Below are 72,089 nucleotides of genomic sequence, written 5' to 3' on the forward strand. Positions count from 1 at the left end.
CCATAATGTTCAGTGCCTCTGCCTCCAGTCTGGATCTCAGACTGCTCTCCACATTCAAAAATGCAAATAAATGATTGATAATCTCCTCAGCTTTGTGATGAGGTCTGTAAGGATCAGTTCATGAATTATTCATCTACTGGATAAAAAAAAAAAAACAATGATTGATTAGTGATCTCTCAGCCTTTGAAAAGCATGTCTGTGACGCTGCTTCATGAACTGTCCCAGGCAGCAGCAGCAGCTTCCTCTTCCCTGGCACCTCATTTCCATCACAGAGGAGGCGAGCTGCTCACACAGAGGCCTGGCTTACATAATTCAAGAGTGAAGTGACAGAACAGCCTCTGACGAGCCGGCTCATTCACATCACTCTGATAAGATGCTGCACTTCTTTGCATTGATGAGAGTAGAAACACAGCTGCTTCATATTTGAATTTCTCTTTATTATATACACAGATAGAAAATGTGCGGCACATTTCTTTTTAAAGTACATTATATATATATATTCTGTTTGAACATTTTGATAGCTCTATGTTTCCCCATTTTATCATACATTTATAAATTTCAACCCAAAAAGGCAATCTTGGCACGTCTTCACATTCATCTTGAGACTCTTCCTTTGCTCTGCTGCTAAGCAGGACAGCGCAGGATTCCGGCAGGACAACGTGTGATTTTTGTCCATCATCGAGGATCTTGTCACCGCTCATGTTTGGGCATAATGTCTCCTCTGTCCACCACGGCCATGCCGGGCCTGCTCAGCTCCTTCTGGGATACTTCTACATAAAACTCTGCCACCACAGGGCAGTGATCCGACGCCACGCCGCCCCACGACCAGTTGTCCGGGATCCAGGGATTGGTCAAGGCCTCCCGCACCACCATGCAGTGGCCTGTTGGGTTAACAAAGGAAAAGTAAGGATCTGAACAAGCTGCCATATTTAATATTCACTGAACGGCATTCATCATAAGAAAGAAACATTGCGTCATGTCCTCGCAGAAGTAAAGGGATAGTTGGGATTTTTTATCAGTGTTATATGACACATTTATTAAAAATAAGATAAGATAAGATCATCCTTTATTCATCTCGCAAGCGGAGAAATTTACAGTGTTACAGCAGCAAAGCAGGATAGCAGAAGGAAATCACAGTGCAAAAAAATGTAAATAGATAAAAATAGAAGTGTAGAAAAAAAGATATGCATCAAAACAATAATTAAAGAGCGAGTAAAAATGATGCATCAATTAAATAGGTAGTAAAAATATGCATCAGAAAAGGACCAGTTGAAATGCCAGTAACTTAAAGATGTCTGTATAAACAGTATGAACACTTTCATGCACACATATAAGGATGGAATGTTATTGCACAAATTGTCCCATAAATAAATATCGCAATGCAATCAAATTTAAAAATAAAAATACAGATAAGATCAGGTGACATGACATTATTATTGCACAAGAAGCAGGAGTACATTGTCCATTTCACTCCTGTCCAAAATCTGAGTCTGAATAATGTTGTTTGGACTGCTTATAATTTGAGGGATATAAACTCATGGTTATGAAAAGTTCCTGTTTCCTCAGTGGCCTGAGTGAGGGCCCAGAATCGGTGTGTGTAGCCAACTTTAGACCGCAGTCGTTTCTTGAAATACCAAATTCATTTCACCCACCTGAATAGATCTTCTTCAGGGAGCGACTCAGCCAGATGTTGTCCAGGCAGCGGGAGCCCTGTGGGGAGCTGGTGCTGATGTTGGTGAACTGGGTGGACGGTATCAGGGCGAAGAGCTTCTCCTTCCTCAATATGTCCAGATCTGAACTCTGTGGAGGGGCGCCAAAATCTCCCAGCACCACCAGCTCCTTCTCAGCTGGAGAGAGAGAGAGAGATGGATGTCAAAGATGAGAAGGGATCCTTTTGGGGGTCAGACAGCCGTTTGATTTTCACAGGTTTGAACGTGCAGACTGACCTTTGAGTGTCTCCTGGATGCTGGGGGAGAGACGCTGACACCTGGCTTCATCCGTGTTGTGGTTCTTTCCGTTGGACTCGCCTGATGGAGCTGCTGCCTGCATGTGGATGTTCACCACTGACAGATCGTAAGAACCGACCTGAGGGAAAAAGTCAAGCCAGTGAGCCCAAAGTTACGAGATTTTGTGCCAATTTTTATTGTGATAAACAGGTAAGAAAGGATGCAGAATTTATCATATAATTATAAATATTAGTAAAAATAAAAAAGTCTTGCTTTATTAGGAAACAAGGTCAGTCAAAACTTTAAAAATTTTCTTTTTTTAAATGGAGGGCAGACTGGTCCACTAATAAAACCTCAGACAGCACTGATGGCATTTTGTGATGTCAGGTGAATTTTTTTTTAGAAAAAGACATCATGAAACCACTGTGGCTGTTTTTTTTTTGTTTTTTTTATTTCAATTGAAGTTCTTGTGGCAAAAAAAAAGTTCATTTATATAAAAGTCACTACTCACAGAAAAGTGAGCCAGGAAGAGCCGAGGGTAGGTATGGCTACCGTTGCCGTTGACGACAGGAGACTCCAGGAGCGCGGCATCCTTCAGGTCGATACCAGACGAACTGTCCCACAGAAAACCAGAGTAGCTCACTCCCTGTGCAAAGAGGATCATGGGAAATGCAGTCAAACGTTAACATACTGCCAAGTAAAATAATGAGTTTCAACACTCGTACCATAGAAGAGACTGACGCCCTCTAAATGAACTATATCTAGGTTACTGATCTATATCAACTAAGCTACTATTTCAGTAAAGAGGACAGTAAGTCACTGTATATGAGCTGCTGGGATTAAAGCTCCAGACATGTTACAGACATGAGAGTATGTATTTATATGTTCTGATCCAGGCTTAATTGGATTATCTCTGAAGGACTGAACGGGCCTCGAGGTGATTCTCAGCAGGGTCACAGTGGTTCACTTTGTCAGACGGCCTGATTCACACACAAAGAGACATTATACAATGAAGATCAGCTGTCCGGGCAGTCTCAGAAAGTTTGATTCAAAAAGTTTGATTATTGGTTAATCATTCACCACCACATGTTAAATCAGTCCCATGTTTCACTTGGAAGATGCAGTTTCAAGCCACATCTGAATCTTTGTTGTAGCTCTGTAGTTTGTTTGGATGAAGACTCAAAAGACTTAAACTTTACAGCAGATAAACTAACCAGGGGTGTGTGCAGGGGTGACACAGGCCTCCTTTGAAATCTGATTAGCCACCACAAAAATTAAAAACTGTGATTGGCTGTTTGCCTCTTTAAAGGGGGATATTCTGGCGTTTTAACACATTGCTGTTGTTAAGTTTCTTATTTCATGTTTCCATTTTAAACTTTAAATAAATACTTTGGTGCATTGGAAGGTAATGCACACTGCCTTGCATGTAATGACCTAACTGGCTATTTTTAGGGACCAAAACAATTCATGTTTTTTTTTTTTTCTGTAAAACTGAAAGGACTTTGCATGCAGATACTTTAAATTGTGAATTTAAATGTACATCTTTTTTTTTTTCTTTGTCGATGTAAAAGTTTCCATTATTTTGTGTTATAATGAAGCGGTGATTGCTGAAGTTAGAAAAGGGTAAATAGTCAAAAATCTGTGGACACGCCCCTGCAGCTTGTGTCTCCTTAAGCTTTGCAGAAAAAGGAGCTAATTAGTTTTAAATATGAAACGGCTTGATTTAGTGTTTCTTTTCATTTTAGATTGTCTTTCTTTGAGAGATGACGAGGCTTCAGAATCATTCTAGTCCCAGTAACACCACAAGTATCATTTAATCCAACGATCCGCTAACGGAAACATGCTAACATTAGCAGCAGCTAAGCTAGCAGCCCCTCCAGATTTTCTGCGTCTGATGAGGAACATTGTCAAATTGTGTTTTCATCTGCGTTAATAAGTCTGAATGTTCTTGAGAAAAGGCTGTTTAAAAACCATCTAAAGCCTGAACTTGTGATTCTTTGACTATCTCTGTCAAGTTAACAGCATGCCATTCTTTTGCTGCTATGTTATTCTGTGTATGGTGAGGATGAAATGTGCAAAGATTTCTCAGGGGAAAAAAAAGTGGACAAGAGTTAAAATTCAAAGAGCGAATATATCGCAGAAAAATGAAGAAAAGTTCCACAGAACATTTCCTGCAGCGTTGCTTCTGTTGTTCACCAAATAAAATCTCAAGCACAGAGAACAACTCAGGTTGCAAAACAGAGAACATTTTGTTTCGAGGGCACTTTGAATCAGTAAACAGAATTGTTAAAATCCAGTAGTTACGAGGGGAAAACCAAAATCGTCTGTAACATGCTTTCATTTTTAGATTTTAATATTTCATAATTTCTGTTAACTGCTCCGTTTAATTGTTTGGAAATCTCATGGAGTGGTCACGGTGACATTTTTCTTCTTGTTCCTGCAAAACATTACTGGTGTTATACCACAAAGTAAGACACCATTAAAACCTCAACACTAAAACCAGACACACTGCTTAGATGTATTGATGTAAGCCAGAAGCCTGCAGTGTATTTGGGTTGGACAGGACGGAGAGAATACAGTGAAGCCGTCTCTGTTCCATGATCTGATATGCAAATGTCCTGCAGCATTTAAAGGCTGATGATGGCTGTCGTACCTTGCTGGAGTGTGCGGTCGGTTTTTCCGACACAACACTTTTCCACAGCCCTCGTGGTCCTTTCCACCGCCGTACGCTGGCCAGTGTTCCTTGGTTTAACTCCACGCAGAACTGAAACACATGTAGGAGAGAGGCACACGTTTCAGCAGCGTTCACATGTAACAGAAAGACACAATCCCCCCCGTCCTCTTTCTCAGATCTGTCTTCAGACTTTTCTCTGGGTTTATCATTAAATAGAGAAGTCTAAATGTGCAGCCTGCAGGGGCACAGAACTCCTCTGTTTGTCTGATAATGAAACGCTCGCACCCTGAGTGTCTGATCTGCTCAAACTCGTGACAAAGAGCAGCCACCTCAGGGTGTCGTACTTCACTTGAACACTTGAGGGCCGATCGGTGAAAACACGCTTGCTGCTTAGAAGAAACAACAAAAAGAGTTCAGTGAACTCAGATATCCCCAGATGATCTCAGAGAGGAAACCGCGGGAGAAAGAGGAAGCTTTCACGTCAACATCAGTGAGAGAGAGAGTGCCGCAAAGTCCCAGAGGAGCGGCTTAGGCTCGTCTTTGTGGAAATAAAGTAACTGCGAAGGAAGGAAAGAAATTAGGGGAGCTGCACAGAGGAAGGTGCTCATGAGGGCTCAGGTATGCTGTAAATAAGTAGGCTCTAAATTTAACCTGAGAGGTTCCCTGTGGGACGCCGGGAGAGTCGGAGGAACCCCACCTATACTGCAGGAACACACACATCCAGGAAACCTCGATACCAAGAGCCCACACAAGTGGCTACGGTGGAGGATCAGAGCAACGATTAAGACAAACATGACAACATCGAGGGGATGAAGTTGTGATGTTTTGAGAAAATGTTCCAAACATGCGGTCGTCACGATATCAGATTTTTTTGTTAGCTTCGATTCGACACTAAATCATATTGATCCCTGTTTTCACGCATCTGAAATAGAAGTCCCAGACATCAAACATTGGCCAGTTTTTCCGGTTTTAGAATCATAAAGGATTGACAAACATCTTCACACTTTTCTAAATTCATGTAGATCGTATTTTATCTCTCTCTCTTTTTTCTTTATTGATTTATTGTGTGGACCTTTTTTTTCTCTTCAGATACGAAACAGTGGATGGACTGAGGAGGAAGTCAGGAGAAAAAAAAAAGAAAGAGGAATGACATGCAGGAAAGGAGCCACAGGTCTGATCCGAACCCGGGCCATCTGCTTGGAGGACTACCTTCCATACATGGGGGGCGCCATAAACCGTGAGGCCATCAGCGCCCCTGAAAAGGCCTTTAAAGGCAGATCAATGTCCTGTGATCCCGGCCCCTCATCATATAAATATGACTGAAACAAACTCGAATGTGCTGCGGTGAGATGTTCAGTCTCGGAGGACCTCAGCGTGTCCTTACCGCTTCATTGCTGAGTAAGAATAATATTAATATTAAAGCAATTTCAGACTGTCAGGAGGTTAAAACCCCTAACAGGATTTATAGTCATTCAAAGAGTCGCCCCTTGGGACCGCTGACCCTGAAAGTGTGCGACGATGGATTAATCCCATTTATTTTACTTTGCCAAAACACAAAACAGCCTCATAATTCAGCCTGAGGGGAACAAAGTGCGAGCGCAGCATGCAGTAATACGGCCTTGGAAAAGAGCCGAGGCTGCGAGGAAAGAGCCTGACAGAGCCGGGGAGGTAAAAGGTTCAGGACGAAACACTGACACACTGTTTATTCTTCACCTCCCGGGGATTCGATTATCTCATAACAAATCAGATCAAGGTGGAATCACATCACAGGACCAATAAGCTGATTGATCTGTTTCTGTTTTAAGTGTTTGGTGCTTTTGATAGCACAGTTTAAATGTGTTAGTAATGACACAGTCACACAACATGTACAGACCAGATATCCAGACCTTGGAATTTGAAAATCCACTTTTTCTCCATCCAGGATCAGAAAACCCATCAGATGATTGTCAGCCTATCTTCCTGCTCCAGACATCTAAGGATGACTTTATTTAAATAAGCATTACTCTAAATGTGTCGAAGTTGACCAAAGGAATCCAAGATTTAGTGATATTTTTGTTAAAAATGTTCATTTTTCGCTGATGTCTCTGATTGAGTGTTGTCTTCTCTGCTTACTCCTCATTAAGACTGATGACAGCAGAGGCTCTGAAGCTGAAAGAAGCTAAGACGCCCTGCAGGGTCGGGATTTATCCCCTTAACGGACCACATCGAGTATCGGCCCGTCATTAAAACAAGGGGAATTATTTACCTTTTTAATAGTTAGTTTCTCCACGCTCTCTCCTCGTCCTGATGGCGCCTATCTGGGCTTTAAAATAGCACAAATCATCTTCAATTTCTTCTTCTGTTATAGACACAAAAGTCACTTTCAGTCAACCTATCGACAGGCTGAGAGCTGCAGCTGAGGCGGGTTTAAAGCCTCGACACAGCGCCCGCCTGTCCATCCAGTCAGCCTCACACCCAACTATGGATAACTCGTATCATTCATAAAATCAAACAGATGAGTTATACTCCCTAAACAATGAGATGATCCTTCTCAAGACGTGCTTTTCATCAATAAGCTCGCGTGTAAAAAACAATCAGACATGTAAGTTTCTGCTGTAAAAACTGTTTTTTTTTTCATGAATGTGATTTTGCAGCCTCGAGTCGACGCAAAGAACTGCACTTCAATATTTGCTTCATTTTTTTTTAAACAGGAGGTTGCCGTTTGGTTGAGGACAATAAGTGTCTGCCTCATAAAGTACAGTATGCTTTCTATATGCTGCATCCTGTTTTTCTACGCTAGTATTAGATTGTTTTCTTGTTAGAACCAGATCTGAATCTAATAAGGCTGATTCAGTAAAGGCGAACAAACAAGACAAGTCAATAAAGCTTCTTGTCTTCCGCAGGTAGAAACCGTTCTCCGCTCGAAACCACGAGCAACAAAAAAAGGTAGATAAATAAAATCAGCTGCCTCTTTAAAGCAGGGTGAACAAATGAATTAAAGCAAAGAGCACTGAACTCAGCGAACCTTCAGAGGAGAGCCAGAGAGCTCAGTCTGAGGCTGCCAACACAACAAAGAGAAGAGTGTGTGTGTGTGTGCGTGGCTGTTTGTCCAGTTGCTGCACGTTAATTATCGCATTTGCTCAAAGCATGTTTGATAGTTAGCAGTGAGGGATTTGAACGCATCATTAATCACGAGTTTGAAGCCAAACCACAGACAGAGACTTCCTTAGCGACAAACACAGACAGTGGACAACAGTCTAAAACTGGCTCGAGTCTGTCTGTGTGACTCATCGTGACACTTTTTTTTTTTTTTTTTTTTTTAAGCAAACACCAGAGAAACAATCTGATGAGTGTTTGGATATTTCTAGAAGCATCATAGAGCTAAGACAAAAGGATGCAGGAGTGAGTTGAGTGAAGGTAACGTACGATGATAAATCAACCTGCTCTGTCAATGATTAAAGATTGTGTAAATATGATGATGATAACTGGAGCTAAGTTTTACTAAAGCAGGGTACAAACTACAAACTGACCAAGATCAACAAAAGCCAGATTATCGGATGTTTCCAAAGATTCCCATGCCAGATTCTCCTCTGAAAGGTGCGTTAAGAGTGATTTTAGACTTTCCTGACTATCATGAGTTTGTTAACTCTTCATCATCATGTTAGACCGCCCGACATTAACCGTTCTGATAGTCTGGTTGTTGTTTGGGAATTAAATCGGTTTTGCTGCCGACCGCACGCTATAAAAACTGATCTAATGATCTGCCATGATTTGTCGACATGTGTGGACTCTCTCACATTTTCTTTTTTTTTTTAAGGTTTTATTTTTGGCCTTTATGCCTTTATTGATAGGGGAGGAAAGTGGATAGAGTCGGAAACAGGGAGAGAGTGGGGAGAGACATGCGGGAAAGTGGCCACAGGCCGGACGCGAACCCGGGCCGCCCGCGCGAGGAGCAAAGCCTCGCAACATGGTGCGCGCGCTGCCGCTGCGCTATCGGCGCCACCTCTCTCACATTTTCATTTAAGATTTTTAAAAATCTTTTGGCGTGTGCCTCAGCTGACATAAAGTTCAGTCACTGATTGGATACTGTACAATCAAGCCGTTAAAAAAAATCAAGTGACTGAGCTCCAGCATGCTTTAAAACATCAATCAATACTTTACAACGTTTTTTTAAACGGTTTCACAGCGTAAAGTGTAGTTAGCATCTTTGTTGACGTTGTTGGCTAGCTTGTTTTGCTCGCTGTGACAGAAATCGTAAAAAGAAAGAAAAACTATGTTTTTTATTTTAGGATGCTTAAAATCAGGACAGAACACTTCGCCATGTTTACTGTGAAAATTAAAATATGCTAATGCTAACGGTCACTTTCAGCTTTTTGCCATGTAGTCAACATGCCATGTGTGTGTTCTTACACACATTTACATTTTGTTGGTACATTATTTCACTTTTGTTTTGACGCAGCACTCTATAGTAATTTATCAATAATAATATTCAGTTTTAAACCCAGAACTCAAAAATAATCATACTTTTTTTTTTTTAAATCCTGAATTCCAGAAGTTAATTGTGATTAATTGTATTTCTATCCGTGTGTGAGATTACTGCATTGAGCGTTTTAAAACTGTTGCTGTCATGTTTTTATTTTGTGTGTTTGTGCACCGTCTTTACTGAACTCATATTACAGGAACGATACGACTATTAAGTCAGAGAAACTTTATCCAAAATACGCTTTTTTATAGAGCTGAAAAAAAAAAAAAACTTTTTGAGTTCAGGACGAAATGAAAAACCTCAGAGTGAAATGTATTTCAGCGAGCTTCACTGCACGGAGAGATCTGAGAGAATGGAAAACTTTCTTGATGCACTCTGCAGGAAGAGAAGCTGCAGACTTAGAAGATGAAAAGAAAGGATGCTAATGACTAAGACAGAAGAGACCGAACAGAACAGGCAGAAAATCTGGCAGGAGGGAAAACGCTGCGGCGTGGGCTAAAGCTTGTCCAGAGTTAACTCGTCCTCCCACCAGGCACCTCCCGCTCTCTGTCCAAAATACCGCTGCTGCTGACCTACTTCCTTCATCATCGAGCTCCGAGTCCTCTGCTGAGGATCCATCTGGTATCTTTATTCAGAAGGTGACACTGCTTGTATGTAAACAAGTGTGTAGGCTGAGCTGGGATACGTCACGCCGCCCGGAGCGCCCAGCTGAACTCTGACATTTCACAGATACACTGACATTTGTGTAGTAATGACCTACTTCTCTTCTTTGTAGGAGAGTGGGAGTTCTGGCTGTACTTCTTATGAAACTGATAATATGATGGTGATTTGAATCAATAAGTCTAAAGGAAAACTATGCAAATGATTTGATAGTAATGACCTTTAGAGAAAAACGAGCGTCAGAGCCAGCCTTTGGTTATATTAGCATCAGACCCTTCTATTAAACCTCCTCTGTTGGAGTCGTCACTGACCTACACAACAGATTTGCATGGAAGATAATTACTGGAAAAAACAAAAGGGATGGCTGAGTAGGGGCAGCTATTGCTCAAGCAGAAGGTTGGGGGTTTGATCCCCAGCTCCTGTGGCCACACGTCCAACGTGTCCTTAACCCCAAGTTGTTCCTGTTGCTTCGTCAGTGGCGAGTGTCAAACGTGTATGAATGGATAGTTACAACACATCCTCTCCCATCAGGGTGTGAATGTGTAGGTGTGACCTGCGGTGTAAAAGCACTTTGAGGAGTCAGAAAACGAAAAAAGAAAAGTCCAAGCTCGAGTCCATTTACATCTTAAGCTTCTTTAAAGTCCTCTCTTGTAACTTTCTTATGGACGAAGGTTTCAATGACTTCCTGTCTGTCTTGTGAAGTACATCGTAACGTTGTCAAGGAAATTTAGATATTAATAAAAGAGCTGAAAATATTTGCGTAAATGCTACCTTCCCCCCCGTTCATCTGTTCCTGGTCAGTCTCAATCTCTATTCAGACCGCCGTTAAAAAGCGGGACATCACGCCCCTGTTTTACCTTCTATATGAATGATGCAAAGTCGTAATGGAGTGATGCTATGAATCTCTGTGTATTCGTTCAGTTTGGGTACACTTGATGTCAGCAGACTACAAATCTATTCTGAGTAGCTATGACCATACTGAAACATATCATATGGAAACTCTGTGCAGTAAAATGCATAGACTCAGCGAGCAGTGTAATGAGAGATTGTTCTAAATAGATAGCTTGACATTCAGAGAGTAAAGGTGACATGATTCTCTATGTCTCCATGTACAGTGGGATCTAAAGCTGGAAGGAATTTGTGACGTGTGTTGTGAACTGTATTTAACGAATGCACAGAGATCATTAAAGCGTCTTTTATCATCCAGCCTGTTTTATAGACTCAGCTTTAGGGACATTCAGATTAAGCCCTTACATTGAAGTGCTCCCCTCTCTGCATCATCTTCAGAGGTAATAGAGGTGAGATTAGAGGAACAGCTTTGTGTGTGTGTGTGTGTGTGTGTGTGTGTGTGTGTGTGTGTGTGTGTGTGTGTATGTGAAGCTCCTGCTATGCTGTGCTCTCTCACATTTCCGAAACGCCGTCCTGCACAAAATGGAGCACCGATATAACGCTGCTGCAGAATTTATACAGAACGTCTCGAGGCGTGACGATGGCGGAGCTTCATTTTCTTAAGATGCAGATTATGTTTCGCCTGCTTTTTCCCGTCCACACAGACTGATTTTCGTGCATACACTAAAGCCTTGAAACACGCGACCGCCTGGTCATTACGGATCAGACAGCAGACTGTTATCATTTAGAAATTAGACCAAACTGTACACATTATTTTCAAGGCTGCGGAGTGACTTTTAGCAAGCAGCGAGTGTAAACATCCTCCGGGCAGCTGGAGAGCTCAGACTGTTTTTCTGTGTAACTCGTCCTCTGAGAAATCTCAACATCCCAGCCTCAAGTTCTCAAACAAAATGTAATAGGCTGATGTGTGTTAAATGTTCCCCTTTTTAATTCCCAAAGTAAGAATCCGATTCGAAAACCAGATCCAGTGTATCCTGAGTACTGACATCGCTGAAGAGGACACCCTCCAACCCATAGCAACCGCTGTCGTATTTATAGTAATGAAGGCACAGGAGAGCGCTAACACAGTTCAAACCTGAATGCGAGCCTGGAAATAGAAGACATTCACACTCAGGAGACAGAGAGAGAGAGAGAGGGAGAGAGAGAGGGGGGGGGGCAAAGCGAGGACATTTGCATAAGAGCAACACATTAAATAAATGGGAAACACTGAGTGAGACATTTTGGGGGTGTATTTTTCGGAGCGGTGAGTCATCGGCTTTACAACGCTGCAAATCAAAGCAGCTCTCAACAAGAACTGTAACAACAGTGTGACCGAACAGAGAGCTCCACTTTACCTTATCGAGAGCCTCGCGCTCCAGCAGGTCCTGCACGGCCAGTAACCTGATGCTGGAACAGAGAGAGAGAGAGAGAGAGAGGGGACGAGTTTTACATTTACATATTCAGATCATAATGCTACATTAACACAGAGCCTCGTTAATGACCCCCTGTGATACATTTACACAATCTGAATCATTGTCTGCTCACTGTCAAAATCTTCATATTGTCCCTTCAAAATAAGAGTACAGAGGACACAATGTCCCATTTTAGGAGACGTCATTGATGAAGCGTGATATTTACTGGATCATTCTCTTAAAGAAGGAGACGGCTTGAGTCAGATATTATTAGGAAACTTTAGGTGGGTTCAGAAAATGGCAAAAGCTAATATTCGCCTGATGATATTCATATAAGTAAATGCAAAGGAGCACCGAGGCGCACATTTACATCAAGTTACAACAACAGTGCTTTCTACATAAAGGCCATTACACAAATAAACAACAACAACAACAAACAAAGGCTGTGGTGAATCAGTAACTCCCAGAGTTAAAACGACTGTTTTAAAGATTTATCTCTGCAGGGATCCTCTCTGAAACAATGTCAGACATGAAGAAGAATGAAACGTAAGATAGGTGCGTAGGATGAGAGCCGACGTCTTGTGGATGATTGGCTGCAGGCTTGTAGTCACTTCCTATTTAAGATGTCTGCCCAGTTTCAACAAAGTGTTTCGGTTGTTTTTTTTTGGACTGATGAAGGTCCTGTTTGTTTTCAAGTCAGAGAGTGTGCAGGAGTTCAAACATTTAGAATAGAAATCTGAGGTTTTGAAATATAGCACTTTTAATGGACGTGTTTTCTTCAGGTGTATTTCCCCCCCCAAAAGGATAAAGATGCAGCAGCTCCAGCCTGTTTCAAGGCTGCCGGATGAAACCATCGACTCGACCTAACGCCTTCAAAAGGGTCAACAATATCAAACCATGATGAAACCTGAAACAAAAATATAGAAGTCCAAAGGCGTTCCATAAAGACTGACTTCTTCTTTTAATTCTGATAAACTGCATTTTACCTCGTGCACACTGTTTACATTACACAAATACATTGGGGGGGTTACAGCCCCAATAAACATTTATCTGTTTACCTTTAAATGATTTTCCAGACCAACAGTCAGCACAATTAAAAGCAATACATTTCCTGCTGGTGTTTGGCTCTGAGGAGGAACTGCTTGGCTCTGCATAGTGCAGCATTTCTCAGTGCTTCATTTGGATTATGGTCCTTTTTTTTTTTTTTCCTTCCAAGAGACGAGAATCAACTCAGTTCCCTAAAGCGAGTCGCTGCCGACAGTCGTTCAGATCTCGTTGGGAGCGTTTTGTCACATTAGAGGCGAAGGTGAACCGTTTCCGCTTGGCAGACTTACATAAGACGTCGCTCTCACACACACTGCTCTCAGCCTACATTAACATATGCTAAACTGATTCTCTGTGGCGCAACACGATGAAAAGAAGTTGGTGACAAAGCTTTGACCTTGTTCAACTCTAACCTACTAATCCAAAATCAGCCACACAGAAAATCTCATTGCATAACAGGCTTTTCTGTGAGTGAGGAGCTGCTGCTGGGCCGTGCAGGAGCTCTCTTACCTCTCCACGCTGCTCAGCCGGGGGATCGCTGACCTGCACCAGCTGCATGTGCAATGTAATCAGGACGCACTCGTAAAGGAGGACGAGTTACAACACCAACTCTACACATGGTCGTACACGTCAGGCTGCAAAGTGCTGTCAAGGACAAACTCAGCCGTGAGGAGACTTCAACCTGCACTTCAGGATCGACTGTGGATCCTGTTACGCCTCATTTAGGTCACTCAGGGAGGATGGCAGAGGCTGCTCCACATGAGAATAACACCCAGCTCGTGTGTGAAGTTTGACACTTCTTGTAGGTATAGAAATGTTTATGCTAAACACACACTCCTTCACTCCACTGTGACTGGAATAAGAATCAATTAGAGCAGCTGCAGATGAATATTCAGGAGGCCACAGAGAGAACAGGAGGTGAAGGAGAAACAGACTTAAAGGTGAAAATGGATCGAGACCGCTCAGACTGAATGTTCTCTTCATGTGTTAATACAGTGGAGAGCTTGATTTAGCACAACTCTCTCTGATACTGTAATATGTATGCGTAATCATTAGGTAGTCATCCAACAGTTTTTTTGCTTTGCATAAAAACAAACATCTGCCCTGTTGTCTGTCATCGTTACTCTCTGAAACCTCCATATTGATTCTGTAATAGAATAGAACACACACACACACACACACACACACACACACACACACTCCTCTCCAGCCCCTTAAATACCCGTCTTACTAACTCCAAGGCTGGCAGAGACTCCAGCTCTGTGACCTTCATAATGAAACATCACCGTGATGTCGGTATCAACTTTGATTCTGATAACTTTGATACTAGATCATCCCTTCTTTGTGTTGTTGTTTATTTGATGTGGACATAGCTATATGACACTGGACAAACCTGATGCATTGATTGCATTGAGTGTTTTAGCACGTGTGCTAATCCGCAGCACTTACAGCAAAGTTGCATGAGGCCAGTGCAATATGACAATGAATAGCTGAACTGATGAGTGTGGATGGATCTGGATGGTTATACACTTGATGTCAGTCCCTGTGTTTCTCCTGCACCAGCTGTCTGAACAGCCTCTGGTTACGTAACGCTGAGAGCTGCTCAGATCACAGCAGAAACGTCGTCGCCTTTGAGATCTGCGAATGCACAGATCCTGTTTTCAGAACAAACAGGCCTGCAGTCACATCGACAGCCCCCCCGCTCCCCTCCACCGGCCTCAGAGAGGTGTGATGTCTCTGCACCAGGAGAGAGACTTTCACAGAGCTTCTCTCCTGCTGGCTCCGATCCTGATCCTCTGTTTCTGCTGGCAGGGATTCAGTCCCAGCGCTCCCCGAGCCCTGAGCTGACCCGCGGTTCAGCCGTGTCATCAGGACACGAAGAAGAACGCTGAGTCAGAGAGGTACCTACAGCGAGTGCTTTCACTGCACCTCCTCTGCTGCTTCAACCACAGATAAATCCGAGGAAGTGAAAATAAGCAGCGACGTAGAGGATCAGAAGTACAAACAATCCGTGACACCGGTGTAATTCTTCACCGTTAGCGTGCTAACGGAGCCCGTCCTCGAGGTTGTGAATTTCCCCAAATCTACACAAACATAAAACGACGGCGCTAAAACAGAGTCTGCTCCAGTTTATGTCACACTAAAGAAAATCTGAGGGCAGACAGAAGGTTATATAACCAGAGGAGACGAGCAGCAGAGACCTTTAACATAATAAAAACGTCTGAGGAGTTTCTGAGAAAGACTTCAGGCTGCAGCTCAGCACAGCAGACACATTCTCACTCTGCTTCTTGTACGTGGTTGATTCTGCAGCATTCAAACCCAAACCATCAAAGGATCTGTTCGCCGAAGCTTTTCATATTGGTCGAAAATTTGCATTTTGAATGTTGCAGTCATCTTGGGGCTGACCAATGGGTGACCACTGAGACTGTCCACATTTAACACAGTCTGTCGTCTCACTCAGGCTGTTACAGATATCATGACAACAAGAAAAGGACCAGTCTCTTTTGCAGAGTCCATGTTTGCTTGTGGGTTCTCGCGGTCTCCGTCTTTCACACTGACTCATTAATCTTGTCTCTTTCTTCAGTATTTTTCGAGTCATGTGTCTTTTTTTTTGGCTGATTGAAGCTCGATTGCATTTCTCTCAGCAGCGATCGAGACGGTTTGATTTGCAGCTGCGGGAGACAAACGAGCACAGATCAGCTCTGTTTGGAGAAAGCCACGGGGTTTGGGGAGAACTCTATTGGCCTGAGTGACTCCTGGCTGGCAGGGCATGCTGGGTAAAGCCCCCTAACTCACTGTCCACCCACAATAAAATGCTGTGCTGATGGAAATTTCCACATGAGCACCCAACACCCTGCGTCAGCTCAGCACAGACCTCTCTGCATCACGCCGTCCTCCTGACCTCAGCATCAGAGCTGGACGCCACCTCGCTGGATTCCTTTATTGAGAGTGAGCGCTGTGATCACTGAGAATATGAGTGAGTGTGTGTGTGTGTGTGTGTGTGTGTGTGTGTGTGTGTGTGTGTGTGTGTGTCTGGTGGTTATGAGAGTCTGTTAGCGGATTAAAGGAGTGTCTGATGCTGTTCCTGCCTGTCTCATAATCCAGGCCTGCTGCACAGACCACAGATGTCGTATAAATCATCCAAAAAGCTGCAATGAGCCTCTGTGCTCAACAGGCAGATTAGAAACGCTCACTCATGCTTACAGAGCGCGCTCCGTGTCGGCCCACGCTCGAGCCTCTGCTGCACTCATGCAAACATCGTCTCTCGGGTTTTCGTGAGTTTTGCTCAATTGTCAAATAAAAACCTCTTCTTTGAATCAGTAGTTCAGGTGAACTGGGTTCATGCCACATCATCAGCTGATGTGCAGATATTGATATCAGCCGTCACCGATGTAGTTAACATGTTCTTCAAACATCCTGAATTGTAAAGAATAATCCTCGGATGTCTCCTGCTCACCAAAGCAAAGAGAGAAAAGGTGAAGTTAGTGAGTTCATTCAGCTCTATTCTTTGGTTGACAGGCGGACGAGCTGCTGCTAACGTTATCGTTCCTGTCGTGTTTATTGGTCCTATCCTTCTACACGAACTCCATAAGCACACTGATGAAAGTCCCTCGTCGGGTTTAATGACGAGCTTAAAAAAAAGGACAAACAACGAGAAGGATTATATATATTTGTTTGGAAATGTTTCACAGGGAGGCTGCGTCCCCGAGCCGACAGAACAATCTGATAAGACGCGTTTCTTACGGCTTACACGTCAGATTAATGAAGGCTGATAAAGGATTTGAAGCTGAACGGAGGGGAAAGGAACAGATACATGCAGCACATTTACAATAAGAATGAAAGGACAGAAAACAACGATGACATCGTGCTGGTCGAGTCCTCACACAGACGCCCACTCAAGACTTTAAAACATCCTGACATGGTTAAAGGGCATCATCTGGTGCTGGCCATAGTGGTAAATGGACGTTTCTTTTCTCGTCTTCAGACTACTCAAAGGGCTTTTACACCTACACATTCACACACTGATGGTAGAGGCTGCTGTGTAGAGCGCACATCAGTATAAATTAATCCACTCATACACACGTTCACGACGCAGGCGAAGCAGAGGGAGCAGCTACATGTGCAGGTGCTGAAGTGTTCCTGGAGCATTTTGTTCTCCTCTTTAGGAGCAACAAACTGAAGCTGATGAGGACAGTCATGGAGATGAAGCTCGCCGTGCGCTGCAGCTATAAATACTCTTCAAGGTGTGAAATGAGACTTTAAACTGTGTTTTTAAAACATCGCTGGAGCTGACACTTGCACACTCAAAAATAACCAGGAACTCACTGTTCTGTCCCTCCGAACATACTTTACACTGAAGGAAAAACATCTCCTGTTTGTTTATGATGAAATCAGGCGACATAAAAAAAATACCTTGGTGATGAATGATTGCCGAAAAGATTCGTTTGACTAATTATTAACAGGGAAATAAACAAACAGTGTGCATGTATTTCAAAGAGTGTTCATGTGTTGTTTCTTTGTAGACACACACTCTGTCTCTCACAGCTTTCATTGTGCGTACACAGACCTGCACAGGCTGCTCACTGCGGAGCTTCTTCTGCAGAAACGCTTTCATACGACCAAACTGCTGCAGGATTCACAACTCCATGAAACACAGTCACATGCATCACATTGATTCTTTTTTCTTTTTCAGCCCAGAGAAAATTCTATGTGTTAATTTAAAAGCAAATTTTTAAAAAAAAGAAGCTTTTTTTAACGGAGAGATTCTTTGAAAGGAGGCTTCAGTTAATCATTACAATCTCCGAGTAATTTAAGATAAAGATGTAAAAAAACAAAAACAAACTGAAAGCAATGTTTGCCAAGTGTTGCACGACCTCATGACCTCTGGGACTCGCCTCATAAAGCGCCATCACATGGTGAGTGACGGCGCTGGTGTTGTCACCCCCTGCTGTGTTTTTCATTTGCAGACGAAGAGAGGACGAGCTGTTTGACTTCGTTAGTTTCTTAAGTTGTTGATCACTAACTATAAGCAGCCATTCTCAAAGATTAGGGGAATATATCATTAGACGCTAATGGGTTAATAGACAGAGGGGATGCTCGATACACGACGTTACACCAGCTGGTTTTAGCCTTTTAGGATGATGTATGTTCTCGTCAACATACATTTGTTTAGAGTCAAAAACCCACTGAAACATCACCACATATGACTGGAAAGTTTGTGTGACTAAATGGTGTCAAACACTTGTGTAAGTGTCAGACGTCCGTAGATCCATTAAAATAAAATAATTTCTTTAGGGATGGAAAGAAACCTGATAGAAGCGACATGTAGCCAGGGGAGAGGCTCACTTTGTCATTTTAATTGACTGATTAACATTACTCATTAACAATGTGGTTAACTCGATAACCAAGTCATTTTTAATCAAACACAATCAATGCTTCACAATCAATATCAACCACTCAGTTGAAGGAAACAGTCTGTTAGTTAGCATTCCGTTAGCTGAGCTAGCATCCTGTCATACGGTCATATGGTCTCTGCACAAAGCTGACTTGCCTCCGTAAATATGTGTAAGTGGAAACAAGCGAGGCTTATGGACGGAGTTGAATTCTAATCTCAGTGAAGTACAGCGAAGATTAGAATTCAAATCCAAAACATGGATTTTTTTCCTCAATCTAAAACATCTATTAAAGTTACTGTGCAACAGTCACAGCTCGCTCAGGTTTAGATACAGATTCATGATAAGGGTTAAAATAAAACATCAACAGAACTGCGCCCATTCCTGTCATTCTTGTTATGTTAATATGGTGCTTTAAGAGAGTGCCAGTGTTTCAGGGAGGAGTCCTCTGACTGCGTTTCACGAGAGTCGGATCAGACAACGATACCAGGCTGGGCGATCTCTCGCAGGGTCATTTCTCATCAAGGCAGCGTGCTACAGCTGATGAGCTGATTAGCGACGTGGCTGGTGAACTCTTCTAACCAGGTGGAGGGCAATGTGCAGCGAAAGGCGTCTTTGTACTGTAGATAAGGAGCTGTTAAGAGCACAGCTGATGTGTGTGTTATGTCTCAGACTGCTGTTAGTCAGACAGCCTGTGAGGGAACCGTTATGTAACTCATTACAAATAAAACTGGCTGCAGGGGGAAAAATTCTCCATCTGCGGAGACGGAGAGCCTTAGGCAGCCAAACTTTATGATAATTTGGTTGTATTAATAGAATTTAAATCTTTATGTAAATGAAGCCGCTCACAGACTTGTCAGCAGACGAACAATAAGCTTCAGAACAGCCGACTGAGTGGTGATAGAATTAACCACAAAAAGAGATGACAGCAGTGACCGTCTGTCCGCCACTCACTCAAACACCATGAACACGTCACCTCTTCGTCATTATCAAATCTGGTGTTGTACTGGCTGAAGTGTGAACTCAGCAGGCTGGGCGAGCATCTGCTCGACCAGAAGGACATGTGCACTTCTTAAAATGTGAACGTAGTGGATTTTACCTGATTTGGTTTTTTTTGTATCTCACTGAGGATGGAGAGCTGAGATAACGTTGAAGACGCATGTTTTGTTTTGTGTTGAAATTCATTCTGCCAAAGTAAAGATGCATCAGTCAGATAGAGAGCAGAGTTTCAGTAAGCAGATGAAACCACAGATCATCATGAGACCGCTGTGAGGATCGATGTCTCTGTCTGCTGTCTCTCCGCCTTTTTATCACTCCGAGCAGGTCGAAAACATTTCAGCAGGTTTTGAGTGAAAGCTCTCCTCTCTGTGTGTGAAGTGAAGGGAAGCCAACTTTCCTCCATCATCATCGGCAGCGCCGTCAGCAAGGTCACGGGTCGACTATGGAAACAGCAGCTCTGAGAACAAGCACCTCAGGCGGACCTGACGATGTGATGGGAAAGGAAAAACAACCGTTTTGGACGCCCCTGGGTTTGCCAGATATGAGAGCAGTTATCAGGTCAACAGGTGTTGCAGCGATGGAAGCGGGCAGTGGAACTGCTTCAGATAGAAGTGATTGTACCCGAGCTAAAAAGCCTCTGCATGTTTCTAATAAGCTCCAGCAGCAGAAAGCTGCTCAAACTAGGATCAATGTTGGAGATGCTTTTGAAACATGGAGAGAGGTTAGAACGCAGAAAGCTTTACAGACCCATGCAGAGCTGGCTAAACACTGAAGCTACAGTGTCCACCACATGCAGAGCTGTGTGAGCATCCACTCTAGAGAGGAGGGGGCGGAGCCAGCTCTCTGTGAAGACTAGAGTTTAGACTGCAGTACCCATTTTAAACACTAGGTGGTGAGAGTTACATACTGCTCCTTTCATTCTAAAGTCGATCAACTATTGTGATGTGTCATTACATGATTGTCTTACAATCTATCAAGTATCAAACAATCCCTGATATGGTTATCGGGGGCTGTGTTTGGTTATAATATTGCAGCCTCTTAATATTTAACCTAATCTTTGTTTAGCTCAAGAGTAGAGATTTAAACATGCTGATTGGAACCACATGAGGCAACGTGTCCACAGCGGTATCGCCATCTTTCTACAACAAACAGACTGGGTTGATAAAATACCCAAACAAAGCACAAAAAGTCTGTGTACTGGATAAAGTTGAGCTCAAATCCTTAAACTGTCAAAATGATGATTTTGACTGTTTGGCTTCACAACGAGGAGAAGAGGTCGATGGGTGTTGTTTGTTGCACAGAAATGTTGCATCACGCGGCACGCAGGATGTGAGTTGCAGTAAGTACAACATGTTAGGACACAGGAGGCAGGAGTGTAAAAACTCAAACACCAAGACATGAATCCATCGACAGTAAATATACCTCTGGAAAAAAAAAAGGAGGAGCAGAGCAGATTTGGCAGCTCTGAATCATTTTCACATCTCGTCTCGATCGATATTAACCCTTCTGATAGAGGAAGTGTCATCTCTTCCACTTCTCCTCAGCCCTGTGTGTGCGTGTGTGTGTGATGGCTGTCTGATTACTAATATCAGCAGGCGCAGCTTGCAGTGTAACCTTTGTTAAACAGGAGTTCATTGAACTCTAGTAGCTCTCCGGTCGGAGCCTGGAGGGGAGCCAGGAAGTGTGTAAACTCAGCCTGGATCTTGTGATAGCTCACACAGCGGCGACTGGGCGCTGTGCAAACACACGCTGCATCTCCTCCTCCATAACAATGATGCCGGCGCTATCACCATCCAGGTTGTTACCTTTCACAGGAACACAGGAAATTATGGAGGGTTTTTTTAAAGGGTGGGTGGGTTTGGTAGGAGATGGAAATAGGGAAGCAGGTCTAAGATGGCGCCAAAGCTAATCAGAGGACTCTTAATCAAAACAAACGACGGACGCACTTTGTACAAATTGATGGGTCATGTGAGGCTCGCAGCTTCGCTGAAGGCGGTTTGCACTGGGTGTGGTGGATGTCTTGGTAAACACTGATGATTAAAAAGCCCTTATAGAAACAAGCTGTCACACACCTCTGTCCAGGTAGGACTTTAAGAGCTCTTTCCTGTGCTTCAGTGCCAAACAAAGAGAGTGGACTCCACAACTGGACACACCAGGGGATCTATTCACAAAGAGTACAAAGAGCTGCTCCTGAAATTCTCAGAATCCTTATTTATCTAACATGTAGTTTACCAGGAAGTCCCTTTGAGACATGTTGAAGAGCGACGTGGCCCGAGGTTAGCAGCCAAACGCATTCAAAGACAAGAAAACACAACACAATAGAAACAAACAGCACTCACAAACCAGACGTTGGAAAATGACAAACATTTTAAAAACAGCAGAAACAAGCGGCCTTCAGTGAAAAACAACCACGTGCCTCTCTGTGACCTCCGTCTTTAAGATGCTGTTTAATATGTTTCGTGGTGTCAGTGAGGCCGTGTACATGGACTTAACCACCCGGACGACTCAGAAAGGAAAAAAAGCGATACTGTGGCCTGTATACGCCATCTGACCGCTGCCGACGACCTGCACAGGCGCCGCCTCAACTCAGCGACAAAAACAAACAAAGAGAATATCTCAAGCCTCCAGGAAGTGCAGCGAACGCCGAAGCAAATCGATCACGAGGTTTCTCAGAATCTCGGCTGAAAAGTTAAGAGTGGATCCTGGTGAAGAGCAGCTGAGCCCTGAAGGGAGAGCTCCTCAGGTAAAGAACAGTCAGGAGGACTTTACAGGTGCTTAAGAATCACTCAAGCAGAGGATTATTGAATAGAAATTAACCCTTCGGATGCACCTTAACAGCACATTTGCACACCAACACTTTGCTCACTTGGTTTGAGCTCTGAGGACAGATTTGACCGCGCTGTTTTCGTTGTGTTGTCTGATTGGTTTTTTTTCCCACTTTCTTTGAATTGAGATTTTATCGTTGTGTTTGTTTTCTCCCGGGGCATCCTGCTGCAAAAACAAATGTCCCTATGTGGGACACTGAAGAGTCTGAATCTGAGAGAATAGCAAATAAGTCAGAATGAGTCCTGGGGGTTAAAGTAGTAAAACACCGCTCTGTAATTACTAGAAAGTAACACAGAGTTTGGTGAGGACTGAGGCCTCTCTACAGGAGAGGACACTGATATAACTGGCAGACAAAGTTCCAGATGTAACAACATGCAGGACCCCCCCCCCCCACCTGATTACCTGGAGCCAGCACATTGTTAGAAAACATGGCCACGCCCTTCTCCTTAATGGTGAAGAGATAATAAGCAGAGTTCATGTGATCAGGATGCAGCCAGCTCCTTGTACGTCATTTCATGCTGAGCCGTGCGAGGTCTGTTGTCACCACAGAATCCCGATGAATTAATCTCGTTACTCATTGACTGTGGAGGCTGACAGTAAAACGCTGTCCTCACAGTTTATCTCAGGTAGATTAACCTGGACTCACAGAGGCCTGTTAGTTTACCGTTATCTGCTCTGTCAGGACAGTGAAACTAAAAAAAAGCCAATAACTCTCGATGCTCTTTATTCTGTTTCTGCACAAGCCAGACCTTGTCGAAGAATCACAGTTGTTGCATCCCATTCACAGATTGTCCCCGGTACATTCAAACAAGTTCGGCCCAGAAAACGAATCTGGTCATTGTTGGACATGTGGCCACACTGAGAACTTCAGAGACGATCAAATTCCACCTTTTCTTTTCATTCATGACTTTGCTGATTTGTACTGTTGCAGGTTTAATTCTAGCGTTACAACAATATGACCCGGCCTCTCTGGAAACCTTCACACAACCTGACCTGGCTGTTCAATTCTGACATTAATGTGGGGGAACTGTTGAGCCATACTGAGGCGTTAGCTTGCTTAGTTTAAAGAGGATTACATTAAACCTATACGGCCCGTCTGAAGGTCAGGAGCCCAAATTACAACAAGTGGCTGTTCTCTTATTAAAGTGAAGAGAACAGCCACTCCTCTTTTTTTAAACTGGTGTTATATATATTCACATATTTCACAGTAGAAATACGTTAAAGGCGCAATATGTACATTCGGCCACCAGGGGGCTCGCGAGACAAACAAGAACAAAAGGATGAAGCTGGCGGGGAATCATGGGAGTTATCTCTGCGATGGCTTCGATAACTGTTGGAAATATTTGAGGTGATTCTTGTTTGTGTCAACGTTATTGATGACGCTCTTCACACACAGTTGGTCCAAAGTGCTGAACAGCATAGAAGCAGCAGACAGGAACAACAGGAGTAAAAAGAAAAGAACAGGCGACGATCACGTCCAGTGTGACACTAAACTTACAGAGGTTGACGTGTTGTTGGAAATCGAAGGTAATAGAGTAGAGATGTGTTTAAAGGTGAGTCTTAAATAAACTAAGAGTAGGTGAGAGATGGATGTTGGGAGGTAGAGAGATCACAGGAAAGGTTCCTAACAGAGCTCAACTCTGTCAGATCATGATGTTGTTGGCTGCTCTGCTTGTGTCATCGCTCTCTTCGAGACAGAAACCTCCTTCTGACTCCGCAGCATGCAGGACCAACCTGACCTGCTTGTTATTTGTGTGATTTCGATCTTTTATACGGAGTAGTTGAGACCAAACACAATATTTGCATAACACACAAAAGAGGTACCATCAAGTTAAACTAGTTTTGGGTTGTTTCTCTGTTTGCTTCTTATTTTTGTTTGGGGGGTTTTTTAAAGCCTGACTCACCCGCCCTGCAGCCAAAAGCTTCATAACATTATGTTTGTCCCTTAATGAGAAGATGAGCGCTCAGTAAAAAAAAAAAAAACCTCTTCCCAGTTATGCCCTTATTGATATCTGAAATCACCTGCCTTAGTTGCCACAGCAACCAGAACAGGATGCCACCTTCCATAGACCTATAATAAACTCCGTACCTGCACCTACTTATCCGAGCAGGGCGAGCGGCAGTCAGAGCCAGGACGCCAAGTCAGATTGTTTTTATTATGTCGTTACTTTTCTACCAACTCCACATTTTAATTTGCCTGTTTTTATCATAACCTGAGTGAACATCTGTAAGAGCAATGTTGGTGAACAATCTGAATATTTAGAGATGCAGAGGGACGATTTGTCTGTTTTCACATTTATAATGGAAAAAAAAAAGTTTATAAAAAGTTGCTTTGTTTAGAAATGATTTTACCTTCATACTTTTTAAGGTTTTTGGGGATTAAGAATGCTTATTTTTATTTCAAATAATGTCTGACAGAAACTCCAGTCCTGATCTCTGCGCCTCATTCCCACGAATGAATCCAGGTTGTCCTCCCTTCTGACGTCATCCAGCTGAACATGTTTCAACTCTTATCAAGAACATATAGTCTGACATTTTAATAAAATATTAGAATAAAAACAGGTCATGTGTGGAAGTTTTACTCACTCATTCTCCAGCAGGGTCATGCACACCACCTCTTTGACCCCCGGGTTGTTGGCCTTGTCGCAGGAGCAGCCCTGCAGGCTCCAGGTAGCGAGCCGCACCACGGGCTTCCCGTCCCGCAGGCCCGTCGGAGGCTCCACGTTGGGCCGCACGGAGATGATCTGGGTCGGTCCTCCGGGGGGGAGGTCCAGGTCTTCGCTCATGAGGCTGAATGACGTCGGGCTCGGGTGGGATTTGGTGGTGCAGGTGAGCCCTCCGTTGGTGTTTGTGGACGGCGCCCTGGAGCGCTCCACGAACACCTGGAAGCGGATTTTGTCCAGCAGAGAGCTGTTGATGTGATTCACCCGGACCAGGTCCTCGATGCTCTTAAACGGACCGTGCTCGGCACGGTACGCCACTATGTTCTTGGCTATCTTTTCCGTGATGCCCCGGATGCTCATGAGCTGCGCCGGGGTCGCGGTGTTAATGTTCATCCCGGTGCTGGACTGGTGATCCGGATCTTTGCGCAGGGAGGACGGGGAGTGCTGAGACGAGCTGGTCCTGCTCGAGACGCAGATTTCCAGTTTGATCACCTCCAGTTTGGTGGCTCCGATCCCGCTCACCAGAGCCAGGTCCTCCACCTTTCTAAACCCGCCGATACAGTCCCGGTACTCCACGATGTTCTGCGCTACGATGCGGTTGACTCCGGGCAGAGTCATGAGCTCCTCCTCGGTGGCGGTGTTGATGTTGAGGCGCTCCTGGTTCACCAGGATGTGGCTGAAGTTACACGCGGCGCTGAATTTGCGCTTCCCGCAGCTGAAGTCTGTGGGGTCCTTGGGGATGGAGCGGTGGCAGCCCAGACTCCCACCCATGGCTCCGGAGGGTCACCCGAAGGAGATCTGATGAGGGCAGGAGGGAGCAGGAGGAGACAGCAGAGAGAAGGAGCTGAAACACTGAGAGCAGAGAGGTGACAGTCAGTCTCACGGGTTTACGCACAGACAGCACCTGGACTCAGTCACTGAGCGGCTCCTTATGGACGATTACGCACCACAACAGTCCTCTTCAGTCCCGCTACATGCTGCACACGCCGGCTCAGGTCTATCCGAGTCCCTGTAGGTCCACAGCCCAGATCCGTGTGAGTCCTCAGCCCGTGACTGTGTGTGTGTGAGAGACTCTTCAGCCTGGATAAACTGGCTCCTGTGTAAACTTTGCCCTCCTGCAGGTTGATGTGTGACTGCGCACAGGTCGGCCTCCGCACGCGCTCATCTGACAGCGACACTCTCGCGTCAATTCAAAACATTTAACCCCAACGTCACGTGCGTCAAGGTATTATACAGTGTATGGTCAAGACGCACAGATTGAGACGAAGCAAACACCGGAACACTGAATTTGAGACTTCAAAATAAAATAATAAAAAAAATAAAAGTAAATTAGTGTCACTAAAAAGATAGCTCCGTTGCGGATGCGTTGTTGTTTTTCATTGTAATGCAATTAATATGAGTTTATTTTCTTCATATGGAAGTCCACAACAGACTTAAGGCCAACAATAACTCTGTAGAGAGAGAATGTGAAATGATTAAATTAAGTATTACAATCAAAAAAATGAATACAAAGAATAAAATCATGTATATTATACATTAAGACCGATAAGAACTAAGATCCATTTCTGCTTTGAGGCGTCATCATTTCCTGTTTCTTCACGGCATGGTTTGAATCTTTGTAATGTCAGGGGTAATGTTTTTGAACCTGTATTCGTTGTGTTTATTTCATTAGACATGTTCACTTCATGTATGTTTGCACTGATGTACATCAACATTAATCCAAAGGGATATGTTCTGGGTTAGAAATATGAACTTGGGAGGGAAGACGACCATATGGGATCAGTTATGATCTATGTGTTATATTTGGTGTAAGATGTGCTGCACTGTGTTAAAAACTTAAGTATTAAAAAAACACTTAAATCTACACGTATATTTGCAAATATATTTTTTATGCTTTTTCACATTTCCCTCATATTTCATTTAAATGTGCACAATGTAGATTTGATAGTGACATTTAAAAAGTAATTCTATTTCTGAACTAAATACACAAACTTTATTCAAAGGACAAAATGAGTCACTGAACACAGTTTGGATCAGGAGAGTTACGTTTTCACTGTTACGGACCCCATCATAACTTCTCGCGTAGCATTTTGTCTTTGATCAGTTACAGGGATGAAATGTTCCTCTGAGGACAGTTTATGTTTGTGAGTTATGAAGCTGCACCACAGAATCTGAACACTTCTCCAACTCTCACATTTCTCTATCAAAGCATCGAGCGCCTTTGAAAGAGTGTGCCGTGTCAGGGAAAGCTCAACGATTTGAAATGGAGTTTCATTTTGAAATAAACCAAGAATAACTGAGAATGCCTTTCTTATTCTAACTTATATATGTTTTTGGATTCATCATTTTCTTTAAGGTTAAATTTAAAATGAATTTTCAAATGGTCTTTGTTTTGTAACAATTTTGCTTTTCAGTGTTTGCCAGTTCTTTTAAATAATAATCTATTAACAAGATGTCCAAAGAATATGTTTTCACAACAATCTGATTTTATTTTCCTGATTTGACCATTCACTGATTTATTCATTTGGACTGTTTGGTGCTTTTATTTTTTAAAACCGTCACTCGTGTCTTCTGAAATGTGTTCAATTTACACTTCCGGTATCACCGTCATGAGGGGGGGCGTGGTCCACTCGGGAACAGGAGCTGATTGGATGAGAGTAAATATTTCTGAAGGATAATTGAAATGAACATATCTGCTTAGTTTAAGTTTAAATATTAATAATATTGATGCCTCGAGCTCTGATGTAGCAACAACAAGCCTTCCTGAAAGCAGAGAAAAGGACTATTCATCACCACTCCTGTGATGTGAAGTAATTGATGAAATAATTAGTTTATATATTATATTATATATTATATTAGTCGTCTTTTCAAAGAGGTTTGGTAGAGGATTTGTGAATTCTTTAATGTCTTGGATAAACTAAAGGGCGTTATTATGACTTCGTCTGACTGAATTATCACAGAGTTGAAATTTCAGATACAATAAAATGATTTTGATTCATTCTCAAACAACAGCGCCTGCTGTGATCATCCTGAGCTCTCATGACCCCTGACCTCTGTAAGGGTGATGCAAAGATCCTCAATCATAAACAGGATGATTCTTTTAGGGGACACATTTTAAAACACTTCAAAAAGAAAGGATGTAATTGCACATCCATGCAATATTTCATTTATTTAACTTTGATTTGTAAAAGGAACAAGTACAATAATATTAAAGGTAAATGTTGCCATGCATGCATTGCACCAGAGTTAGCTTCGAGCTTACATTTCATGCATAGTTCTCTTCGTCATTACTTATCTTGATATCCGTAAGCTGCACTGGAGGCCCAGAAATACTGGCTGTCACATAACTGAAGTGAAATCATCATCAGGTAGCTTCCAAGAATTCCATTCAGGTAAAAGAGGATTTCTGCAGCCCTGATGGAGCTTATCGATGGGCTCCAATAAATGGCGGGGTTTGAAACTTTCCAGGAGTCTGTGTGCATGTATGAAACACCATCAGAGTCTGGAGAGTTTTTAAGACTCTACAGAGAGTCCAATGAATGTGTATGAATGGGAATAGTTAATACTGATCGCAGCCTCTAGCATCAGTGTGTGAATGTGCAGGTGTGACCTGCCGTGTAAAAGCTCTTTGAACTAAACAAGCTGAAGTCCATTAACCAAAATGTGGACTTGGTTCATGTGGAGTCTGTTTTATTGAATTGCATGAGAACACAAGAGGAACCAGCTTCTTCTCTGTGGACTTATCGAGACGATGATCTTACACTAATGCAAACTGTTTTGACTTCCTATTAATAGATTATTAAATGTACTCGTTCATTTCGTATCCAGTGACACGTCTGGTCCTGTCAGACAGTCAGCTGCATGTCTGGATCGTCCTGCAGTGAAAGGATAAGCCACTGTTCCCATTACAGCTCTATTTACAGCCAGGGTGACCTGTGGCACAAATACTGGCCTTGACCACCTCGGCTCGACCTCAGCGCTTACACAACGTGGATAAGCAGAACTCCTGCAGCACAGGTACGATCCAGTCAGACAAGTCGAGAAAAAAACAAAAAAGCATGTCTTTTAAAAGGGGGCAAGAGGGAGGGCAGGAATGAATCTGAAGTTTGTGCAGCGTCCCATCAGTTATAAGGATTTAGATTTCACAGTGAAATGACTCTATAAACATGATGGTAGCTTAGGGATCATTTTCTCTGATGCTATCGCACCATGCAGATTTCTTTTTTTATGACTAATCCTTCTTGGAAGTTTATCTTCATATCTGACGATCCACATTTGAAATGAAGACTAAAGTTTATTCCGTTTGAATTGGACCTTTTTCAACTGTATCCCCCGGTCTGAAATCTACAATAAAGGCACAACAAGTCCAAAACATAAATCTTTAAAAAAAAAGTAATGTACTCCTGACAACTCTCCTTTTGAAAAAACGTTTGTTGATGGTTTGTAATCATTGAAAACAAATGAGTGGGATCAATAAGCTTGATTTATTAGTATTTTACCAAAAGCTAGGAGCAGGTTTATCTGCCCTGCACTTTAAGAAGGGTCATATTTGACATGTGATTGGAGCGATCTTTTGGATGAATCCTCTGGGGGACGAGAGCTTTCCATGACCAAAATGCCAGAAACTGTAAACAAGATTAAAAAAGGTTAAGAAGCGAGTCAGAGTCGCTTTAGATATTTATGGAGCCCCAGAAAACGAGACACTTCGGTCAAAAGTTCATTTGTTGTTGTTGTTGTGTAGCTTCACTCGAGTCTGCCTCCCTCCTGGATTTATGAACGTTAAGGTTTGTGTATCCTGGAAACAAAAGTGTGCATGCTATATGTACCAAGCCTGTTGAAAAAAATGAAGAAAATAAAACACAGTGTGCAGATTTTTTTTTTACAGATAAAACATGAAAGTCAGAAAGTTGCAAAAATAACTCAGAACTTTTCTACAAGTTTGTGACGTAACACCTGTGAAACCGAGGACGTGTGCAGATGTGCAAATGAAGGAAAGTTTCTTACAGACTGAATTTACAGGGTGAGAATAAGCACGGACTGGTGCAGGAGTTATTTGATCTTTAATGACTCGACTTGTAAGTAACACAATATTGGTAGATTGATTCTTTAGGGACTCACAAAGAAAGATGTAAATTCACATTTTAAAGTACTTTGAAAATAAAATAAACTCTTTTGAGCTGTTTAACAAGAAATAAATACATATACAGGTTCAACAGTGTGCACTAGTTGTTTTTTTCATGGAAAGAGAAAAGTATTATTTAATATTGAAAGTATCAACGACAAAATACTACATTTACAGGTCAATTGAATTGAATTTGAAATGCCCCAAATAAAGTTTTTGGAGTTGAATTGAAAAGAAGCCAGTTAAAAACATTCCCACCTCTGATAAGGCAATTAACCAATAATTAATTTGGATTTTGGGGTGGCCAATCAGATTTCAAGGGGCGTCAATGCCACCCCTGCTCGCCCCTCAATTTAGCATAAAAACAGTAACAAGCTAAGGGTCAAAGCCAATGAAGAACTCAAATCTTTAAAGTGGGTCATTTTCAAAGAAACTTTGGATTCGAGGTCATTCTTTGGGAACGTCTGAATGCTGAGATTTGATTTTCTCAGTAAAAGGAGAAAGACTTCACCTGACAAACAGTCCAGTAGTTGTGTTCCCATGCAAACTGAATACGTTAAAATGTGTACTGGCAGTGTTCTTCAAGGAGCTGGTTACAGAACTAGATGTTCTCCTGTTCCGCTCACTGTTGCCTTTCTGAATAACAGCTTCTGTCTGGAGTGTATAAAAAACATATTCACAGAGAGTGTGGCCGCCTCAGCAGCACATTTCCTACGGTCTTTTTTTTTTTTTGTTGCCCAAGGCTGGAGCTAACCCAGAAACACTGCAGCTTTCAGAGAAGCAGGTCAATGTCAGAACAGGAAGGAACCAAACATAATTTGAATCTGATCTTCGAACTCGAGGGAAGAATTTAGCATCAGTGGTGGAGAGTGAATAGAGAAGGGTGGGGGGTTAAATACGAGGCTCTTTAAAGAGTGCAGGGTTAATGAAATGATACAGTGGTCCTTGAGATTTCAGGTGTAGGTGTAAAAATCTTTGCTGTGACTCAGAGAGCTCTTGACGGAGTGTTAGCAGGTTATGAAACTGATCCTGGTGCGTCTTTATGACCTAGAAAAAGATCATTGACAAGGATGATTATTTCTATGTTGTGTATTTAATACCTTTACCTGCAGCAGGTGTGCAGCAAAGTGTCAGCAGAGACCATCCATGCATTCAGTTTTTTCTGCTTATCTGAGGTCGAGTGGTGGTGGCAGCAAGCGCTACGTTTTCCAGCTCCTCCTGGGGGATTCTGAGGCACTCAGAATATATAATCCCTTCAATGAAACTCTGGGTCTATACCCCAAGGATCTCCTTCCAGTTGGGTCTGCTCTTAAAACCTCCAAAGAGAGGCGTCCGAATCAGATGCCCGAAACACCTCAACTGACTCCTTTCCTTTTGCAAAGAACGAGCAGCTCTACTCCACATTATGGAGGTGCTGACCCATCATCCCAGCCACTTCAAACTTGGCTGCAAACAGCCCCCAAAACCTGCAGGAGGTCCAAGCATGAGGAGGCCAACAGCATCACATCGTCTGCAAAAAGCAGATACGAGATTTTGAAACTCCCCGCTGGCTGCACCTGTGTGATGAAAATCACATGCACCGGGAGCGTGTCTGACCGAGGACGCGGACACACCTCCCACTTTGGTCATACAGGGACTGGATGGCTCATAGCAATGGCCCCTGGACCCACTGATCCCCCCCCAAATGATCCCCCAATGGAAACAGTCACGGCAAGAAAAAGAATAAAAAAGTCACGGCAAAGACTCATGGAGTGATGCATGTAACGGTTAAAAGAAGGAAGGATAAAAATTCAATTACACGCGTACAGGAAGGGACACTTTGTCTCCATCAGGCTTACAGGTTGTCTTTGTCAGCTTGTGTGCAAACAGTCCAAATCTGAACTTTTATCCAACAGGGGTTTGTTTCATAAGGATTTCCGAGTTCACATCTTGTTTTGTTTTTTTATGAGTTCATGGAGCGTCAGTTCCCAGGAAATCAGAACAAGAGAAACATCTCTTTTCTTTCTGAAATGAATCAGGTGGCTGGTGAGACATCGGAGGCCGTTGTCTCCAGCACACAGAGATCTTTGGGATGCAGTTCCTGGTTTGTCATGTGGGCCGACACATGGGCCTTCACTGCACACATCTGTTACTGGCTGAGCGTCTGCACCTGCATGAACCAAGCCCACAGCTGGCCAATCAGCAACAAGAGAGGCTGAAGCAGCCCAGTTGATGGACTGGGCAGGTTGTGGCGTGAGGCTTCGGTACAGTGTTTGTTTGTGTGTGTTTAACACAATCCACAGCAGCTGGGAGTCCAAAGAGTCCAGCTCATGTTTGGATAAGCCAGCAGGAAAGACACACACACAGTACTGATATTCTCATCTCACACTGATAGGATAAAGGTTCATTGATTAAATATGGTGTCGTTACACACATTAATAAGTAAGCTGCGTGTGGTCCGACCTCACTGAAGAGGATTCACCAACTGCAGCAGGAGAGGCCAAAGTCAACAGGAAGTCGACCTGGACGCACGTCGTTTCTAGCCGGGAGTGTCTCAGGGTGCTCTGAGGAACGAGGGTGAAGATACAGATACACAGTTTACTGGGATCAGACTCAGGGATCAGTGATACAGAAGAAAGGTCAAAGTTTGGGAAAGTTTAAACTCAAGGTTGATTTCACCACAGAAACATGATTTAGGAAAGTTAAATAAATTAACAACACTAAAAGTATTCAGATTCCCTCCTTAAGATCATTTTAATAGTCGCCTCATCACCTCAGCCATCGTCAGTCCCTCACGTGCATCCTTCTGAATGCACTTGGGAAAATTAGGATCTTAAACCTCTTGAATGTGTCCTACAACTTCCCGACGACCTTTAGAAAAGGAAGATGAATGTTTTAAAAACTTTAGATCTGTCACTTGAGTAGGACAAGAACTCAGGAGCAGTCTTAAAAAAATCCACTTCAGAAGACCTTCAAATACCCCAAACCAGCCGGACAGAACCACAAAACGACTCCACATATTCATCGTGAAGGAATTCAAAGAAAACGATCCTTATTTGCACCCAAACTTTGGTCGTCGTTCCTGATAAAGCCTCTAATCTGACAGAGGCTCAGTGTGCAGCAGGTTCGAGAGGGCCATCCTTCAGTGGGTGAAAGGCTGTGAAAACAAAAGCTGATTTTCTCAGCACATTTGGGGATTTAGGGGAACATCATTTAAAACAAATGGGTCATGATTAAAGTTCAGAGAGGGAGATAAGGCAGCTCAAAGGAAGGGGGAAAGTGGAGTGCAGCATGGTGCTGCCACCTGCTGGACATTAACGTCATTACAGTCTCATTGCTCGACTAAAGTACCTGCCTCCCCATTTAGTGCAAGGTTTCACGCTTATAGAGTTTAGAGACTCTGACATCTACTGTAGTGTTGAACAGAAGAACATCACATTGGAGAGAGCTCCTCGTAATCGTCCTGAGTGAATTCAAGCACTTGGTAAACCCTTGTTTTGACTGCAGCTCACCGCACTTTAGTTGCTTTTTTTTTTAAAGGTACAAAATGTGAAACCTTCTGTTTATTTATTGTTACTGAGACTGAGCAGACGCACGAAGCCGAGTATGTTCAAGCAGGAACACTGTAGATATTCTCTCACAGTTTTCTTCATTCACTTTAGCCTCTCCCTCGTCTCCACAGAGCGGATGATCAGATTCTGAGCAGACCTCTCTCGACCAATCATCCTGCTGCAGTTACATTTTCAAACCTGTTCTCTCGCTATATATCTTCTACAGTCAGTTTAGTTTCAGTGTGATGGCTGCGACCCTCCTCAGTTCCAGCTCAGCAGAGTTCAGATGCAGCCTCAGTAACTCACTCCTCATCACATCCTGCATGCTTCACCACCAGGGTTTAGGCTCTATGGGGGGGAAGACTTTGCATTTATCTTTTCCTAAACTGTTAAATAATTATAGAATCTTAATTAAGTTCCTCCTGACTGAAATGGACCTGATGCATTACACTCCTGAACAAACCAGCCTAGAATCACAGGTATAGTCGTTTGGAAATCTGCGACTTTCTTAGATTCTTCAAACATTTAGCCGAGATCATAAAAGTGATTTTTTTTTCCCCATCACAATTTTATTATGTGACTTTGTACAATAAAAACAAAACATTAAAAAACAGATGCAGTACACCCTCAGTGCTTGATGTGACGTGAAGAGAGCCAGCTGGGTACAGTTATCAAGCTGACCGCCGTCCCACTGAAGCTTCTCCGCTCCAGCTTCCTCATCCACCAGCATCCAAACCTTCCACATCCTGCCCCGGGAAAAGAGCCGGTTCTCTCCCAAACATTCGAGACAGAGCCGGTTATGAGAAGTTCAAATTCGTTCAAGAGCAGCTGCTTGGAGTGCAGCGTCTCTGCATTGTTACACTCAGCGTGAGTGAAGTCAGGAATACATGTTTGGCTTCCAAGAGCAGGGCTGGAAAACAACCAGCTGCCATATTGGAAACAAGGTGAACACAATTTTAACGGCAGGGCCGATACAAAAGGAAAGAAATAACACAAAATGTAAGAAAACGGTATACACACAATTGAAGTTAAACACTGCGGTTCAAAGGTATACAATGTACACGACAGGAGATGGTAGAGCATAACATCATGGGAGGAAATTAAAAGGTGAAACCTGAATAAATGAACTTAAAAGATACACAAATATACTTATATAAAAACAGTGCCTGAGGAGAGCTGCAGCCTGACGCTTTCTCTGCACGCGTGCAGGAAGTGAAAGGCTGACCTCTTCGTTTGTTTTTTTATTTGGCATTTTAAAAAGGATGCAGCACCGAGCAGTGCGACAAAACCATTCCCAAAGACGAAGATGAAATGAGGAGAAGAATGACTGAACTCTGAACTTTGACCTCCAGTTTGTCCTTGTTTTGATTTCTGGGGGTTTTTTTTTACACTTTGAGAAAAATATAATCAGCACTGAATCAATCATTTAATATGAGCGGGGAGTGATTATTCTAATAGTCAGAGTCCAGACAACACTGCCCCCTGGAGTTTCTCTTGATTATTACAGTTTTGTGGTCAAACAGCAAAATGTATTTTACTGACAAGATGTACTGGCAGTCGTGTGTGGCAGGTTGGCAATTTCTACACGGGATCATGGAGAAGGTCCTCACAAGTGGTTAAAAGATCTTCTTCTTTTTGTTCTTTTCCAAAGTCCTGCAGGAACACAAAAAGCGAGGTCAACGTGTGCAAGTTTAAAAAAACAGTCACTTCAGATGTGACACCAATCCCGCTCTCTATGAGCGCTCTCACTGTGTTTAAACAGCATCCAGCACTCACATTCATTTCCCACCTGGTGGTTTTTTTAAAGTCCAGCAGGAAATGCTGCACGTCGGTCCTGTCTCTATGACAACGGTCTGCTGACACATGGTACTGTATGACCCACACGGCTCATTATTGCTAATTTATTACCCGATCAGACACGAAGCAAAGAGTACAAGACACGACCTCAAGTCCCACGACACGTAAAGACTCGAGGATGGAGACGGGAATCTGTCGCTCTGCATTTTAAGATGGGAGAAGTCTGAGTGAATGAAAGTTTTATCAGGAACATCTGCTCACAGCGTTTGTTTGGAGGCTGAAAAGATCTACTGGAGCATTTCTATCTACTTCATTGCACTCTGTCGTAATCTGTCCCAAAATATGTCAAAGGTGTTTCAAACATCCCACAAAAAACTTCAGTTATTCCAAAAGCTTTTTTAGCTGAATGTAAGAACATCAGACTTTTACGTTTTGAGTCAAAGTCTTCTGTTGAGCTCTTCAGACATTGATGATCATGCTTACCTGGAGGCGTCTAACTTCTGCTGATCCAGGATCCTCTGCTGTGCCTCCCAGCTCGCCTTCTCCTCCTCGTGTTGGCGCCGTTTCTCCTCCAGCTCTCTGTGCTGGGCCTCCAGGTTCTTTTTCATCTGCTCATGACGCCTCTGGAGCTGCAGCCGCACAGACGGACGGTCAGAGGCTAACCAAGCATTTTAAATCAAACTTTATGAAGAAATGAGCGACGTGCGTTTACCTCAGCCTCGGAGTCCCGGAGCTTCTGGAGCTTCTCCTTCACTTTCATCTCAAACACTTGCTCCATTTCCTGCTCCATCTTATTCATCTTGGACACGTGCTCCCGTCGCTCCTCCTCCATCTGAGCCAGAGGACTCCTGGAGACACAGACATGTTCATACAGACAGGGCCACACGCAGGTGGAAAGGTTTGACTCCACAGAGTCGAACAGGAGAAGAAGAAAAGGATCAGGGAGGCCGTAAAGACGCAGCCGGCTTTCCTTCGCTGGACGCCGTCGGTGACAGACGGCATCCAGCGAAGAGTTGAGGGAGGAGGAGGAGGAGGAGAGGCCTTATGAAGAATCAATTAAAGACTTCTGGGGATCAAGATGCTCGACTTAAAAAAAACTACATCTTCCTGCAATGCTTACATGCCCTTTAAAAAAATCAGACTTCCTTTGACCAGCTTAAATGTAAACCTGCTCAAAATGCAAACCATCGTAGATAAGAGTAACTCTACGAGCATTAACAGCGTGGTTACATTGGTGTCTGAAGATTTTAGCACGAGGTGCACAGTAGCCTCTGTTAAATTACACACGTGACATGAAAAGGCAAAGCAGGAAGTAGAGGCGGGAGGTCGGAGCGGGTGTTACCGTAATGGGATCGCTGACATCGATTTCACTTTTTTTTTTAATTAAAACAAGTTGTTCTTTTTTTTAAAAGCAAAGCTGTTAAATTTGCAAACAGATGCTAGGAGGCAGGGTGAATGAAAGGAGGTGAAGTGCATCCTCTGGAGAGGTTTAAGCCAAGTGAAGTCACACTTACATGCCGTCAGTCGTCTCGGTTCTAAAAACAAACAAAGGCACAGACACTTAGCATGCTGCCTTGAACCATGCGTGAGCTTGTGAGAGTGTGCTGGTGGTTACTGACAGCTGCAGCCCGTGGATTAGCTGGTTAGTACTGTCAGATTAGACCCACACTGGGAGCCAGTTAGTGCTGCTTTGTTTGGGTGGGGATTTAAAGGTCTGCACTGCTTCATGAAGGGACAGAAGTGTAATCCGTGAGTCGACGTGACCTGCAGATTGCTCCACGCTTGCACAGCGGAGTGAGCTGCACTGATTGATCCGGCAGCCCGATCAGCATCAATTATCAGAGTTGGCTAATCGACCGCCGAGGCTCGCTGTTACTCACTTGGTTAGCTGTCCCTTGTTCTTGTTGTTGTCCACGCCGTTGTAAGTCACCGCAGCAAGCTTCCTACTTCGGTAGTTTTCATAATGCACGTTGTTCGTTACGTCCTTCAGGTCTTGCATGTGGGTCCTGAAAAAAACACAATTATAGCTTTACTCTCAGATATTTACAGCCTATTTATTTAACTCTGTTCAAGGGGCAGTCAGGCTTTGTTTCAGACATGGTCCATATTTTCATCTGGAGTCACGTCAGTGTTGGATTCTTCAGCCAGAGCTCAAAATAAAAGCTGTGATCATGAGTGTGCCACTGACTGGATCAACCCTACCAGGGTCCTCAGGACATCAGGTGAAAGGTCTGTTTTTATCAAGGGTTAGATCAAATGTGACTGTACCGACATTAAATCATTATCTGAACGCACGCCTGGTCGTAAGACACGATGAGCACGTCGTCTTTATTTCAAGCTTGATGTGAATCACTGAATTAGAAAGGAGAGGAGGGGGTTCTTCCAGGCGATGGGAGTCAATCAACGTCCCACCATGCGTTGTCCTGTCGTGAAGAGGAGATGACTTATGTGGGATGATTTTTTTTTTTCCTCACCTGATGAGCATGTTTCGAAGTATCGTAAAATCACAGTGCTCCCCGTTTTCCACTGTAAGAAGAGAAAACAACGAAACATCACAATCACATGACTCATGAACAGCAAACAGAAGTTTACAGACATTTATAAAAAATAAACATTAAAAAAAAAAAAAATCAACCATGTGATGAGAACATGATGAGAAAACTATACAAGACGTCTGAGGTCTTTGGCTGCTCAGACGAGGCTCTTTGGAAAGTTTCCCGGAGGAACACGAACACCGTGTGAACGATGCGACTCAGGAGAGAGAAGTGCAGCCTCTTTTTTTTTTTCTTTTTTTCTCTTTCTTCTTTCTTTGTAGCGTCCCTTTAATGATGAGCTAAGATAACTGAAATGCACACTCAGGATCCTGAAAGGTTTGGGTGCACCGGCGATGACCGGATGGAGACGTTAAGAGAGGACGACTATAATCCTGGAAGAAATGACGGGATGTTTCGTTAGCATGATTAATGCTCAGCGTCGGGACTCTTTGTATCAATGGGAGTGACCTGTACGCCTGTTTTGGGGTTGGGCATATTATGCATGACACAATATACAAATCAAATCAATCAGTCATTGTAACCAACGACATTTAAGAGTGAGCACATTATTAAAAACTAGGATTTATAGCAGCATAGTTCTATCTGATGACACTAAAGGCCTTTGTTGATGCAAAGCAGTAAATTCAATGTAGTGAAAATGTTGTGTAGGTGTAGATCCCTGAAGTACTTTGAGAGTAAAGTGATCAAACATGTCAGGAAACTCCTTAAAAATAAAGCAGCTGGACAAATTCAACTTAATGTACACATGTGATTTCTTTCATGGCGGCTCCACGTTGTTTTTCTGCCATTGTTTTGTCAGCAGCAGTACCAGGGACCGCCTGCAGGTGGCGGCGTGTGCTGCTGTGTGCGCCCCTCCTACACAGCTGCTCACCACAGCCCTCTGAGGTTCCTCTGGGCGGCTGTGGTGGAGTGACTCGCATAGCTTCTCAGCCGACCTTGCCCCTCCACATATCTGCGCTGAGAGCGAGCCAAAAACATTTGTGGTATTCCAAAGCTCGCTCCCCGTGGACGTAAACACAGACGCCAAACCAGTTCAGGGTTGTAGTAGCGCTCCTGCATGTCACCCGCTAGGCTGCACTGTGCTCTGCCGTTTCATCTGTGAGTGTTGGTTTAACCTTCAATCCATCAGAGAAATACCTCCGAGCTCACTCACACTGCCGGCGTGTTCTCTACTCTTAAGAGTTTTCATTTTTCATACGTGTCACCGCAATGTGACAGCAACTTCCTGTGCAGCTCACACAAGACTCTCATATCCTGTGCTGAGGAGGAAAGAATTGAGTTTCTAACTTGGCTGTTTTTAGCGTTCGACTCTTCAAACAAATCGTGACTGTAGGAGCCGTCGATTATCACTAACCAACTTAATGATTTAGGAATTAAAGGGATTAAAAAAAAAAGACTCCCTGCTGCAGAATCCTGTAATCTACTTGTGATCAAACACACTTGCAGTCTCCTGAACTGAAAAGTATCAGTTTAATGAGAAGTGATCGCAGCATCTGGAGCTGAGAACTAATGTGGAAGTGTCTTAAATCTGCAGTCTGTGTTACCGGCAGCAGCCAGCAGGGGGCGCCGCCATTCGATGCAAAGACCAGAAAAAAGTCCCCAACTCTGTTTAGATTTATTACCATCGTAAACCTTTTCCTGATGAGATTATGGTATGACAGTTTGAAGAAAGAACGTGATGTTCACTGGATAAAGCCGGAGAGGATTGAGGAAGAGTTTGGTTCATCTCTAGTTACAGATTCTGAATTTCATTTTAAAGCGTGGAAGTAAATAACACTAGGGTAGGGTTACACTGTACATTTTGTCTTTGATATTCATTATTTAATTGTGATTTTTCAAAAGCTCTAAATTTAAAATGCGTCAATCATTTATACTGAAGGTCAGTTTGAATGTAAAAATATAATAAAGCTCCAACTCTGCAGGAAGCTCAGATTTGGTAATACACTTCTCGTGTTCATGAAAGTCTCTGCAGCCTGTGTGTGTGTGTGCGTGTGTGTGTGTGTGTGTGTGAGAGATGAAAATTGGTAGAGCAAAACAAGACCACAAGGATCGTGTTACTGCGTTGCCAACTATCCACACATGATGCCTGCTCAATAATCCAATAACAGCTGGAAATATTGGAGTTTGCACGTGTGTGTGTGTGTGTGTCTGTTGGAGAAAGAGTCTTCACTTCATTGATGGGTTTGAAGTCTTTCTGCCTTTTGACCTTCAAAGTCTCACCTTCAGCCACGCCCCACGGGTACTGCCTGCCGCGCACTCGCTTTCCGTTGACCTCGATGATGGTGTTACTGCCGACCACGGCTAACGGTAAACGATCCTGCAGAGAGGAGGGAGGGGACACAACTGTCACATAGCTCTCTAAAAATACACTGCAGGCTGAGAGAGAGAGAGAGAGAGAGAGAGAGAGAGAGAGAGAGAGAGAGAGAGAGAGAGAGAGAGAGAGAGAGAGAGAGAGAGAGAGAGAGAGAGAGAGAGAGAGAGAGAGAGTGAGAGAGAGACAGAGCGAGGGAGAGAGAGAGAGAGAGAGAGAGAGAGAGAGAGAGAGAGAGAGTGAGAGAGAGTGAGAGAGAGACAGAGCGAGGGAGAGAGAGAGAGAGAGAAAGCGAGAGAAAGAAAGAGAGAGAGAGAGAGAGACAGAGCGAGGGAGAGAGAGAGACAGAAAGAGACAGAGACAGACAGACTGAGGGAGAGAGGGAGAGAGAGAGAGAGAGAGAGAGAGAGAGAGAGAGAGAGAGAGAGAGAGAGAGAGAGAGAGAGAGAGACAGACAGACTGAGGGAGAGAGAGAGAGAGAGAGAGAGAGAGAGAGAGAGAGAGAGCGAGAAAACCTAAAAAAGACTTTTATTCAGGAGTGGGTTGAAGATCAAACCTTGATTTTTCTGATCATCTTCATCTCCTCCTCATCGTCCGTCTCGGGAAACTCGTAGATTTTAATTTTGTGCTCCTGGATTTCTTTCATGATCTGCACACAGCAGAGAGGAAACAGTGAGAAGCACAAACAAACATCCTGCCGCTCGTCTTTGAATGAGGACAGAAGAAGAAAACCACACACACACACACACACACACACACACACCTGTTTTTTGAACTGTTGGCACTCCTCGGGAGTCATGGTGTCGGCCTTGGCGATGAGCGGGATGATGTTTACCTTCTCGTGTAATCTTTTCATGAATTCGATGTCGAGAGGTTTTAACCTGCAGCAGAAAAGAGACGGCGTAGAGGTCACAGAGAGGTCACAGAGTCAGTCCTGTTTAAAGGCTCAGCTGGCCTCTGATGGATCCAGATGCGATTGCAGAGTCAGTTGGGGCCCTCGACAAAAATCAACCAATCAGCACTCATCCCCATCATTCCTGCCGGTGCCTCAATGCTTAACCCTCTCATACTTTTCTATCCTGTATGGTCACATTTCTTTGAGTCCTAGAGAAGGACTCTTCTTTCTTTTTTTTTTACACACACTTTAAACACACACTTGTGCAGCTCCGGGGCAGCAGGTGTTTAAATGAATGGATCCATATGGAGCTTTTTATTTCACCAAGAGAGCCATGCAAGGCTGCAGTCAGAAAGCCACACTGGCTCATTGTGGGCCGACAGACTCCACAGCAGAAACCACCTTTTGTTGGAGGCAGCGCAGTGTGGCCTCGTGTGAGAGAGCAGCCCGGCCAACTGTGTGTGTGTGTGTGTGTGTGTGTGTGTGTGTGTGTGTGTGTGTTTGGCAGCAGCAAGAGCCAAGACACAGATGGGAGGAATGGTGTCTCCAGGTCGCTGCACTCAGGATGGATTACACCCATGTTATTCCTGTTTGGTAGCCGGTATGAGACCACAGGAAGGACGGGCCAGGTGTGGAGCGCTCACTGCTGGCCAGAGGACGAGGAGGCAACAGACTCCACATCTGGAACCTCCAGCTCCGCTCTGAATGTGTTCCTGAGTGATCCCCAGAGACAACACAGAGTCCGGTCTCAAGTCTCTGACCTGAAACCTTCATGACACGCTCTTTAGGTTGGGGTTTCCCAAAGATCCATCCATGGCCCTGTTTCTTCCTTAACCTCTGAGTCCCTGCTCAGTGAGGCAGGGCCCTTCATGTCACAGCATGAGGGTTGCTGGTTCAAGTCCCTTTGTTTGTGGAGTTTAAATGTTCTCCGCGTGCAGTCCAAAGACACACTCACTTCATCCATTAATGAATCATATGAGACCACGTGTGTGAGTGTTTGATTGTCTGTACAGGTCAACCCTGTGACTCCACCTCCTCCTATCTCACTCAGCTGTACCTGCGATAGGCTCCACATCATTTCTACACAACAGTATTTAGCTGTCCAAACCTTTGTTTTATTTATTCAACAGCACATAAAACCAGCATCCCTAACAATGTTCCCTGGTGATTACGCTCACTGCATCACCGCTCCTTTCAGACAGCGTTCCCGCAAAAGCAACAAAACTGAGCTCAAATCATCCCTCATGTCTTTGTACCTTCACACTGACATTCTTGTCCTGTTACGCATCATCTGTCTACCTGCCATGGGACAACACATGCAAATGAGCTATTATACCAATTACCTTTAATTGAGCACTCTCTCTTTAAAAATAAACAAGGGAAGAAAAAAATACCTCCAAAGATGATACACAGGGTGGATCCTTCTGTCCTCCCATTTAACCTCTCCAACATTCAAACGGATAAATACAGCTCCATGAAGCAGCAGTCTGAATAGAGCTTCTGTTTCATGGGACTAATGACATGAATGAAGGTGATGTGAGCTCAAGTTAACGACCAAAGAAATATTTCAGAGCAGGAGAAAAACAGGACAGCGGCACAACCTGGGTGAAAAGACGACATCATATGTACGTCTATCAGAATCCGTAACTCTCTCCAGCTGAGGAGGAGCCGGCTCTTAAATTCCAACGCAAAATCCAAATACCTAAAAAAAAGTTGGCCGAGTATAGAAAAGACACTGCCAAACATCTGGGGCCATTTTTGATTCTAAATTCCAGTTTGGGAAATCGTTTCATTCAGTGCTATGTTCCAGTTTCAAACCACAAACAAAGTCAAGTCGTTCTGCTCGCCCGTGTCTTCGTCTTTCTTGCTTGGTCTAACACAGTCGATGTTTTCCAGGCCGGGCCCCGATGAGCAAGAGCCTGATTCATCAGAAGTCGAGAGTTTGGATTCTCGATGAAGTTTAACCTCATCATTCAACTCTTCATCTTCTGATCTTGGAATAAAAATGATTCTAACCTATCAAACCTGCACTAATGTAACTAGAGCTGCAGCTATCGAATATTTTAGTAATCGAGTATTCTATCGAATATCCCGTCGATTAATCGAGTAATCTAATAAATCATAATTTTGCTTAATTAAGGTTTAACCCGTCTTGGGTCGTCCCTACAAACCTGCTTCTTTGCAGTTACCATGGAAACGCCTGCTTGTTACAGCCAACCACCTCTGCTCTACAGCTGCTGATGATGCTTAACCATATTACTGACAGGGTCCCAAATTCACTTTCTGATTCACTGGTCAAGGCGGCAGGTAAATTAAAAATACAGGCCAAACACGTTTTAATGGCTGAAATAGCAAATAGTGTTTTGTGTAGCCTACACATCTGTTACAGTACATTTAATAGAGAAAGCATTATGTTCTGTTGAATCAATCACAGAATCAATCATTATGTCAGATAAGGAAATTGAGAAACTTTAAATATATATTTGCTAAATTATTATTCCACAAACAAGTTCTGTCTTGATTTAGCTTTGAAGACATCTGACATTTCATATAATCAGCCTGTATATTGTTAAAAGTGTATCTCTGTCTGCTCCTGCAGCGCGTACAATCAGCGCACTCACAGACTACAGAGACCAGAGACGTGTCTATGACAGAGACTGTGAGAGGACGTTGCTATCGTTATGTTAGCTGCAAACACGGAGAGAGTGAACGGAGAAAAGCCGACCGTTTGACCGGATCACGTGATCCCGACTGGGTCATATGGATCACGGATCAACTGTGTGCTGACTAAAAGTTAAAAGGGGCGCGCCACGCTCGCGTGTGCGTGTTAGCGCTGAAGTGTCTGTGTGTAAGAGAGAGGAGCAGGTAGCTGCAGCTACATTAAACGTGTTTTATACTCATACCAAAGTTTTGATGACGCAAAAAAAAAAAAAAAAAAAAAATTAACGAAGCCTCGAGGCAGCGAAAATTCCTCGATGAATTTTTGTAATCGAATTATTCGAGGAATCGTTTCAGCTCTAAATGTAACGTATAACAATATAACATGTCGGCCCAGCAGAAAAACATTTTATTTTTAATTACCATTTCCTGATCATGATAATCCACCAAACTGAGTGCCCACAATTTAAATCCAGTCAGACATTGGATCCAAACACATTTCATACATTCATGGAAAAAGAAAAAGTCTGCCACTCCGCTGACCTTTTCTTGACCCTTGTGAGCAGCCTATTACAGCCAATGAGAGCCTTTGTTGTAGGAGGTTCCTCCCCCTGTTCAGACAGCCTGTTGCATGACTGACGTGTCCTGTAGCCAATGAAATTCTCTGAACATGGATACGCTGCTTCTATCAATACTCGGGGTGATTTAAAATAGGAGGGGTTTTCAGACCTGCATTCAAAGTAATAATAATAATGATAATAATAATAATAATAATAAAGTGATATTTATACCAAGAGAGGCTCCGAGTCATCCAATCCACAAAAAATGAGACAAACATCTCGACGACTTGAAGCTCTGATGAACGAATCATCGAGTCCTCGGCCACACGCCCTCATATTTTCTTTTACTTTGAAATTAACTGTGCAGAAGTTTTTAAACACCTGCTGATATAAAACAGTTCTGCATATTAAACACAATGATTATAGAAGATGAAACTCTGGAGGTGTGCTCTATTATCGGGTTAACACTATCAACATGTTGGAAAGTCTTGGTACATTTCTGTGGAGCAGGCGCTACATTCAAAGACATTTGTAAGTAGGAACATGTCTAATAAATCGAGATAAGCAGGATCCTGTAGTACATACCCATGTCCAGAGGGGGCGATGAAGTACAGGCAGCACTGAACTCTGCTGTCGGGCATTAGCCGCCTGTTGACACGCGACTCTGAGTTCAGGTAGTCCTCAAACTTGCTGTCGATGTGGTCGATAACCGGCTGCCAGCTGAGGACAAAAAAAAGGATTGAGGTTAGCGTGGGATGCAGTGACGACGTGGTGATAGAAGACGTATGTTCAGGCGGCTCAGCTCACCAGTTACTGTTGTCAACGGCGTCACCGAAGCCGGGCGTGTCGACGATGGTGAGCAGCAGGTGAACTCCTCCTTCCTTTACCAGAACCTTTGACTGTTCAACCTGCAATGAAGACGTCGACTCAAGTCAGTCAAAGACTCCGACACAGCCAACAAAATGACTTTCAGTGAAACGTTTCATGACTGTTAGTCACCAGGGTCCGACCAAAGAAGGACTTCAGGAATTCAGTAAACGATATGTTGATTGGGTGTAATCCTCGACTTTGTTTGTTTACACTTTTACAAAACAATGACCTCATCTGCTGTTCTCTTATAACTCAACAACCTGGTCAAAAGTAGTTCATATATAATCACTGTTTCAGTTTTAAAAGTTATCTGCAGAGGAGTCAAAGGACAAAAACTTATTCATGAAAAGATAATATTTCATATGTAGTCTGAGGACTCTCCTCAAAGGCCACACTTGTGTAAGATGTACGAGCTGAACGTTGTACATGTATGTAGGAAGCTTCTTTTTTTTAAAGAGGGGAAGTAAGAATCAGCAAGTGTGAAATCACTCAGGACCTGAACTCTCAAGGGAGTCAAGGTTGTATTTCTTGTATCTCTTTTAATGTTTCATCGGAGATGATGACCCTGTGAGTTTTGTTCAATCTGTTTTATTGTTTTGCATTATCGCCTGGTATGGTCATCTGGCTCGAGCCAATAAAAACAGAGGAGATAGCCATGTTAAAGTTCAGCAGTGACCTCTACAGCAGGCAGGTGGTCAGAAGAGACTCCTCTCCTGCAGAGCCCAGATCAGCCTCTGTGTGTGCAGAGGTCTTCTTCCCTCAGGCAGACTAAAAGGCATCGGGTCTCATTTGTACCTGCAGCTATTTGTTTGTTACATAATAGTTGAATTTAAATTCTTGTTCATTGCACTTTTACTTTACTGTTGGAACGTCTCTGCTGGGCTTTCAGGTTTTATTTCATTTTAAATGTACCTGGTGGTGTTAATTTGTCTCCTGCTGCAAAATCATTTCCCTGTGGAGACAATAAAGATACCTTTGACCTTCAGTCTTAATTAAATACCATATTTCTGTCTCCATAACGAAGCATGGCCGTTGACCTCAGCTGCCCTCTTCATCACTCAATCATACAATCACACAAACCAGATCTCTTAACAAATAAACTGCAGTAAGCACAAAGTCAGCCAGCGTGTAATCTGTGATCTGTGCAGAAGACAGAAGAAGAAGGAGGTGAACAAAGCTGCTACTGAGCACAGGAAGAAGGCCAGGAGGGCTTTGATCAGTGCGAGGTCGAGGCACAACTCGTGATCGGCAGATGAACTTTGATTTAATCAGCAGATGTGAAGCAGACCTCGCCGGCTCGTCTCATATCAGACCGAGTGAGTGATGAGGAGTTGTCAGGACAGAGCAATCAGAAGACGACCGCCGGCTTAATTATAGCCTTAGGTTGTCAAGACTCCAAACTCCTTGATGATACTTTGAAACCATCCGTTTACATTTCTGTTATTATAACGAGCTGTATACACCAAGGCTTATAAAGCTAACACGTGTTCAGTCATATTTAGAGGAGACAAAGAGAGCTTAACTGTCTAAACTGCACAATTACATTGACAATGTTGAGGTACTGAAACGTTGCCAATTTAATTGTGCAACTTAAAGTTTGAAGGAGTTTGCTTGCACTACTGCGACAGAAATTCAAAAGAGAAATGGCGCCTTGTTCTTCTTTCTGCCATGATAATGAAACAGGTCGGATTACTGTTTGAGTGTTTAATTACTAGAAGTTCCTTTAGTGGGATTCTTACAACCCTCTTTAAAAAGCATCTGAATATTTACGGCTTCACCAGTCCCAGTATGACCGAAGCTCTCCTTTAAAATATCTCACCCAGACTGTTGCATAACAGGATTCCCCTGTAAAGCTTTTACAGTCGACCCTCGGCCCCGTGACCCCCCACCCACCGCACACTGGCATCTGTGTATCTCAGTCTGGAGGTCTTTACACTGACCTTTGACCCCCCCGGCTGATACCGGGAGGCTAAGCTGACCAGACACACTCACTGATGACTTTCATACAAAGAATGCAAGTTCAACTTTAATAAAAGGATCAAATATTTAAATACGCAGCTATTTTACAACTATTGCTGGATGACAAAGCCGAAGAAGAAGAAAAATGTCCCAGAATAACTCGTGCATTTTTAAACCTGGGCTGTAGTCATGGCGTCTAAATGAACAATGGGGGCTAAAAGTTGTTGCAATGCTCCAGTAGATTGCTTCAGAGAGCAGCCTGGCTCAGACAGAATCACTGGAAACAAAAGCTGCAGATCAAAGTACGACCACTTAAAGTGTTTATTTCTGCCACTAATAGGATCAAATTGTTATTCTCACAGAAGTTATCTCCAACATATTCACACAACCAGTCGTGGAAACAGCAGAGCAGAAACTGTCATTGTGTTTGGTGGCTTTGAGAAAGTGAAGTAACGCCTGCTATTGTTTACAATAAAGATCTTACAGTAACACAGATCTCAGAGTCTTCAAGGAAACGTTCTGTTGTGTCGGCAGATATTTGACCTAAGTGCCTCCAAAAAGGCTTTCCATGCCGACGATGCGGCCCCGAGCTGAAGCTATCCACTGTCTGAAATGATTCAGACATCAATTAATGAGAGGATCTTTAAAAAGGTCAAAAAAATAAATGTGAATGAATGATGCTTGTGATGATAAGTGGAATGAGAGAGTCTGACTGCTGAGTGGACAACACTGCTGCGTCTTCTCTAACAGGATGAGTCAGGCCTCAGACATGCCCGTTAACCACAGACAGACAGTGAGCTCATGGGAAAAGGAACAGCCGTGTTTACCGTGGCGCTCAGGGACAGCCATGTAAAACGTCAGTGTTTGATTGGATCAGAGGACTGAAGGCTCGTTCACAGTGAACGTGTTGCAGCAAAACCAACACCGACACAGTGTGCACATACACTCCTCGCTCGGTCCTGGGAGGTTCTGTGCAGAACAGCGGTCGATGCACGGCCGGTTTGACCAACAGAACCTCAGACGCTGGAAGTCAAGTCGAAACCTGAACACTGGCCGTGACCTCGGAAGTACGATACAATGACCTGCACTGATTCTCTGTCGTCTGCTCAGCGTTTCAACACAGTGATGTGATTCAAGGCTGAATGCAGAGCAGTTTCACTCATCATTAATAATATCACCAAAGCTTAAACAGGCTCGTCTCTTTGAAGCTCTTTCTGTCCAGGAGGATGCTTTCATCCGAGTCAGAAACATTTCCTTTGCTGTCGATGAGCTCCATCACAAAAACAGTCATTTAACCCTGCTGAACGAAGGACTTACTAGTCTACATCCTGGTTTTTTGTGATGTTTAAGTTGTAAGTTATTTCCCCAAAAATATTTATTTCAACACAATAAAAGCAGAAAAGCTACTTTTATTAAGAAGATCAGTAACTGAGGAAGGGTAAACTAATACCTTCTTTTGTTCTGAGCAGTAAAATCACATCGGAGGAAAAGAGAGGAGCTCCTCTGCTGGTGAAAGAAAATGTTCTCCTCTCTATCAACATGTTTTTCCCTCTCTGTCGGGATGCTTCCTGTAATGCTGTCACACACGTCTCAGTTGTAGTGAAGCAGGAGTGTCTGACTTTAAAAGCGAGGCATGTCTGTGCATCGGCAGGACAAGACTGAGCTCAGTGCACACGGCAGTTTGTTGGATATTTACCAAGTGGCTGTCCCTGAATGCTCTCCAGTCTCACCCAGCCTCACGAACAACAGCTCCAGGGACATCTGCCCCCCATGGCCAATCAGCTCGCTAACAGCAAACACCCTCCGAGTGCTTCCTTCATGCTCATCTTACACGTCTTTCTTTCAAATAATGAATTGGTTTTTTTATGACACAAACAAGAATTCATCTGGATTTCATCACATTCCTCGGCATGACTTGGGAAAAAGAGCGGCCACAATTATTTGAAATGTAATTAGCCTGTGGTTGGTGGAGAGAGAGAGAGAAATATGAGCTCTCTGTTTTCCATATTTAATATCTTGTAAGAATCAAGCAATGCAAACCCTCACACACATATTGCACATTTCATTTTACGCAAACTCCCAGCTGATCCGATTGGGTCAAATCCTCAAACATTCAGTGAACAGAAACGCACACACACACACACACACCCAGAGTCCTAATCTCATTTAAACTCTTAATAAGAGCTGAGGAGGTGTAATAGGCAGGTAAGCAAATTGGAAGCAGCAGCGGGCCGAGCGCGGGCCGGCCCCTCAGTGTGTTGTCAGGGATTAGAGGAGATTTAGAGCAAAGCAGAAGATCACAGAGAACAGGTGAAGGGAAGATCCTCGCCATGCAACTTTTAATTCCCTGCTACAGAGGGCGGAGAGAGAGAGAGAGAGAGAGAGAGAGAGAGAGAGAGAGAGAGAGAGAGAGAAGCCTGCTGCAGCTCCTCGACACCAACAGTATCACCTTTCACTGTTCAAAAAGCAGCTCGGGTTAAACTATGCAGCTGCGTGCTCTATTTGAGGAAACTGCCAAACCGTGATCGTCTGCACCGTCACTGCAAAAGATGGAGGACTCGGGGAAGAAACCGCAAATCAGTCCTCGTGAACACAGTCACATCCGCAGCTTTGACAGGAACTGATGGAGTGTTAACATTTGATATTATAAAACAGATTCATAGAAAAAAGAAAACCTGAGGTACCGAGTCAGAAGAAATACTTTCAAACAATGAAACAAAATCTGGTTCTATTTATCATCCGTAAAGAATAAACAAACAAAAAACAATGTTTTTGACTTTGATGGATGAATGTGCAAACATTAAATGAGACCGTTTTAAAGGGTTTCTAGCAATATGCACGCCGTATATAACCTGGAAGGAGAAGAGCTCTATACACTCGTGTATATGTCCTCAGCGTCAGAGAAAGGTAATGCAGAGGGAGAAAGAGAGCGAGGTGCTTTGGGTTAGGCACTGAACTCCAGGTGAGTGGAAGGAAACACTTTCAGACAGAAACAACAACGTGATAATACTTCAGACTTCCCAAACAAGTGAGAATGTCTAATCTGAGTCACAGTGGCCTCCTGTTTCTTCCTGTCAGGGTTTGAATAAGCTCCGGAAATGTTCGAGGAGCACATCCGATATATAAACCAGGATGCTGTGATCAAAGCTTGATATGAAAAACATAGTCTCACATTTCAAAGTCATCATTTGGAAGAGATCCTGTCAATCATGTCACAGTGATATGGGTAGGCGGGCTTACAGATGAACCGAATGAAAACAAAAAACTGGACTTCAATGTTGGGAGATATTTTGGATATTTAACTCGCCGTGTAGAAACAGGTGAAGCTATAACAACATGACATCCAGTCCCGATGATGTCAGTAGGTTTCTCATGAGCTCAGTGAGATCATAATCCAGACAAAGACAAAAGGAAGTAAACCTGTTTAGTGGATCCGGCGTTACCTGAGCTTGATTGAGGCGTTAGCGCTCCTATAGCTCGTCGTTTATGATGCTAGGTGTGGTCGCAGGGAAACTGAAGTCTGTGACTGAACGTCAAGGGGTGAAAAATGATTTTATTTGGGCTTATTTGAAAGAGTAGCCAGTGATTGTTGAAAAGGTCGGTCAGTGTGGGTGGTTTGAAAGAATTGTTCAGCGGTTCATTGTGAAGCGATGAGAAAAGATTCAGAGGCGTGTCGCGTGGTGCTGTCGTCATGTTAGAGGAAGCTTGTTTAACTGGAACGGGGAGGGCAGCGCACTGTGAGGCGCGTGCCTCCTTTTAATCTCTGCCTGATCACAGGAAGTCGTCCGTTTGTTTGGAGATTTGTGCAGCACACACACACACACACACACACACACACACACACCCAGATGATAACATGAGCTCCATTATCAGTGACACACAGGAAATACAGCGCCAGTCAGTAAACTGCTGCTATCTGTTAAATGAAGCCGACTGAAGTTGGGGCTAACGATGCACGTTTAGAGGTTTTCTCTTAAGCACACACAGAGGTGACCACACACTCTCTCCTGTTCTGAAAGGTCAAATGTCAAGTCAGTCGTGTTTCTTTAAAGTGAGCATTTTGATCCCTGAATGAGATGAAATGATTCCTCTTAATCTCGCAGGTTGGATTACATTCCTCGATTTATGGATTCATTCATGCTGGAATTTGGTTTTTGTGAAAACACAGACGTTTTGGGCCACAGTTTAAAAAGATCTGACAGGTCACTTCATTTTGTGGAAGTTATGAATCCATTTTTAGCTAAACTGTCGCAGCTGATGACAAGTAAGAAAATAAATAATGACAGATGTTTTTACGTTATGGAACCATTTCACATTCAAACTCAATGTGTTTTTTTTAATTCCTCTGACAGTGACAGAGGTTCTATGAACATTACTGTGAGGATATTTACATCCAGATTCTCTCCAGACTTGAACGGCTGCGTCGCTGTCAGAGGATTAGCTCCTCCAGAAATTCCTCTGTGATGAAATCACGATGTGGCAAACAGAATCACAGCTCTGAATGTTTCGAGTCTTTCAAATGAATCCTGCTTCCAAAACCCAATATAGAAAAACTCATTTAATCTCAGTCATTTAACAACATTCATGTTATGAGTTACATCAAACCGCAATCTGACAACATGATCTAATTCCAGATTATCACACATCTCTGCCTATGGCAAACAAACTATCTCTTCATGAGAGCAGATGAACCGGTTTGAGCGTCTAACACAAACACGGGGACGAGGAGCCGCCTCACAGAACAAGATCTCACACAGAAACTATTCGGTGAGGCTGAGAAACAAAAGGTGGGGCACACCTGTGTTACAGCAGCCTCGGGCTCCGACACTCTGACTGGCCGGTGTCGTCGCCCTGAAGGCAGCCTGTCACGTTTCAAATCGACCAGCGTGGCGAGTCATTTACCTGCACGGTTTTCTTAATTCTGTGCGAAGGCCCCGGATACTCAGGGGAGTAGAGGTCCGTCAGAAAGAGGGAGTTTATCAGCGTCGACTTCCCGAGGCCGGATTCCCCTGAAACACAAAGAAAGAGTCCAAGTGAGTGGGTGGGAAGGAGGGAGCTCGAGAGATGCATTTCACGCTATACTCGTTTTCTAATCCGCTTTTTTCATACCAGACCGAGGCGCAACACGACACAATCTCCAGATGTTTATCGACCCCATTCCTGACAGTCTCTTCACTGCTCCACATTCTTTACATTCAAAACATTTCATGGCAGGAAATGGCTCCTTTTAACCTTCTTTTTTTTTTTTTTAACGCAGGCCGCTGTTAGCACGAGACCGGAGGAGACAGACAGGGAGGAAGTTTTGTCCTCCCAAATTCTTTTCCTGTCTGCATTTCAGGAGTCTAATCAGGGAATCATGGGAAGGGAGGAGAGGGGAAGGAAGATTTTCAACCACAACGGTCATCATGAATTTACACTCCAACAAAGGAATGGAAACAGAAATCAAGAGCTCAGACTCCACTGTACTGAAGGAAACCTGAGGCACGACAAGCAATCAGTCAACTGTCGCTTTTAAAGATGAGTTTATAAAGAGTAAGAGAGGGAATTTAGTCTCACATCAAAGTCTAATTTTTTTTTACATCAAAAGGTGATTCAGTGATTTCTATACCAGGACGTTTTGGACCAACAGGGAAAGAAATGAAGAATTCCTGAATTTGTTATTTCAGCAACATAATCCTTTCTCACAAAAAAAAATCCTCTTACTCCTAAACAACAAGTCTTTATAAGGATTGTTCCTGTAACGTTGTCCGACACAAACAAGAGAATGAGAGTAACAATCAGAGCCTGTCAGTGACTTCAAGACGCTGTCCGCTCTCTGTTACTTCAAATGAACGTCCTCATGCAGCTTTAAAACGAGCTGACTGACTTCAGAAACTTCACGACTACTGTCACAACAAATCTGGAGTCAGACATGGTTAGGAGGTTTTCTCAGTCTTTGGCTGCTCAGCCTCTGGCACATCAAGGAGACCCGTCGGCCGACATGTTGAATCGGTCGGTGAGAGGAACGTCTCTGATTGGCTGTTTCATGCATGTCCAGGACTTTAAGGTCCTGAAAGGACTTTGAAGCTGGTCTTGAAACACACTTAACACTAAGAATCATGTCTCCATACGCCCTGTGAGAGACGAATGATTCGTTTTAAACGTGCCGTTTTGTTTTAAAGCTCTCGGGGCAAAATAGTTTCAGAAAAAAGCAAATATGAACACCACTGACAAGAATAAGTATTTCTCAGCTGTTATCTTGAATCCACTTTCTGAAAGGTTTTACACATTAGCAGGGTTAGAGTCTTTGTCCACAGGAGACTAAAATGAAAGTTCCTGACAGGAGTTTTAAATGAATACGTGGAGTTAAGTAAAGATTTGCAGTCTGAGAGATGCTTTGAAAAGGACGTTATGACACAGAGCACTTTTTTGGTGCTGCAATAATCACAAAGAGTTCTGCAACAACCTGGAGGGAGTTACTGCTGTAATCCCAAACCAGGAGCCGTGTGCGGCTGCTCAGAGCGAGCTGAGGGGAAGGCAACTGAACAAAAGCTTCAGTGTGAGCGGAGAGGCGGTCATACGGCAGGCTGGCACTGCAGCCAGAAGGCCACTCCTGACCTTTACTAACGCTCAGGGCCAATTTGGGCCACCGCTGCCAACAACTCAGACACCCAAAGCTGCATGAGCTGGGAGGAGGAGGAAAAACATCACACAAAAGGATCCTTCAGTCCACACACGCTCCGAGTGATAAATATTTTCCTAAGAGGGTGGAAGCACATTTATCTCTCGTCTCCACTGAAATGCTTCAGCGATTGTGGCTGCTCTGTGATGAAACAGGAAAGACGTGTGCAGACGTTTCTCCCAAAGCTGAAAGGACTGGACAAGTGTTCAGTGTGTAACAGGGAGAAGCTGCCGGGTTTCGTTCAAACTGTTGGGTGAAATAAAAATTCCAAAATTGATAAAATGTCAATTTGAATGGAAGACGATGCGATCAAATCAGAAGAGCAGGCGATGTGGTGAGACTGAAAAGAATGAGCCTGGTGTGAGGAGAAGGACGATGAGGATGACTGCGGTAGCCTGAGTGAAGATGCTGATCATAGTTGTGCAGAGCTGTGGCCGCTGGTTTGGAAGGGAGGGGGTTGTGAATACGCCGCAAAACTAAGTGTTGAAAACTGGTTTTGAAATATCTATAGAACTGCTGCTGTGTGAGTCAGACTTACCCAACACAACACGTTTGACCTTTCATCCACACAAGATGCTCACTGTGTAATGATCCCAAACAGCTGCCAGAAATCTTTGTTTTCTGTCTTTTATCCCCCTCTTGTTATCTTGTGCATTACTGTGAAATAATGACATTTCAAAGAAGGAAATATTTTACTACTTGTGAAATGTCTTCCAGGTGCAAGTAACACTTTTCTTACAGCGCAAAAAAACCTTTTCCACCATGTGTGTGAGGACTGTTTATTCTTCGATTGTTAACGCTGAAGCAACTTTACACCACTGCAGGAGACAATATGCGAGTACAAAAGTGTAATGATGGTGGAACTTTGTTAAGACACTTTTATGGAATAAAAAAAAACATGAGCTACTGTCCAAAAACGTCCATGTAGACGATCTGACAACTAAGATTTATCCAACAAAAGTCGGTCTGAGGCTTCGAGTCCACCGAGCATTTTTTGGGGTCAGAAAAGCGCCGTCTGAGCGCTCGGAGTGTTTACATGAAGCGTCTGTTCGCTGAGAAGAAAAACGCTGCTCGTCTGTCCGGTTGTGTGTTGACAACGGCCACTCTATGAGCGACACGCCTCCGTTCATTTTATATTTGAGATCGTTTTCTGCCCCAGCAGACACGGAGCAGAGAGGATGTGAGTGACGTTAACGGCACCTCTTTGATAACCTTTTTCACCTTCAGCACTCGAGGCGGCCGCACACAAACGGCAGAGCACTTTTCAAAAGACGCTGGAAGCTGCGCTCTTTATCCAGGCGCTCACTTTCTGCTGCAAACGCTCCTGACCCAGTGAAAAAAACACGGGGCCTGAACCAGCTTAGTCCTTAAAGAGTCCTGCAAACACCCCCAAGCCTTACCGTACATCTAGTGTTGTTAAAGACTGATGCACAACAAGCACAGAGCCTGAGCTGGTGTCGTAAACACTCGTACTTCAACAAACCTAAATATAAAAGGCCCTCACATACAACGACTTTGGACACTATCATTTCATCTAATCCAAACAATTAGCAAAGGACATTTTCCTTTTTGGTCTGTGTCGAGTTTATGACCTTTCCTGGGTTTAAATCAACACAGTGTGAAGGTGACATTTCCACAATGAAAAGATAAAAGTAAAAGAACAGAAAGAGTGCTTCATCTCCACTGATGAACTTTTATTATGAAGCCGTTCATTGTTCACAGCGGTGTAAGAAGGGGGATCACGCTTCATGAGCGGCTGAGTTTCAGGGCGGAAAAATGAAGGTGAGGAAAGGAGGCATGCTCCGCCCCTCCCTCCCCTTTCCATTACAGCTGTGTTTTCCAGTTAGCGCTAGGTAGCATTGAGAGAAGACTGCTTTAACTTTGCCCCGTTGTTTTTCCCGCACAGTGAGGGAATATTAAAACAGACAGCTATCACACTGAAGGTCTTTTTAGTTTATTGAACTTTGTGTTCTGCTGAGAAGACATACTCCAGGCTGAATGGGTGAAGAAGCCTTTCTCTCCTTAAAGTTTCATTAAAACCCTTCAAACCTGCTAATTGAATTCAAATATATATAAAAAAAGGAATGTAATTCAAGGTTGGCATCAGTCTCGCCGAGCTGATCCGTCAGCTCACTACTCGACTCGCTCCGCAGCCAACGCACTTCCTTTAAAGGAAATTTCCAGCAGCTGTGTAAACCGTGGGGGTTTATTCAAAGGCACTTCCCTCTGCATTCAAGAGGCTGCAGGAGGGGAAGCAGGATCCGTTTGGCCTGGGAGAGGGAGCCACAGTCGGGTTAATTCATTTGACAGCCATTGCGAGACACCAGAAGAATAAAGTGCAGGTGAAATGAAAAGTGCTCTGTGTTTGTGGTGAAAGCGAGAAGCAGTCATTTTCTCTTCTTTATGAATGGGACTTTCCCTTCCAAAGGGGGCAGGACACAGTAAAAGTTTAACAAGTCTGGAACATGAGTGGTACACATCCATCTGTTAGCTGAGCCGTGGATTCGACTCCTGTCTGTGTCAGGTTTCTCCTAAAAGCCTCGTTGTTTGTGCGAGGACATTCTTTCCAACATGAAGCGCAGCTCATCGAACGCTCGCTCATCCAGCAGCAAACACAAAGAGCTGCGGCATCAAGGTCAGTCCCTGCCAACGTGCAAATCACTGCCAAATATTGACTCTGACCAACAAATGGCTCCTGTCCCTATTAACTGCAAAGTATGTCGGCCCCCACCACATCCACACATCAGCACGGACGTCAAGCTGAATCCAAACACACTCGTAGATATTCTGATCAGAACAAGGTCTTCTTAAAGGTGCTGAACGTGAGAAGCTGAAGCCGCCGTGTGGTCACTCTGCTTGCTAATTGGCTCGTGGTAAAATGTGATGGGGATCTATTGGCATGGAATTGGTGTTAAACTTAGGTTTTACTGTATCAAGAGAGAAGACGTTTCTGCTGCAGATGAAAATCTAAATGTTCTTTGTAATCTATAAACATTAAAGTTGACTTTAAACATCTTATTGAAGGTTTCTCTAGATGTTTGAATTTACAGATTTTGTGTTTTTTTTTAGCTACATTTGATGTGAAATCACAAACTGGACTATTTTTTGTATTTTTTGATGAAATAATAAAATATTTGTTCAATCATTATGACAAACTAGATGATTAGCATGATTTCCAGCGTAAGCACTTCCTCGAGTGTGGGCACTGGGTGTGATGTAGTGTTGCAGGGATTATGTCCTTAATAAAAAAAGGTATTCATTCATGGTGACTTCATATTTTCCTAAGGGTGTGAGCTACTTGGTTTCGTTCTTACAGCTGCGTCTCACTTTCTAAAATATGCACGAACAAATACCACAGGATGCTCTAAATTCCATTTTTCATCCAACACGACCATCAACCGTTAGAAAATGAGGGAGAAGCGCCCGCTGTCTGTCTGACACTTCATCTCCTGCAGACAACAAACACTTGACTTTGCCAAATCCCCCGCTATCATAATTACACGCTGCACACTAAATCGCTGCGTAACAGCCTCTTTGCTGAGAGTGCACGGCGGGGGGAAACTCCAGGGCGTTACAACGTGAGCCCAGCCACAGGAGGGGGGCGGGTGTTCTGATTACCATGGAGACAGGCTCTTTGGGGCAGGGCAGTAAAAGCCATGAACCCAGGGATACAGGATGTTACATCATGCAGGCATTCAGAGCCGCTTCCTGCTTCCAGGTAGCTCTGGACATGGTGGAGCGGGGGGTGGAGAGGAAGGCTCCTGTGGCTGCACCGCTCTTTAAATCAGCTGCTCAGGCTTTTGGCTGCATGAATGGAATGACAGGAAACCTCCTCCCAACACAACCCAAGAGCCAAACACACACATGCAGCAGAGCTCTGTCCGTTCTGCTGCAGGCTCACATTTGTTCAAAATATGGCTGACTTTTACCTGCAACTTTATCCTTCTCAACTCAAAGTGTCATAAATGTGCAGCTGCTCCAGGGATGATGTGTGTGTGTGTGAAAGCCCCACACCAGTGAAGTAACTTAAACAGAGGTTTACTGTATGTAGACGTATCAGCATTTTCACAGAGCTGCACACTTGAATAAGCAAACAGAACGAGAGCAGTTATCCTCAGACAAAAGCCTGATTGTGTTACAGACGGAGGAGAAGCGAGGATGAAGAGAAACGTGCCAAAAGAGAATTACTCACCCACAACCATGAGGGTGAACTCGAAACCTCGCTTCACAGATTTTCTGTAAACTTGGTTGGGAAGATTTGCAAAACCCACGTAGCCCTCCAGGTTCTTCTGTTGCTGTGGAGCAGAAACAAACAGAGCGCTGGAGCTTAAGTGGGATTGTGGCACATTGTTTCATTTGAAAACTCTGATGTCAGAAAGTACATTAAAGAGCGTTTTACAGAAAAACAAAGAAAGTACACTGCTCCTGCATAAACAGATTATATCTGATTAACATAGTTGAACCATGATTCCTGTAATCACCTTGTGGCACTAGTATTACATATTTTGGCTGGAGGTCTAAATAACAAAAGGTGCACAAAGTTTAAGAATGGTTTCAGTAGATTGATCCAAACATCGGCTGTTAAACGTCATCTGTCAGGGCAAAATGAGCTCAATCAAAGTACATCCACTTTAACTGTTTGTTATTCCCAATCACATTTTGTAAACAAAGTGTCCAAGAACTTAACCATAAGGATTCCTACAGAGATCAGCTGTTAAATCTGTCTTAAAGCCACCCAGACTCCACTGACTAACAATCATCTCAAACAGGGAACGAGGGGTTGCTTGATTTTTATCTTCTGACATTTTAAACAGATTCATAACTTGTTTTTTGGGAGCTAATAAGTCCCTCCCTGCTAAGTGCTAATGCTAGCTCTTTAACTCTACAAATGTCAGCAGGTCAAACGGAGCAGTAAGAAGAAATACGTACTCATCCAAAAATAGACTTTGAGTCATGAATCTATAATCGTTTTGGAATTGCCCCCCAGCCACAAATAAAGTTTTTTTTAATTGAATTGAATTTTGCCCTACTCATCATGGCGTTCATCTCACCATGTATATCAAAGCAGTATACTGCAGTATATATAACATAGGTTTTCTCCAATGGAGTGAGTGTCTTTAAACATGGAGAGAATGAGTCGGATTCTTTGTTGCACTGCGTTGTCACACTTTGTGTTACAGAGGACTGCGATTCATGTTGAAAACCGAGGACACTGCAGGACAACACTCAACGTGTGTGACTCTTTATGAAACACAACGACAGAAGATTTAAAAACAAAAAAAAAGTACAGCACATGTATCATCACAAGAAGGGAATTCTAATTTTCTACTTTTTTACAACAATCTAAACGGCAAGAAAAGCTGTGCAGGCTGAGGAGTACTTACAGCTGGTTGTCAGGATGACGACAGGTTGGGACATTGGTCATCGTTGAAGGCAGGAACAAGAGAAGAGAGAACAAAACAGAGATGGAAATGAGTCAAATCACCGAGACATTCCATCAGATCGCAATCTGGAGAACAGACCGCTGTCTTTTTATAAGACTCCATAAATGCTGGTTAACAGACAGAAAACATCCAATAACACAGCTAAGCTTTTTCTTCAATATCAAAACAGCAATTTAAGATATGACGGTTTAGTTTGCCAACGTGTGTAAATACCAGGGTTTAAATAAGGTGTTGTCTTTTTTACTTGTAACTGCTTTGCACAGATTGGATATCCCAGAACAAATAAAGGCATGTTTTTTTAAAAGCTGTACACCTGGCTTTAATGCATACATTTAACCTCATATGTGATATTGCAGCAATTTAAGTGCAAGTTGTACAATTATGTTTAACTGTTTAATGTATTAGAAGTAAGGGTCTTTAAATCAGTAACAATTAGCTCATCAAACTGTATACATGAATGTGTAGAATACAGTGTGGGTTTTTGCAGGACTGGGTCACACTGTCTGACATCATCTCAGTTCCAGTCCAGGGGGGGAAAAGCAAGGAAATGCACTAAATATAGGAAGAGTCGAATCTGAAGAAATGACACTGATATGGGATTTTTTTGACACTGTTACTGTTGATTTTGGAGGGGAAATTCCCCCGATGGCGGCGTGTGTCGTCTCAGTCAGTTTTAGCTTTTCATTTGGAATCGTGCACTGATTTTTGCACCAAACAAAAAACAGTCTGTAAAAGAAGTGACCGTTGTTTAAAAACTTCTGGGCTGGCCTTCATCTGCTCTGATCTTATTTTTTGATTGATCACTTTACTGAGAGGATTGTAAACTGTGCACAGTTCACACTGAGATGGACACACTAATGGGATTGCAATATATCTCAAATCAACCCATGCATCGCTTTATCACTTAAGGTTCTTTATAAAAATATGTTTACATTGGCGCATCGTTTTTGAAATAATTACACCAATACCAATTTATCAGTTTGCTCTTCACGTCTGCAGACATACAGTAGAGCAACTGTACAGAATCAACGCCAATGTTTATAGGCGCTGTCAGCAGTTAGTCGGAGCTCTTAAGTTATTGCATCCTCCATTCGTCCGCTGGTCTCGCTGTTATTACACACATATACACTTCTGACAGAACAGCAGCCACCGGGCTTACAAACCTGGGCCCTCTCCCAGCGGCTTCCTGTGCAGGAGACAGCTGACGAACAGCAGAGCGCTCAAACATTCAGCCTGAAACAATGTGCAAACGGCTGCTAACAGGACAGGCCGCAAACTCTCACCTACACTCAATATCTTCTTTCAAATACTCCAAAAGCGACAGTGTTGTTGTATTTCTGGTGCTCTGTGGTTTCATTTGTTCTTATCTACAGGAGAGGCGTCACGTACACCGAGCTGAGCTGCCAGACTGCCACGACACATTCTCAGACGTGACTTCTTTAAAAGGAAAGAGAAATAAGGCAACGTCTTTGTAATAATGGAGTTCAGATTTCTAAAAGAGCGCCATCATCTCTGTCTTCAGCTGAAGCTGGAGGCCTGCACCACTCACAGATGAAATCAGTGCAGGAAAGTTAAGAGACCGAAAAAGACAAGAATGCATGCTGCACTGTGCTGTTATGCTCAACAGGAAACAGTGTGGTGAGCGTCCAGGAAGCGGAGGGTTATGAGGAGATGTGAGCACTGACTGTGACTCTTACAGCAGAGAGGATACTAGCTCTTTCTGATGGACCCTTTCCCACGACCTCATGAGCGCTCAGACTGACATCTCATGCAGCATCCAGCTCTGTTATTCTTCCTAACTTCTCTGTTGATACAACTTGGCTCTCTGTTCACCCTGTGTCTGAAAAAAAAAGTCCCAAATTCCTCCCCTCACTTGGGAAAAGACAGTTTAAAGAGAGCCACAAATTCCTAAAAAATGTCTACGGGGAAATCTGGGCTTGACTATTTTATCCACTTTCAATTAGAGCTCAATGGACGAATCAGTCAGCAGATACCATCTACCTTCATGAGCCTAATGCCGATATGAGGGGTTTTAAAACGTGCACTGATGTAAATATTTTCAGACCTGATATCACAGAAAACAACCCATGAAGAGAAGAGAGCAATCAGCCTCCATAATTTACAATCTCTCCAGCTCGTCTGTGGTCTGCACTTCTATAACAGCATCACCATAGAAAGTGTGGTGATGCTGTATAAAATATTGTGACATGTTAGACCCCTCTAAATCACACATACAGAACATTGTCAGCAAACTGTTTCACCACATGCACTTCCATCTCATCGAAACATGTTTCACACTGAGCTGCTGACGGGAACAATGAATGATACTTTTCTGGAAGCTAAACTAGTTGTGGCTGATTGAGATGAGGAGTCTGTATGTGTGGACTTTTAAATCTCTGCTGTCACACTGCATCGTGCAGATTTCTGCTGTGGAAAACGGTCATTGTGCTGCTTCATGATTCAGCACAAAACATACATGTTGCCATCACACGTGCAGAGCCCTCGCAACATCCACACGAGCCTGCCACATCACAAACACACAGCGACACAGCGCTCCAGTCTGAATCTGATTTGAGACGATTAAGAAGAGGGAGGAACAGAAACAGTGACACGGAAACACGGGAATAACAAAAAGAAAGTTGCATCAAACAGATGAAGATTTGATCATATCGTTTCATGGATTTATCCTAATACATGAATGAACTGTGTCGCACCTATGATTGAGCTCAACATTACTAAATCTCATTACTGCATGAGGTTGCTTTAAAATGTTTGACTGGATGTAAGAGATAAGTGTAAGTATGACATGCTGTCCTTGTTTCACGATAGATGAAGGCCCCCAATATGACTAAGACTAAACTAATTAAACCTGTTCAATTAAAAACAGACTCATATAAAGGAATGTACATTACCTGTGTGGTATTTATTCAAAGAAAACAATCTTGTCATTTAGACCTTATGTTTGATTGCAAACTGAGGATATAGGTCTAAGAGCACATTGAACATCTCTGCCCTGGTTTTTAACTTGTCACATGAAACTCTCCACCTGTAATGCAGCTCATTTCTACTTTTTCACCTGCAAACGGCAGAGACAAACATGCAGTCTGGGTGCAGCTCCAGCCTAATACATCCGAATGGGATTCTTCCTGTGGTGATCACAGATGTGTTTTTTTACAGCACATCCATGTCTGATAGAAACCGTGTGAGCCACATTATGCAACCTCTAAATGGAGCTTTTCTTGTAGACAGAGATGATCTAGTAATGTACTGACATGTCTCCTTCTTCACACACAGAGTCGTTTCTAGCAGATGGGATGATAATACGAAGCTATTTCACATATGTGTGTTGCTTAGTAACCGCAGAAAGTCTCTCTCTCTCTCTCATCAGGGCAATCACACAGGAAATACCGGACTAATGTAGAAATCAACTATGGATATATCGTCGCACAGTCGCCTTAATTATCAGACAAATTCAGATTGCTGCTAATGTTTGATTTAAAGTCAGTCGAGGACACTTTTAAACTCGGCTTTCGTCGAAAAACCACAAGAAATGACAACTTTTTTTGGGGGGGGGCACAGAGGTTTTACTTCGACCAAAAGTTCGCCCAGTGTAAAGTTGGACCACAACAAAGCATGGCGAGGCGAACTTTAGAGGCGAACTTTATAACTGTAATAAACTAAAAGGTTATAACACCAAAAGTTACCGGAAGACCACAACACTTTCAGAGCTCCGCAGCCCGAAAAAGCATCGACAGATAAAGCTAGGCTAACCTTTAAACACCCACTGACTGTTTTTTTAAGGCTTTCTAATGTGATTCGTCAAACTTACATCGAAACTGTTCGCTAACGAAGACCTAACGGCTCGGAAAAAAGTTCGCTTTCAGCCAACTTTGTACACGGAAGAGAGCCAGAACTCACGTTACAAATATGACCAAAAAAACTCACCCATTATGCCGCCGTTCACGTCTGCTTCACCAACCAATGTGTTTACGTCTGACATTCCCTCTCACAAACTCCACTCCGACCAAGTAGAAGTTAAGTTAGTAGTCGTCGTACACCTTGTGGGGATACGCACAGTATTGGTCGGATTGGCCTGTGAGTAACGCGGGAATACCAAAAGTAAATTACGTACGTCCTCCTTGGAGAATAGCGACAGTGTGACGTATCGCGAGATTTGCATGAAACCAAACGCCGCTGTTTTAAACGTGTCTGTGATTTCTACTGCAATTGCCAAATACTTTAAACAACTTTATCTTCACACAACAGCTGCAAACAGTACGAGAAGCTACTAAGACATATCTCACGGATAGCTGAACTAAATCCTACCACTCTGTAATAGTCTATAAAGTCTTGACTCAAAGAAGTTGTTGAAACAAACGCACCGCCAGTAGTTTCTCTTAGGTCATGAGTGAGCTAACAGCGCCATCTACAGTTTGTTTATGGAGTCAAAGAAGGGCTTTGGAAAGTTAAAAATAATAATAATAATCATTTAAAATCGAAGATAAGGTGAATATAAATATAAGGGTTAAGAAAAGATAAATAACAGGAGAGATATGTTCATTTAAAAAAACTGCAGAATAAAAATTAACTCTTTTACGATATGTGGTTTACTGTCACATCTGGGAATGTTTACCTGATCCAAGCAGGCTACCTTTCATGTTATTTAAAAGAGGTGTAGCTAATGATCATATCCTTGATTGTATTACATTTTTGGCCACAAATGTCTTGCTGTAATCAAATCATTGAATTTAATTATTAACCTAACTTGATCTGCCTGTAGGAATACTGTCTAAGTGGTGCTTCTTGAGTAAAATGTGCACAAAAGATAAACTAAAAAAGATAAAGCTATTGCAGTCAGAGAATTAAAACAGCATCTATGCTTATGTTTAACACTCAAGACATAGACTACTTTAATTTACTTAACTGTTCATTTAGTCAAAACCGAAACCTTTTCAGGATCCTCAAATTTCTTATTTAGAATACTTGTATATGACCTTTGATTTGTAAGTTTCCATTTCAGTAAATTATAACACAAATACAATCACACAAAAAAAAGATTAGGAAATGTTTAACTGAGTAAAATACACAGTATAGCCCAATAAGTTATTCCACCACTAGGGGGCGCCACAATCGTTTCAAATAAAACAATCAATCCCAACTAACAGGAGTCAGGGTTTATAGTCGATGAGTAAGATATGCTGCACGTGCCTCCTCTCATTCAGTTTAAATGATTCAAGCAACCAGCAGCTGCCTCCACTGCAGATTGTAGCCGACAGCATGCAGCAAATGCCTCCACCTCCAGCCTCTGCAAACAACCTCCTGTTTGTGCCTGCATGCCAGCACAAGCCACAACCTCCACCGCTTCTTGTAAAATGCAGCTGCCAATGACTCCAACCTCCAACCCCTACAGTATATGCCAGCAACTTCAAACGGCTGCCTCCATCCGTGACCTTAGCTTAAGGCCATCAACCTTTACCTCCACCTGCAGAAAACAGCTTGACAGCTCGAGTCTCATGCATTTGCAGTTTGAAGCATTAATGTTGTAGTTTTGGGGAGAAGTTGCTGTCATTTCCTCCAACAAAGGATTCATTCAACAATGTTAAGCTCACAGTAAAACGCCACTTGTTTATCATGAAGAGTGCTCGACCCATGCATCCATTTGCAGCATCTTGCGGAAATCTGAAGCGACCTCCTCCTACAGATAATGTCAGACAACAGAAACTTCTGCATCATCCAGGGAGACAGCTGCAGCCAAATCCTCCACCTACAGTGTTTTTCTACAAAGTGCAGATTTCAGTCCAATAATGCTAGCCTTCAACCCCTATTCTTGCAACCTGAAGCAGCCATCCATCCGTGACCTTTGTTTGTAGCTATCAGCCTTTGTCTCTGCCTGTAGAATACAACTGACAACTTTAGTATCATGTCAGACGGAAGTGGCTCCATCTCCAGCCATGTGAAGATTCTGCCTCTTCCACTTTGTAATTGGGAAGGAAGTTTGCAGCAAAGACCTCCTCTTATTTTAATCAACTCTGCGACTGCTCCCATTCATGCATACATCTGCAGTATTTTACATCAACCTGCAACCACGTCCACCTGAAAATTTGTTGCTAGAAAGCTGCAGACAATGCCTCCATGTCCAGACTCTGCAGACAACCTGAAGCGTCTGCCTCCTTTACTTTGTGACGGAAGTGTGCCACAAATTCCTCTTTGACTTTAAAAAACCTGTAACTCTCCAGCCCACCTGCAGATTGTTAATGCTCCTTCAAACCATACACCTGCAGCACTTTACAGCAACCTGCAACCACCTGTAACTTTTTGGCAGGACAGCTGCAGTCAATACCTCCATCCCCAGCCTCTGAACACAACATATAGCTTCAACATCCTCAAATTTAGAAACTGCACATTTGTTGCTAGTAATGGCTTCAGAGGGAGGTGGAAGTGTTCTGATGTTTGGCAGAGGCTTAAGGATTGAAAATACATGAACTCCCTTGTTGTTAATGCTTCACATAAATGAAGCAAAGAGCAGAGCAGACGTGAACCATCCTACACAGAGGCTACAGGAAAATCAATGAGCAGCCTTACTGAGCTGTCAGTACACGAAGCCTCTGGCTGTGAAATGAAATGAAATGGAGTGTGGCAAAGAGGAGAATGAGTGTGTCACATTACATTATACGAAGCTGGCAGCTGATGCACGCTGGACTTTCGGCCACCTGTGTCTCTGTGTTATTAAAATGTAATATTGATTGAGTTGTTGTGTTGCTCTTGCAGACACTGCTCAGAGACATTGAAATATATATATATTGATATAGTCACGCTGAAAATGAACAAAGGTGCTTTGCTTGATTTGTATTCTTCATCCTGTTTTGGATGATCCGATTTATGCAGAGTAATATTACAACTTACTGCTCGATAAGGATCTATCAGTAAGTACTATGTGCTTGTGTTTTTCTATTTTTGTTTAAATGTTTACGGCGAACAACCCAACCGGCATGGTGGACATGAGTAATTATGTATTAACCATTCAACTTTTAAAGACGTTTCATTTAATCACAATTTGCTAACCCAGTGACCCTCAACTATCTTTTTAACAGGGAATACACAATGAAGCAATGTTTGTGCAGACAAGGTATTCATCTTAACAGTTTATTGCATAATGTCAAACACACAAGAAAGAATTAACCAAACAGTCTGCAGGCGTGTGCAAGACCCCGGGGAACTGCAAAAGTTTACAGTACAGAGTTAAGCAGCTGCACTCTAAAACTGCTAAAACCTTCATGAGCCTTTTTATTTACTTAAAGAACTTTATGGTCTGACTGACTCAATATTAGGTTACACTTTCCCTAATGAACAGTAAGTTACCAGGTTACAACGAAAGGACATTTATTTTGAAAAGTTTGGCTTAATGAATTGAATATGCTGGTAAATATGTTATATATGTAAAGAGACATGAAAAGGAGTAACTGTATAATTGTTACGCTCAGTAAATAAGGACCCAGGCACCAAACAGAGTCAGAGAGGTTGGCAGACGTGCTGCTTGTCGATAGACAACTGCATGGGGCTCCAGGCAGGTAGGGGGCCCTCAAGGGCTGATAAACTTTAAATCACAGCAGTGTGCAAAGTTTGCAATGACAGTTGGAAACCCCCTCTAAGCGATACATCTGACAGCACTCACTCATATATGACTGAATGATGCTGACCTATAGCCCTAAATATGGAGGAGAGACACTTTTATCATCTGCAAAAAATGACGTGTTGGTGTCAAATTATTTATTATATAATGGGGACCAATGCTGTTTGTAGGGCCCCCTGTCAGTTTTTGCCTCGGGCCCCAACAGACCCCAGAATCACCTCTGGGTGTTGTAATTGTTATTAACACACAGAAACAGAAAGGGAGATGATGAATTGCAGGGTGGCAGAGGGAAGGACAAAATGGCTGACCAGGGCAAGGCAGGTTGGATAGCGAGCATGGCTGTGGGAGAGGTTAAAAATCCTGTGCACAGGTAGCGGCAGACAGCTGAGAAGGAAGACAGGTGGTATGAGAGATCCTGAGGCACAAGAAGACTGAATGAGAATCACACGGCAAAACTAAACAGAGCAAAACACTTCTTGAATGATCAAAATCAATGAAAAAAAGGCCTGAGACATCTTTTACCACCGTAGCTGAAACAACTATCTGGAGATGAGTGGATGTAGAGCCGAATTGCAGGTCTGGATGGATGGATGGCAATCATCCATCCAGCTTTATTTCCCTCGGGATCAATAAAGTATCTATCTATCTATCTATCTATCTATCTATCTATCTATCTATCTATCTATCTATCTATCTATCTATCTATCTATCTATCTATCTATCTATCTATCTATCTATCTATCTATCTATCTATCTATCTATCTATCTATCTATCTATCTATCTATCTATCTATCTATCTATCTATCTATCTATCTATCTATCTATCTATCTATCTATCTATCAGGAGGGAGCAATAGAGTGTCACTGAGATGGGCCAGACACACACAAACACACAGACAAACAAACAAGAATTTCTTGTGATCCAACATTTAAAAAATGCATTCTCTTATTATCTGATTAATGTTTTAATCTTCTTCTTTTGCTGTTAATTTATTTATGTCCTTCCAGTGACTCTGCATGCACAGCTACCACATGTTTGAAACACGGGACGTAAACAGCCTACTTGTTGCACTGCTGCTTATTCCTCAAGTAATGGCCTGTATCAAACACCAGATGTCAGTGTTGGTAGTATAATCCAGCAGACATGATTTATATTCTTTAAATAATGGCATGGTTACATAAGACAACACTGAACACACGCTTGATTGTTTTGCAGAGAAATCATAGGAATTTAATTTCCAGTGAATGGAGGTGCACTGTGCATGAAAGGGCACCATGATGAAGCAGCAGGAAAACAAAGCCGTCTGTGGTCCGAAACGTACTTTCATGAATCAAATTTCAAATCGTGCAGATGCAGTTTTTATTCAGCATCAATTCAAAATTCTAATTTCATCATGAGAAAAGTCATTTCCTTTCTCAGGGTTTTCAGATCTCATTGCAATAAATAGGAGAGTATCATTTACCCGCCTGCCATACTAATAAAAAATGAAATGACTCAACTTGTGCAAATGCTCTATCCAATGTTTACGCTCCATCATTTAGCAGAGCAAACTGTTGACACAACCAGCAGCTTCTATTTTCATTAAAGCTGTTTGTCTCCATTCAGCAGCAAACAGTCATCTCTTTTTTTCCAATCCAGTGTGGGTCTGCACGGTGCTCATTTCTGCTCTGTATCTATTTACTGTCCCTTTGTAGAAGGGGGGTGCTCGGGAGCCAGTGTGCATACGCGCTCATGCACGAGCTTCCATGGGCACGGCGTGCAGTCGGTGTGTATGAGAGAAATAATGATTGGTGCTGGTGGAGGAGCTGCCTGTCATCTCCAGCAGCAGCTCATTAGGAAGCAGAAGAAAGTGGGCTCTTCCTCCAGGAGCACACATGAGGAACGCTGGAGGCCCAGAGCAGTCCTCTGGTACAGTCATTTCACTTTTAGCATTTTAATATATGAAGCCTCGAGAGCCAAGCTGAGGACTTCATTGTTCATATTCATAGGGGCCACACACAAGAGGACGGTCTTTTGATTTAAAAAATAATAATTAAAAAGCAGTGGATTAAATGTTCTTGTTGCTAGGAGGATTAATGCGCTCTCTCTGGTTAGTTTTATGAACACAAAAATCAAGAGCATCAAAGAATGAAGAGCAAAGATCCAGGGGAAATCATCATAAAATATTTAGTCTTGTTAGCCTCATCATGCTGCTTCATTATTTCTGAATAACCTTCTTTCTCTGGGAAAATCTAAGAAAAAACCCCCACTTTTTTAAATTTATCTAAGCTTGCCATTATGATCCAATCAAAATGTTTAATATAAATACAGTTCAATTTTGTAGGAGCTGTCTCACAGCACCAAACAGGAAGTGACGTACAAGGTGGGGAGGTGAAGGAACGGGCAGTTCTCTACATCTCTCTTGTAAATGGAGGAGAGATTAGTGAAGAGAGCAAAAAAGCCTCTTTGACATGTCTTGCCTTTTGTACCATGATAGAGCGAAGAAGAACAAAATTGGACAGAAATTGCAGCTGCACTCGAAATCCTTGGCGAGTATTCCAGTAATGATTCTGCTGGAGGTTCACCTTTGGAAACCTTGGTGTAATTTTCCTCTAGATCAGTGGTTCTCAACTGGTGGGTCGAGACCCACAAGTGGGTCGCAGAGCCATTTTTCAGTGGAATATGTTCCTGGAAGAAAAATGATGTCTTACAGAATATGAAGCGTTTGTTTCATTCAGTTTCTTTGTTCGATCACTTTTTGTGCCACCTGAGGTCCAAACTGTATAATTTTACTTTAAATTAATGTGATTGATTTAAAAAAAAGAAAAGAAAAGAAATTTGGGTTGCAGTCTGTCATGACAGTGTAGCTGGCGGCTCTAGATGTTCATGTGATCGTCTTCTCATGCTACAAAGGTGAGGACATGTCAGTAGCAGTGCTACTCTCTCCACTAAAGTCTAAAAGTTGTAGTTGAACATTTTCACCAAGTGCTTGATGGACAATAATTTCAAAAGGAATCTAGTTACAATCTTACAGGATCTGCAAGATCTCCAGTGTTTGCACAATCTTAGTCTGTGTCTAAAACCCTGTTTGAGTTTCTGCTGATACATTATTGTATTTGAAAGGTGTTAGATAGACTTTAAGTCTCTTCCTGTATGGAAGGCATTAGATTTCTTCAAATGACATGATGATTCTCGGGCCGCACGGTGGTGCAGTGGTTAGTGCTGTTACCTCACAGAGAGAAGGTCCCTGTGAGGTCGCTGTCGTAAAGGCTCTTTCAGTTTGCATGTTCTCCCTGTGCCTGGGTTCCCCTCAAAGTCAAAAGACACGCTTGTTAGGTCAATTGGTGGCTCTAACTTGCCCGTAGATGTAAATTTAGAGGGAGCTGGTTGTCTGTCTCTGTATGTCAACCCTGTGATGTAGCCCACCTCTTGTTTAATGACAGCTAGGATTGATTCCAGCCCCCTGCGACCCGAGTGGGAAAAGCAGTACAGATATTGGATGGATGATGATCCTCAAAAACCATTGAAACAGCTTTGGATTGGTGACTAAAAAGACCATGGGGTTGTCCTGTTCTGTGATTGGTGGTTATCTATTCCTGTATTTTCACTGTGGCATGTCGGTGGTCGAGTGTAGAGAGACGGGTCTTCAGGCTGATTCAGCACACCTGACTCTCATGCATTAAAGGGGGCTGCCAATCTCGGAACCCCTCAGCTATTGTCTGATGCTGATGTATGCCTCTAAGAACAATGGCCAACTCATCAAGAATTCTGCTCCAGTCCAGTTATCACCTTGAAGTCGTGTGCTCAGATCTAGAGAAGACAATTTACAAAATATACCCTGCTTCTTCATTAGAGTAGATATTCATCTGTTTATGGTGAATCTTAGTTTAGCTGTAGGTTACACAGAAGCTTCACTCTGGTTTACGTCTACTACTACTACTAATATGTAGATGTTTGTTGTAAGAGATAAATAAATCGTTAGATTACAGTCAATGGGAAGTGGGATGTCATCATGGTGGATTGCCTTCTAGCTTGTTTTTTCTCCATATAGGCTACACCAAATCCTACTGATACTATGAATGAAGATGAACCTGTGACCTTGTAACCTGTGATTGTCTTCCAGGACCATTTTACCAAATTAATCACATGGATGTGACCTGACCCTCGACACACTACATGTACTGTATGTCGGGCCTCCACACGTTCTTCTTCCTCTATTGACTGGGAAGATAAAGACAATGCCAGCTTCAAACATTGAGTGAGTGGGAACAGTTACTTTTTCAAGTGTGTCCCAACTCATGACAGGCAGCATAATATCTATCAATCAATTAAACAAACATGTCGATCAGCCAACCAATTAATCGACCAACCAACCAGTCAATCAATAAATCAACCAATTAACCAATTTACCAATCAACCAACCAACCAAGCAATCAATCAAGATTTTGGAGTTTCTGGCAAGCACCACTTAACAATAAGTACACATGTAATAAAGATAATTATAAAATTACAAAAAGAAATAAAATGACACTTTTTTCGAAATATCAACTATAAATATATCAGGAAGAACTTTCTCAGCCAGGTGTGTCTACGACGTGCATGCTTGATCCCAAATTCTGGTTTATTTGGTCTGTGTGAAGACAAATGTACCGCTATCATACCTGAGCTGTGAACGCAACTGTGTTCAAACAAGGAAGTGGACCGCTATATGAGGAAACTCTATAGGCTCCTGTCGCTTCAAAGACTGATGTATTTATTCCCCACAGGCACATTTCATCCTCTGAGCTGAACGGCAGATGTGGACGTAGGAAGAGGGTCATTGTTGGCGTCTCAGATATTACAAAAACATCCACAGTTAGCATGGGTTCAGTCCGAGTGTGGTTGCCATGGTTGCTTCTTCTTCTTTCTGTTTTTTTTTGCTGAACTATGAGCATGCAGCTGTATCGGACTGTGTACTCACAAATGTGTACTCACAAAGGGAATGGTGTTACTGATGTGAACGCAGACCAGCGAGGAAATTGGTTACCTTTCTGGGTTTCGTACTTTACAAGTAACTGTTGGCTGAAGAAATGAACACAAAAGCAATTTTAGGCTTGGAAGTTTTCACACACAGAGTAAAAGTACACATGCAGGAGTGATGTGATTAACA

General features: G+C 43.1%; 2 protein-coding genes across 6 annotated transcripts; both read right to left on the reverse strand.

Annotated features, from left to right (window-relative positions):
- Positions 1 to 415: 415 nt before the first annotated feature.
- On the reverse strand, positions 416 to 26,060 carry eepd1 (endonuclease/exonuclease/phosphatase family domain containing 1). Of its 4 annotated transcripts, none has more exons than XM_079368532.1 (8): positions 25,915 to 26,060; positions 24,891 to 25,819; positions 11,986 to 12,037; positions 4,600 to 4,710; positions 2,458 to 2,592; positions 1,947 to 2,085; positions 1,653 to 1,847; positions 416 to 881 (listed from the first exon to the last, which is right to left on the reverse strand). In XM_079368532.1, the coding sequence occupies exons 2-8, from the start codon at positions 25,736 to 25,738 to the stop codon at positions 691 to 693; spliced, it is 1,671 nt and encodes a 556-aa protein (XP_079224658.1). In that variant the 5' UTR covers positions 25,739 to 25,819; positions 25,915 to 26,060; the 3' UTR covers positions 416 to 690. The 4 variants fall into 4 exon arrangements, with proteins under 4 accessions (XP_079224658.1, XP_079224661.1, XP_079224660.1 ...); XM_079368535.1 differs by having other exon boundaries at positions 24,891 to 25,765; positions 25,915 to 26,030; XM_079368534.1 differs by having other exon boundaries at positions 24,891 to 25,811; positions 25,915 to 26,030.
- An 8,105-nt stretch (positions 26,061 to 34,165) lies between these two features.
- Positions 34,166 to 58,174, reverse strand: septin7a (septin 7a). Of its 2 annotated transcripts, XM_079368547.1 has the most exons (13): positions 58,078 to 58,174; positions 52,127 to 52,233; positions 45,203 to 45,303; positions 44,981 to 45,115; positions 41,046 to 41,163; positions 40,839 to 40,931; positions 40,192 to 40,288; positions 37,891 to 37,942; positions 37,297 to 37,422; positions 36,931 to 36,951; positions 36,129 to 36,264; positions 35,900 to 36,045; positions 34,166 to 35,272 (listed from the first exon to the last, which is right to left on the reverse strand). In XM_079368547.1, exons 1-13 carry the CDS (start codon positions 58,085 to 58,087, stop codon positions 35,236 to 35,238), a joined length of 1,179 nt encoding a protein of 392 aa, XP_079224673.1. In that variant the 5' UTR covers positions 58,088 to 58,174; the 3' UTR covers positions 34,166 to 35,235. The 2 variants fall into 2 exon arrangements, with proteins under 2 accessions (XP_079224673.1, XP_079224674.1); XM_079368548.1 differs by lacking the exon at positions 36,931 to 36,951.
- Positions 58,175 to 72,089: the final 13,915 nt, after the last annotated feature.

Source organism: Symphodus melops (assembly GCF_947650265.1).
Source record: "Symphodus melops genome assembly, chromosome: 18".
In the NCBI taxonomy this organism is placed as follows: Eukaryota; Metazoa; Chordata; class Actinopteri; order Labriformes; family Labridae; genus Symphodus; species Symphodus melops.

Excerpts from the sequence above, each read along its gene's own strand:
- eepd1 (XM_079368532.1), bottom strand. The coding sequence starts at position 25,738 with ATGGGTGGGAGTCTGGGCTGCCACCGCTCCATCCCCAAGGACCCCACA. Across the intron at positions 4,711-11,985 it reads AGCGCGAGGCTCTCGATAAG|TTCTGCGTGGAGTTAAACCA; the intron begins GTAAAGTGGAGC and ends CATGTGTTTCAG. Across the intron at positions 882-1,652 it reads CCTGAAGAAGATCTATTCAG|GCCACTGCATGGTGGTGCGG; the intron begins GTGGGTGAAATG and ends TTAACCCAACAG.
- septin7a (XM_079368547.1), bottom strand. Across the intron at positions 40,289-40,838 it reads AGATGATCAGAAAAATCAAG|GATCGTTTACCGTTAGCCGT; the intron begins GTTTGATCTTCA and ends TCCTCTCTGCAG. Across the intron at positions 37,943-40,191 it reads CCCGTGGGGCGTGGCTGAAG|TGGAAAACGGGGAGCACTGT; the intron begins GTGAGACTTTGA and ends CTCTTCTTACAG.